The 72,089-nt window shown below is 39.1% G+C and overlaps 2 protein-coding genes across 9 annotated transcripts in view; one reads left to right on the top strand and one right to left on the bottom strand.

Annotated features, from left to right (window-relative positions):
• Positions 1–15,713: 15,713 nt before the first annotated feature.
• SLC39A8 (solute carrier family 39 member 8) lies at positions 15,714–40,184 on the top strand. 2 transcript variants are annotated; one of them, XR_001521205.3, is made up of 9 exons: positions 15,937–16,162; positions 22,886–23,054; positions 27,092–27,261; positions 27,728–27,850; positions 29,002–29,169; positions 35,515–35,722; positions 36,238–36,422; positions 37,711–37,855; positions 39,076–39,169. XR_001521205.3 is itself a non-coding variant. In XM_015625735.2 (8 exons), exons 1-8 carry the CDS (start codon positions 15,986–15,988, stop codon positions 39,220–39,222), a joined length of 1,347 nt encoding a protein of 448 aa, XP_015481221.1. In that variant the 5' UTR covers positions 15,714–15,985; the 3' UTR covers positions 39,223–40,184. The 2 variants fall into 2 exon arrangements, 1 of the variants encoding a protein (XP_015481221.1); XM_015625735.2 differs by lacking the exon at positions 37,711–37,855 and having other exon boundaries at positions 15,714–16,162; positions 39,076–40,184.
• A 30,559-nt stretch (positions 40,185–70,743) lies between these two features.
• Positions 70,744–72,089, bottom strand: part of BANK1 (B cell scaffold protein with ankyrin repeats 1) — a 133,718-nt gene continuing 132,372 nt past the window's right edge. For 5 of the 7 annotated variants that reach the window (XM_033513640.1, XM_033513645.1, XM_033513643.1 and 2 more), the window contains one exon: positions 70,744–71,390. The gene's annotated coding sequence lies outside the window, so the exon portion shown is untranslated. Of the gene's footprint in view, positions 71,405–72,089 lie in introns of all 7 variants that reach the window. The other 2 variants (XM_033513641.1, XM_033513646.1) reach the window with 1 other exon arrangement.

The following is a 72,089-nucleotide window of genomic DNA, read 5'->3' as shown; positions in this document are numbered from 1 at the left end:
AATTGATTGGATTGTGAGGGTTTGCTGTTCTTGAGGGTCTTGTGCTAAAAACATTATTTATGTTTGCATGTCAATCAACAAACTTTAAATATTTTGTGAATTCTCAGTCTAAACCTCTGAGCTATCTGATAGCTATTGAATTGTATGTCCCAGCTGGGAAGACACAACAAAATAGTCCAGTTATTTGAGAAAAAACTATGCTGTTTACTGTTTCAGCTGTTAAAGGAGCCAGCTGTGTGCCTCACAGCACATTAGGTGGCTTCGTTACTGAATTTCCTGCTTATTTTCAAAACTAGATCAGGTTAGATGCATCTGAAACTTGAAGTAAAAGGCTTGAGGGAGAGTATTGGTGGCAGCAAAGGAGAGATACAGGTCAAGACCTCTCTTACTAATTCTGCTTCTTCATGGATGCTGACTTCTAGGTTTAAATACATGCATTTCTTTCCTTCCACATATTGAAGACTGGAAAGCTTTCCGGTCCTTCATAGCAGGACTAGAGGAAAATCAGACATTGGGATCCAGTATTCTAAATCTAGGGCACTTGCTTTAGCAGGATGATATAAGGATCAGTCCTTGAACTGGGAGAGATAGGTAATAAAGAAGCCAGGCCTCTAAGCTGTCTGGTAATGGTGACCCTTTTCAGTGAGGCAGTGAAATTGTTTGGAAAGCCTCTTACCAGTAATTGCAGCTGTTTTGTTGACTGTACAAAAGAACTGGTTTGTTCTCTCTGTCCTCTTGAGTCTTTACTGGTACTTAGCAGTTGATCTGATAATATTTACTTTTAAGTAGCCAATCTGTAGTTAAGAGCAATATTGCTTGCAATATCTAGATATTGGGAAGAGGGAAAACAATTAAGTTTTATTGTGTTTGCAGACAAGTCCATTGTGACCCTATGATATAAACTCATGAGCGCAGCCTGACCCTTCAGGGCAGGAAGACTGTGCTGAGGTATGAAGAGTATGGATTTCTCTCTGTTGCTGTAAATCTAGAGAAGAAAGATCTGAAACCCAGTTTGGTGATTTGGTCCCTGCTGCCTATTTTCATTCATGTTTTGTAGTTAGTTGTCTACTTCGTCAACAGCATGACATAAAGAAAAGTACCATCCCATATGCCTATATAATATATCATTCTAGCTAATTGTCATAATCACTTACAAAAAGCATAAAAGCATCATTCCCCCCTGCCCCTCTGCCAGAATGGTACTGCTCTGCAGCTAAATTTCTACCAAGGTTTAGTTTGAGTGCAGTTCTGTAGTGACAGAATGGCTGATGACAGCATAAGAATTAACTGCTAAATTCTTATGTAAGGCTGCAATGCTATGCTATATACCACTGTAAGTAAGTATCTCTGCTTAAAAATCCAGAAGCCAAATGTCAGGTTCATGTGCTTTAACCTAGAAGGAATGTTTTCTAAACTTAGGCATTCATAAAATGTGTCTGAAAGTTTTTATATTTATGCAACCTTTAAAGTATCTCTGAGTGACTGAGACATAATTGTGTTATAGGTGAGGCAGTTGTGACTTGGAGCCTACATGCACAAGTCCTGGCATATCTTTAATAGCTTCTGGAATGAGAAGCATAGCTTAAGGACACCTGAGAAATTGTAGACTGAATCAGCTTAGCTTGTCAGTTTGGTCTCAGTGCCCTCAGTAGAAGGTGGAGGACTGAAACAGCAGCAGAAGAGAGGAGCTAGTGATGGTATGAATTAGAAACCGTGTTTAAGTTGGAAAAGGATTCAGAAGAGGTGCCAGGAGAAGGAGATGGGCTTAAAAAAAAGGATGTTGGGAACTAGACTTGAGGAACCACATCATACAGCCTAATTTTTCAAGTAAATCCTCACAACAAAACTGAAAAGTCTGATTTATAATATGGAAATAATTTTCTTGTCCTCCAGAGTTGCTGTTTTTACAGAGAAGGCCACAATAGGGACAGCCAAGTTTTAAGTTGTGCAAATAAATAAAAAAGTTTCAACTTGTCCTTTTAACAGCATGTTTCTTATAAAACATCCAGCACAGTCAGATCATATTACTAAAACAAATATACAGTCAGGAACAAAGCCAGAGGATCAGTTACAGTTCTGGTTTATCAAGAACAACAGTTCTTGTTTGGGAGCAGAGGGAACTGAAATACTCTAGCACTTGGAGACATGGTAATTAATGGCTTCTTAATAAGTACTTGGTGAAAGGCTGATGTACTGGGTGTTCCCTGTAAGTGACTGAAAGACACATTGTTGGTGTGGCAGAAACTCAGATCTCACAGGTTTGTAGCTGAATTCTTTCATTAGGTCCTTGGTTTCTTAGCCTTTGTACCTCTACTTTAATGCTAGAACTCATGTGCATTCTTAACTGTGTCTGATATGAAATAAAATGGAAATGCAAAGGCCTTGTCTGCCCTGACACTCCTTGCCCAAGAGGTTTTAGAAGTACATATTTTTTCACTAACACACTGGCATGAGTAGTTCTTTGCACACTGTACATTTGCTTTTAGAGTCTGTCTGAGTTGGGATGAACTCCTTAAAATGAGTCCTGTAGACTGCACTAAAAATAAACAAATGTTCCACTCACATTTGAAGGCTTTTGGATATTGGATTCTAATGTAACTTTGTAGTATGGTTACTCTCTAATTAAGGACAGCTTCTGTGGGTTAGACAGTGTGCTGTCTAACCCCAATGAAAATGAGATGTATTAGCTGTTTGCCCAGCAAGTGTTGAGTAACTGTTTTCAGCGTATTAAAAAAAGAACCCCTAACTATATCTATTTGGTATCTATACTGTAAAAAAAGAACAACTTTGCCAGAATGTACTTCATCTTTTCATTGTAAGGATAGACTTCATTAACTTCCATAACAAATTTTAAGTTTTATGAATGAGTCCATTGGTGTTTGACAAACTCTGTCTTGAAAATACATCAAATATACATTGCTAAAAGGCCTCCATGATTGCTATAAATTGTGACTTAAATTTTCATAGCTAAGGACAAATATTTCAAATCCTCTCAGTTTGTCTCTGTTTACCCTGACTTCTTTTACAGTTCTGTCCTCTATGCAGTTCTGTGCCTATAAATTAACTGAAGAGTAACATACTCCGGTTGTACAAGTCACCAAGTCCCATGTTTATACTAACCTAAACCTCGTGCAGTTTTAACATTTGTGCAAAGTACATGTACAATTTTGGAAGAAAATTATCCATGCTGATCTATATGGATTCTAAGGACAAAATTGTTCTGCCTTGATGAACCTTAGAATTTTCAAGTACCTGCAAATAATCCTGTCAATCAACCTAAAAAATATAAAATGTTTTTCCTGACAGCAGTGTGCCATGTCATTACAATGCCCATTTTATATGGTAAAACTTCACCCAAAAAGACAAAACTGCAGCTTGAGGTAGGATGACAGCATCATGATATTTTTTAAGCAGATTTTTGAATAGACTTTTGTGTAGAATCAATCTCTGGTTTAGTACGTTACATGCATAGGCAATGTAACTGTTTAGTGTAAGGTAAATAAGCAGGAATAGCATCAGTCCAGGGAAAGGTGGTGTGCTAAAAGTAGATGAAGTTGGCTGAGAAGACATAAAGTAAATTCTCATGACCTCTTTTCCTGATTATGGTAACCACACTGCTAATGTGTAATTAAGAACATTAGTTTAGTAAGCTGAGGTACAAAGTGATTTTAATTAACAATCCTTTCTTTCCAAGGTTTAGCTGAGACTTACTAATTGAAGACTGCTCTTGTGCTGATGTTTTGGAAATGTATGATCAGGGAGAAGGAGGGAAAAGGGAAAATAACTTGCTCTTCTGCTCTGTGTGCTGCTTGCAGAGGAATTCTTGGCATTTAACACAATGAATTGGAAACAAGCTCTGTGCAAGTGGAATGTCTTTAGCAGATTTAAGGGAGTCCTACCTGTTGGTATAGCACTAAAGCTGTAGGGTCGCAGTTATTAAACAGTGGAAGCAGAACAGCTCTTGCAATTCCAAAAAAAAGTGGAGGGATGGCATCTGATGTTGGAGGATGGACAGGCTAGACTTCATTTGGAGGAAAAAAGTAGGTATACTGTTTCAAGCCAGATCTGAAGCTGCAACTAAATCAGACAACATGATTTGAGCACCTCAGATAATTTAGTGTGTTATTTGCCAGAAGATGATGAAGAGCTAAGGGACATCCTCTAAATTTTCTGGTAAATATTTGTCTATGCTGAATTTCAAATTATTTTTTCTTGTTGGTGTTCTAGTTTCTGAAAAATTGCCTGCAACTGCTGGCAGTCAGCATGGTTTAGAGCAGTCTTTGGCTGTTCAAGGACCGAAGGGATTTAACACCTTTGTATCCTCTGTATCTTTCCATGCTTTCCATGAGCTTGACTTTCTGACTTGCAGCCAAGTCTTCCTGTCTGATAACTGCCTGCTTGCTGGGAATGCTGCCAAATGCCAGCACCTGTCAGAGCAGGACACACTGCAGGGACACGACCCCCGCTGTTGATCCACAGGGTGTTGGGATTCAGGAGTGGGGGCAGGCCAAGAGGACAGCTGTGAATCTCCTCCTCTTGGCAGGAGCTGAGCCATGTATTCTCTGATACTGTGGGTTTGCTGTATCAGGACTAAAAGGTAAATGCCTTAAAGAAGCAAGTCAGTGATCTAATCATATAGATGAAAATAAAAATGCATTATAGCTGTGAGCCTTTACTGCATGAAAGGAATTTTATTTTGTATAGCTTTAGGATAACCTTAGTTCCCTGCTCAGCAGCACACTTGATTATCCCATCTCCAGAGATTTGTCTCTGAGGTTCTTCATCCTTTTGTCTTCTAACAGCCCTCTGTGACTGCTCTGTTGTCCAGATCCATGCCTGCTTGCTGTCTGTGCATCTGCAAGAAATGATGGAACTGATTTAGGTCTTACACAGCAGCTCTGCTGCTTTGTTATCTAAACAGTTTTATTTCTCCTTACAAACTTCAGAGGAGAGAGTGAGTACCCTATCCTTGTCCAGTCCTTTCCCTGTGAGATAAGCTACAAAATCCTGGCTCTTCATAAGATAGGAAGAGGGGTTTTTTTGTTTTAGTAATGCAAAACCTTAGTTCTGTTCAGTGTTAAACATAGTAGTACTTAGTCATATTAAATTAAAATAATGTTAATTCTGAAGTTTCAATTCAAGAATGTGAAATGGCTTTAAAACCAAAGCAATTGTTCATTTTTAAGAGTTAAGATGAATAAGTATTTGTGGTAGCTTTCTAATGAAAGTTTATTTTGGACAAATCATTTGCGAATGTTTCAGTTGTTTAACACAATTTTTCTTGAGTGTTGACAGTTGTTTTCACATACTGGAGTATGGGAATGACTTCACAGGAAACATTATTTATTCCTTGAATCTTGCAGCAGATGAAGATGTTTCTCCTTTGGTATTGCATTATGATCACCCCCTATCAGTTTGTGCTATAGGACCTTATCCTTGCCAGTTATTTCATAAATCAAATCCTATTGCTTCAATAAAAATACCAAAAGGAAGCTTGTGTATATGTACAGCTTTTGTCTGGCCACATTAAGTCACCATTTAATGTGGGTAATGTTAGGGCAGGTGTCAGTCATTGCATTTTTCCATTATTTTGAAAAAATAAAAACAGGGAAGCAATTTTCAGTTTAGAGTACACTTTCCAGAAAACTCCATAACAAAGTATGGAGAAGGAGCTGGAGACAAGTGACCCAGGAGCAGTTGCTTGGGAATGGCCTCTTTAGTGTCCTGTCCTTTGGCTTTTATCAAAGGGGGTGGTGTAAGGCTCGAAGAACCACCTATTGCTCCAACCGCATCTTCCCCCGCCCCTTGTACTCCCAAGACAAGGAGGTTTTGTTCAAATTTCAAACATTCTCATATTACCAAGTCAAGTGAAGGACACAGAGGGGAGAGGTTTGCTTTATAAACAGTAAGAAAATAGTGTGTCTGAGAAGATGGAAGCATTGAGAAGTGTTTGAGTACATAGTCACAATATGTATTGGCTGACACTGTGACAGAACGTCTTCTCCATAAACAAAGGTATGTATTACTTATTTTGCTGATGTTATTTTCAGTCAACCAAATGGCTATTTATTGAATTTATGCTGTACATTTAATAAGTAAAAGATAGAGCAAACATTATTATTCATCACAACAAAAATTTTAAACATTTCAGTAAAAATAACCCCTAGAATGCCATAAAATACTCAGGATGTAGCATGTGTGAAGTTACATGGCACTTGAAAGGTTTAGGCCTTGGAAATTCCTAAAATGTCACATTTCCTTAAGTGTTACTATGCAAAACCTGTGTGTGTTGTTTGGTCTTGAGTGCTGTATTATGGGATACTTCAGCAATACTGTTCAAAATGCTGGAAGACAGACCAATACACATAAATGATTTTGTTCTTAATAATGTTCTTTAGACATTGGAGCAGGGTAAGTGATGCTGAGCTTACTAGGCCTGAGCTGTAATCATCTGCACTGAGCACTGCAGGAATAAATTGGCTGGTTCTGCTCTCTTAAACACTTCGGTGTCTGACAGCTTCTGATGTTATCAGTCTGTGTGAGATGGCTTCAGATTTCTCAAACACTGTGTAGATGGTTAAGTCAGGACTTGGGATCATCATGTTTCTTACTGTCATATGTATGTTGGCAATGACAAAAGCATGAGAAGATTAGAGTGCAGGAGCATATTTGCTATCCTTTATTTTATGTTGGATTCTTCTGCCAAAGTAGTTACAGATTCAGCACTCCTTTCCTGGCCCCTCCCTCTCCCAATAGTTACTTGATGCTTTCCAAATACTCCCCTCCTATTCCTTCTGGGCTGTACAATAAAAAGATCACATTTAAATGCTCTACCTCAGCTGGTCTTTGGGAGAAAACTTGTCTGATCTCCTGGCAGTTGCCACTTGACCTGATGGCAGATATTTTACTGATGACAGATATTTCAGTGACATAGCATAAAATCATTTGCCTGTCCTTTATCTCACAGGTGCTAGTGATTAATGCTTTTCTTATTAAAGAGATCAGCTAAAAATTTGGATCATTTAGGGGCCATCTCTTTCCACAGTTAAGTAATGTGTTGCTGGAAACAGAAGTGCTTCTCCCATGTTATTTTGAACCAATGTTTAACTTTGCTTCTTCACTTGCATACAATTACACCATTTCCTTAAATACAGTTACTTTCTGTGCCCTGAGGTATATTTGCTTAAAAAAAAATCATAAAATGTTGGTAAAATGCTTAATATGCCTCTCAAATTTGAAGTTAACACCTGCTTCTCTTGTTTAGGCATTTAATCCTATACACAGCCTTGCCCCTGTTGAAGTATTTGCAGAAGACCTGCTCTGTAGAGCATCAGGGGGTGATGTGCATTAAGAGTTAAGAGAATGGATACCATGTACTTGTTTGCATTTAAGTCACTGAATGACACTATTTGTAAATTTGCCAGTCAGGACAAAGTAACGCAGTGTTTCTTTCACTCAAAGGTTTGGGGAAGATGAGCTTATAAAATTCAATGATCTTGAGATTCTCAGATGGATGTCACACCTGAGGTGCTTAGTGCTATTAAACTATTGCTTTCTGGCTCTTTAGTGAGGACTGAACTGCGATTATTTACAGGGTGAATCTTTCTTTCCTAAGGGATCATAATTAACCACCAGCAACTATGCTAGGAATCTCAACAACTTGTGGTGTTGAGCACTAGACTGATAATTGTTTACTTATGAAGCTTTCTCACTGGTTGTGGTGTGCTTTTCTGTCCTGTCTGCACTCACACCCAAAAATGAATTCTATATTTCTAGGGCAGTTGTTTAAGGCCATTTTTTCAATTGGTTCTCTTACAGTTATAAGCATTTGCTCACAAAGCTTTTCAGTTCTGCTAAAATAAGAATTACTTTTGAATGAGTTTATAATCTGTCCATGTTGACATACTCTGATAACTATAGAAATGGATACAGAGAGATCACTTCTTAATCTCTAGCAACTGATTATCTGTTTCTACAGTCTAGAGTTTAGAAAATTGTGTCCACAGTCTAGCTTCACAAGCTCATAAAAAAGGGAATGAGCTGACCTGAATTCTTGTTTCTTTTCTCATTTTTAGGCTTGCTTGAGGGAACTCCTTTTGTTGGCCAAGCAAATAGAGACTGAGACTCTTAATTTTTGACATAAATCGTGATTCTACTTCATCTACTTCATCCTCTGTCCTTTGCCAGAGAGATTCTACTCTGATTTATACTCAGACAGCACAAATGGACACAAACGACTTCTTCTAGTGTATCTACTCTTGAAAGATTTTTCACAGTGTTAATTGTGTAAATCCTTTACAGCATTTAAGGGTTAGGATGTTTAGAATCCAGTGTGGGAATTGAGCTGTAAAGTAATTGAACATTTCTACAGACAGCTTCCTTAAGTTAGTGTTAATTGAACTAGTTCTCTGATTTTATTTTTTGGCAATTTTTTTATGGGACCTGAAGTTGTGAATCTGTAACTTTTTTAATCTGTAACTTATTCAGGGGGTATTCTTTGTCAATTGTTTGTACTGTGTTATCCTTTAGGCAATTTAACACTTTCCACAGTTTTCCACAGCTGGTAGTAAATACACATTGGAAGGTTGTGGTATTTTTTGGTTTATTTGTAGTTTCTTCCTCACTTTTTAAATTACTTTTTGAGGTTTCAAAACTTCCATGTTTGAGTTGTGGTAAACAAAGGTGGTGTCTCTTTAGAGGTTTTTTTTTTTAGTACTCTGACCTGATGATATGTTTATGTTCATCTTCTAAAATATTCTTCTATTTTTAGCATATTTTTTTAGTCATAGAACATTTTTGTTTCTGTAAACTCACAACTCTTCTAATGTCAGTGCTCTGCTATATTCATGACTCCAACCTTGGCTTTCTGTACACATTGTGTATAAAGACATCACAGCAAATCTGGCTCTACTCCTGCCTCAGCAGGTTTTAATCGTGTTAAGCCTAAAAGAGAGTGCAAGGTTTTAAAGCCAAAACAGTTGAATATGATAATCTGCTATCACTTACAAATGGTTTTCCTCAACAACTCCCACTCCCAAAAATATCTGAAAGCACATAAACACATACACACACACACATACACACACACACACACAAACACACACACACACACTCTGTAAAATCCAACTCCATCACTAAATAAAACTCTTAAAACACTAAATAAAACTCTTAAAATGCATGTGCCATACCAATTTAAAATAACATTAGGAATTCTTATGTAAGCAGCAAGTGCTCAAATCTGAAAATTGTCTAGCTAGATGAGATGAAACACCTGCTTTACAGGTGCCTATACAGAGGATAACTATTCTGTTAACATTTTATAACTTTGTGTACCAATGAAAGAAGGTTCAGACATTTATACTTTATTTTGCTTTTGCTGCTGCAGACAAATCAGTTGAACAACAGTGAAATGCCACTGTGCACATACACAATACTGCTAAGTCAGAATGCCAAGGAAATATATGAATTTTGCAAATCCTCTCTTACTCTGCTCAGTAGTGTAACATATCTTGGAAAATAGGGCACTGTGAGTAGATGAAATAGCTGAAATATTCTACTTGCTAGGAAATTTGTTGGGGACAGAAAGGAAAAACTAGTGAATGAACATTGATGAACAGCTGCTTGCTAGAAGTATTGCTCCCTTCTGCAGCTGAGGGACCCTCACAGAGGGGCTCTTGCCCCTGTAAATTCTACTAAGATGTAGAAAATGCTGTTATGTAAGCTGAATTTATTTATGGATGTATACATGTAACCAAAGTATGTATTTGTCTGGTGCTTCAGTTCTAGTTGCTGAAGGAAGACATAGTGTTAGGATTACCCTTCTGGTAGGGCTTGTTTCACTCCATGATTTTTGCACATAAACATAATCTCAGTTAAATCCCTGAAGTCAGATATATCCATGACCTTTGTGAAAGTGTAGAGAACATCAAAACAATAATAGCTCTGTTTTACTGTATTGTGTGAATTTACTTTAAGGGACAAGCATTCTGAAAATCCTTGACATACGTACGTTATTAATAGCTTTCAGATTCCTAAGATAACTTCTGGAAAATTTGCAGATTCCAATTATGATAACACTGAATACAATGTTCTTTTCTTCTTTCTTTACTAGACCATTCAGAACCCAGGATTCAAGTGCAGAATGTAGCCTAGAGGTGTCCTTGTACCTCTGTCTGAATATGTTAAAGATTTTGCTATAAATTGCTTAGTGGTAGAATATGCTGAACACCTCCCTTATTTGTGTTTATTTATGCATAGTCATGTTTTGTGAAATGGCACTCCATTGTGATGATATTGCTGGTCTTGCAGCAGAGTGATACTAAATATCTTTGAAGTCGGGTTAACTTTGATTATTTGCAGATACCTGCAGTTAGATAAAAAATACATTCAGGACGGAATTAAAACTGACATGTTTTCTGTGTTTAAGTAATAGCTCCAAAATGACTGAACTAATACTTCATTAAAAGCCATATCTCAAATTTAGATACTTTGTCATTTGTGGGCTATTATTTTTATAGGTTAAAGCACCACAGTTCAGGTATACCCTGAAATAAAACACGGCATGGTGACAGTACTTAAGAACTCATGCGGGCTTGGCATAGTGTCTGCTAATTAGAACTTCTAAAATGTCGGTGTTAATTGTGTCAAAGAAAAGTGACTGAAGGGCCTGATGCCCTATGCTAGCCACTGAATTCCAAAATAGGAAGGTTTGAGCTGCATTTGTGGTTTTCCTCTGAAGTAAAGCGTCTTGTACCTTGTATCCTCTTTTCTGCCCTCTCATTTTAGTGTTTATTGAAAACTTAAGTTGGGTTAAATGCACAGCTGCCAGTCCCAGGGACTGGTATAGCACCTATTTTGTAGATGTGCTAAGCATACTGATATGAACTCAGAGCTCTGTGTTCATGTTTTCAGTAAGAATTTTCTATTTCAAGCACATTTAGCAGCTGTATTTCCAAGGGAGGGACTGATGTATTGAAGGCCATTTATCTAGAAAAGTGTCCCAAACAATTGTTTTCCGCCTGGATGTTGTGATAGAAGCTGAAAAGACTGCTCTGGGGCCTCCCCAGAAATTCTACTTACTCTTTCATCCTACTGGATTGTGAGGGAAAAGAGTCCTGTAGCTGGTTTGCTGTCTCACAGGGGTCATCTTGATCCCTGCAAAATCCAGCCTGTGAAAGACAACGCTGGCATGTTATGTCTCAGACATCCTGCTGACACCACTGTGCTTATCTAATTGAACTAATATTGACAAATGGCTGCTTCTCCTTTATTCTGGGGTAACCCTTGTTCTTTAGATACATACAATTCAGTGCAGATATGTGAATAGAATCTGAGCTTGTAGCTTTCAGTCATGTACCGACCATCCCCTGGGGGTCTCTGGTGGATTTAGAGGTCATCAGCAGGTAAGAGGTCACTTCTCGGTATGTTCCTACAAAACACGTATTGTTTCATCAGTGGTTTTGAGGCTTTCAAGTTGTTAAAGCTAATTTTAGAATAATAGAAAATTTAAATTTAAAAGTGTGTTTGCAAGACTTGGGGAGACTAGGCTGAAATCCTATTAAAATTCACTTTGAATTTTTAAATGTAAAAATTCTTTTCTGTGATGGTACGCTTTAAAATAATATTTGAAAAAGAACTCCAAAATGTTGAACTTCCCTTTTCCTACAAAATTAAGTTTAACTGATAAAAATGTGTAGTGTCTAGTTTGCTTTTTTCCCCAAAAAAATTGCTGAAGACCTGTATTTTTTTCTAGAAGATGACTCTTTGGTAAAGACTATTTGAGCAATGAGAAGCAAAATGAGCAGTGTTCCTCTTCATGGTGAATGCTGCTATATTTTTAAGACAGTTTATTATTTCCTGTCTCTCTGCACACCTATCTAGGATGCTTTGAGGCTGGCTCAGCTCTCCAGGCACTATCTCACTTCATACCATTCAAAGCTGTAGTCCAACGGCTTCTGGCTTTGGGAATGAGATGCCTGTTTACCAGCTGAAAATTAGAGATGGTCTTGGGCTAAAACTTCAGATTCCAAACACCTTTAAGCTTTGATGGTAGCAAGAGGGGTCTAAATAATCTTGACCCTATGCCAGCAAGGTGAGTATAGATAATATTTCTAAAGTGTCAGTGGGGTTTTACAAGCCTAGTTTTCTAATGAGCAGCTATGAACCAAAGATGATTTCATCTGCATATCTCCATTAAAGACAATTCTTATCCTTGTGGTTGAAGATCCTTAAATATCTCTATAACTGAAAATCTAAATCGGGAAGAATTTAAGAGAGTTATTTTATTGCAGAGGTTTTGTTTTTAAAGATATTTTTAAACAATAGTTAGTCCTAAGGAGTAAATGTATCATGTTTCTCATCAGAAACTGTATGTCACAGTTTCACAGGGAGAGCTAATGAACTGGCTAGTGTAGGTTGCAGAACAAGTAATACCTCTTGGTGGTTGAGATCTTGAATGAAGTTAACCTCTTGTGGGATCCAAGACTCTGATGGTAGTGAACAGCACAAAAATGGTACTGATGGTGCAGCCTAGGAAAAGAAGCAGTTTATGATTGATTTACCATACCAATGCCACTATAGCTCTCGTACTTCGAGGTCCATATCCTGCCCTAGGCACTTGTAATTTGCTATTAAATTATTTGAATTACAGTCATACTATTTTGTGAAAGTTGAGATCCCACTTTTTCCTTTGAAAGTTGTACAGTACAAGGAGTTTTGTGTCTCAAAGTAAAGATCCCTTCTAATTTTCTAGCTTCAGAAACTTTTCGACTATGATCTATAAGGACACTTTTCCAGTGCCACTCCATGTACCCAAGCTTTCAAATATTAGTCAAGATCTGCAGATTGATGCGATTCGGGTTTTTATATCTTAAGGATTTTAAGCCAAAGTGTTTTTTGTTTGGCTTTGGTGGTTTTGAGAATTCACAGAACACTTTGGACTGTGTGTCTAGAGCTCTGATCTCAGAATTCCCTTTCGGATTTGGAAGAGCATATAACTGAGGAGAACTGCAAGATTCCTGAGCTTGCAATATTGGAGTATCTATCTTAGCATACTGTTCATCTGTAATTAATGACAGTGAGTCTCTGGAAGTTAAAGTATAGTGGCTGTGAGAGTTTGAGTCTCTTTGGTCAACTTAAAAATGAACAAATGGAACTGCTGGGAATTCACTCACCCCAGCGAAGAGAATTATTTACAGAAAGTATGTGAAAAATGGCTTCAGTCTCATCGACCTGGGTACTTCCCCAAAATATCCATTGCTATATGCTATTTCCTTCAAGGCTGTTTAGTTACAGGATATAAGTTTTTAATCTTATTTATATAGCTAATTCAAACAAGAGTTGAGAGAAAAAAAGTGAAAATCTTAGTACAAAGGATGGGTGTGTCTATTTTACCTGCCAAATGACAGCATTTTAATATGATTTCTGTTTGCAAACAGATTTTTTTTCAGTTGTTTGAAAGACAATAAACAAGGTTCTTTTTACTTTGTCGTAAGTAAATAACAAATCATGCTAGCTTTGATGTAATTAGCTACAAAGTTAGTGAATTTCTTAAAAGAAACCCGCACCAGAGAGGTTTTGGCCCTGAATAAGACTGGGGAAGCTGATTAATTTGTCATCTTGCCCACTGCCAGACACCATCTGGTGCCCTGGCACTTTGTGGTAGTTCGAATGTAACAGCAACATCTCACAGGTGTAAGAAAAGCAGGAACAAAACAATAGTGAATCAGGACCGTGAAGTACTGTTGGGCAATACCTGGATTGCTGTGTACAAACAAATTGTTCTTTCAGTTTTAGAAGGAAAATTTGGCTCTGTTAGTGTTTGCCTAAGATTTATCAGACTTGACATAACAAAGATCAAACTCTCTGGTTAGGTCTGTACATCACAAAAATATACATAAAAGCTGGAGCTATTCTTCAGGTGCTGTGCATACAGTTTGAAAGGTACATGACCTCTTGTCTTGCTGTTAGTGTGCCCTTCTAGTACTTGCAGGCTTTCTCAGTGACAGACAGTTTCAAAACTTTGAACTTCTTTTAAACTAGAGTAGTATGAATGCATCACTCTGTGAGGAAAAAATTTGGCTGTGTCTCAGAACCAAAGCAGGATTTTCATTCTGTCAGGGATTGCCAACAGAGAATAAATTGTAATGGAATTATCCAGGAATTTCTTTTTCAGCATTATGCAAATATGGGCTTAAGAATGAATGCAAATATGAGTTTAATTGTACTAATTTAAATGATCTTTTATATTTCTGCTAAAAAGGGAAGTCTTAATCAATTTTGAGATGAACTCTTTGGCTTAGCACAACAGAGCACTGACAAATCTTGATGCAACCCGTTTTGATTTACCTGTTCCAGCCAGGTTGCAGTTACTTCCAATTTATCTGTTGGTCATAAGGCACTTTTCAAATCTAGATGTTTGAAATTTCAGAAAGAATGCAATAATCAACTGTTACTAGAGCTGCGTTTAGAAACAAATACGCTGAAGTAGAAACTGTAGGAGGTGCCAGTTTTGCTACTAACATAGCTGCTGCCCAATGAATGTTGCAATTCTCATAGCAGCAAGAGAATGTTGTGTTGATTTCCCTGGAAGACAGCCAAGATGCACATGCAAATAGAGAAGTGGGTAGGGTGGAGCATCTTCAGCCTCTGCTGGTGGTAGAACCAGTACAGATGGGGACACTGGAACAACGCATAGCTGAGTTGTGCCTGGGCTGTTTTAGCTGCCAGCAACCAAGCAAGATGGAAGTGTAAAAGTGTATCAGTGTTTCCGGCTTTAATTCAGAAACAGTGACAGACTTTTCAGTATTAGAATTAATTTTATTGTCGCTCTCTAGATTTTCTTCCCCCCTGCCCAGTAGTAGGTTAGGCTGCTATAACAGCTAGGTTGTTTTGTTGTTTTTTGGTTTTGTTTTTGGTTTTTTTTGTGCATTGTGGCATGGTAATTTTTAATGAAGGATTTATCTAAATCAATTCTGTTGCTCATGAAGTATCTTTTTAACCACACGTCCTTCATTGTGCTGTTACCCGAACTGCTTGGCACAGACAGTACAAAATTCTGGTTTCAGAAAATTTGGAATCCGGAACTGTGCTTCAGCTCATGTCATTCAGCATAGTTCCACAGTGATCTAAATGACAATCTTTAAAAACCCCCAAACTCTTTGAAAACATGCTTTCTCTGCCCACTACATGGCTATGTAAGAAATTTTGTAAAAGGCAATTACAGGATGACTTAATAGTACAGATGTTTGCTGAGCTGGGGTTACTGTCGTGCAGCATGAGCATTTTTATCTAAACCACTTGAGCAATAGCCCCCAGAAAGACACCTGTGACCAGTCACAGTTTCCTCTGTTTGTTAAAAAGCGTGCATTAAATCACATGCTTTTTTGAGCATTAATCCTGCCCAAAAAGGTAGACTAGACACAAATCCGTGTCTCAGCCTGTGGGACGGAGGGAGCCTGAGAGAAGCAGGTTGCCTAACTGGCTGCCAACCGAAGGACTCATTCCAAGGTCCAGGAGCCTCGGCTCTGGAGATAGTGTTGGTGAGGTGTGTACGGCAGGGCCGTACCCGTGTGCCTGGCTGGGCCTGGACCTTGGCCTCCGTCATCCCTCCTGCCATCCAGTGGGTCATCCCAGGGCGGCTGGGTGTGGGGCAGGGTGCTGCATGGCAGGTGGGGCAGGCTGGGGCTACGTCTGGGAACGGCGGTGACCCTGACGGCTGTGTGACCCTCGGGCCCTGGACCGGGAGTTTTGCATCCTCCCCGCTCGCCGGCGCGTGGGCCTTCTGTGGCGGCACAGGGCTGCCCTCAGCCCGAGCAGCGGCCCCGAGCCCCGCCGGGAGCTCCGCGGCGCTGCCGCGTCCCCACTACGCCCCCCGGGGAGGGGCCGAGCGGGCGGGCCCCGCTCCCGCCCCTCAGGGCCCGTGGGCAGGGGCGAGGGCGGCGCGGCGGGACCGCGCCATCCGCCACACTCGGCGCGTCCCGCCGGGATGGACGGGCAGCTCCCGGGCGCGGGCAACGCGACGAGCTTCGCCGACGATGTGCTGCGCGTCTTCGGGGCCAACCACAGCCTGTCGGCGGGGCAGCTCTCGGAGCTGCTGCAGCGCCTGGGCGCCGCGCCCACCCTGGGCTCGGCGCTGCCGCTCGCCCTCCTGCACCACAACCAGGTACCGGCACCGCGGGGGCTCCGCGGCACGGCTGGAAACGTCCCGGAGCGAGGGCGCCGGGCCGGCTGGGCAGCTCCCTAGGGTTTTAAATCTCGCCGCCCTCGTGTTTCCTCACGGTGAAGCCGGGAAAGAGAGAGGGAGGAAGGGAGCCAATGCGTGCCGGGGCTCTGGGCTCGGGTGGCGGGCAGAGGTACCGGAGCGCCGGTGAGAGCAGCCTGCGGCACGGGAGAGGCTGCCGTGCCTCAGGGAGCTGCTGCGGCGCGGGCTGCCCCGGGATTGCCCCTCCGTCCTCCTTGCTCGGCTCTTAATCTGTCACTTTTCCCGGTTAAATAGCATCTGTCCAACCGCAAGGAGCGAATGAGAACCAGCTAGTGTCTCCCTCCGAGAGCTGAATAAGCAAATCTTCAGCACTTGTTAAAATACGGTTGTCATGAGACAGCAAAAAACTCGAATATACGAACAGGTCTGCTTCTGTAAAGAAACTTTTAAAGAAATTTTCACGTCTTTTATCTAAGTTGCGAGTGCAAGGTGTACACCCATTGATTAATATATCAAAAGTCTTTTAAACTGATGCTTAGTTTACTGTCTGGGTATCGTTGGAATATTACTTCTCTCTAAAACATTTGTATTCTGTTTAATGTCTCCATAAGGAACTCAGATCTCTTTGCTACTTTTAAAGTCTGTGTGATTTAACTTACCTGGACTGTCCTGGACTGAATTTGTCTCCTTGAAGGGAAATTTTGAGATTGGTGGTGATTTCCATATGCCCAGAAAATCAGAGACACAAAGTTGGTCGCAAAATTGAAAGGAAAGCAGGAATGACTGTTTTCTCTGGTTTGATTCCACTTCCTAAGAAACAGAAGAGGGATGGCTCTAGGGACCTTGAGAATTGTGCTTTAATATGGAGTAGTAGCTCTTTTGCCTTTTCTGTGAAGGAGACAAACGTTGAATAAGCTCCCTTTGTTTTAGAAAGGTTTACTTGGCACTTAACTCCCCTGAAATCAACACAGAATTCAATATATTCAGAATTCATTTTGCAGGAGTCACCACTTTCAAATCTGACAAATTGAACACTGTTCCAACTCAGTGTGTTACAAATATAAACAGCCACTCATGGTAAATACAAGTTTGCAGTGTTGAGTATGGCTATGAAAGGCAGCTTTCTTTAAAAGGGCATAGAAATGAGTAGATTCTTCAGTCCTTCAGGTTTTCCATCTACAAAAGCACGTAGCTCTCGTACACAGGCTTTGGCACAGGCTACAGAAGGGAAGAAAAACTAATGCTCTTTCTTATTACTACAAATGCATGTTCCTCATAAGTAACTCAAAGTTTAACTGAAACAATTTTTTTTTAAAGGCTTGTTCTAAGTGTGTTCATGTTGAATAATATCTAGGGTGTCATACTGAAATGTGTCTGCTCTTTTTTGATGAGTTACTTGTATTCTTTCTTAAAATTTGCCTTATGGCTGCTCCATCAGCTGGAACCATTAAAGCAAATGCATTTTGATCCCTCATAGATATCAAGTGTGTCCATGACTTTGGGCAGGTGGTGCATGCAAATGCATATTCACACCAGGTAAACCCTGTGTCACTGTTTTAAACACAGTAAGTCTTACAAGCTGATAATTCAGCATCTGCTGGTTATGAGAGAAGTCATGAAGTGGCCTAATACAAGTTTGGGTGTTGGAAGGCATCAGAGGCCTAAGCCTCACTGACTCTTGACAGAGGAAAGTGAATACTTTCTGGAGAGTGATTCAGGTCTTCCTCAATGTGGCTGTGTCCATTCAGGCTGCCTAAGTGTCTGACTGTAGGAGGGCACAAGGTTTATCTCAGACTTTCAGTTCTTAACTTCTGTGTCCAGAGCTAGTGGGCTGACTTCCAGGCCTTTCTTTGAATCAAGATAACATACCCCTGCACTTCAGAGAATCCCTCATCCCAAGCCTGAAGGAATTTTTAGTGGAGAGCTGATCTGTAAGGGACAGGTGATACAGTACCCAGCAGGAAGAAACAGTCTCTGAAATTTTATCCCTGTATTAGTGTTTAGTTTTAATGTCTCATTCACAACAATTTTGGTAAGTGTGTTAATGTTATGAGAAGATCCACAAGAAGCTCATCTATTTTCTTACAGGTTGAAAGTATGGGTGTGTAAGCCAAAACAAAATGGATTGATTTCTGTTTTCCTTTGATACCAGCTTAACTTGAAAATAAAAGAATAAAAAATTACTTAATTTGTTGGTTACAGTGTTTGAGTGTGTACTTGTGTGGGTGTTTGTGGTAACTTGTGTCCTATGATGTCTGTAAAGATGCTGATTTTTTAATGTAGCAGAAAAAAACCTGGATTTTTTGAGCACCCTTTTGGGATTTTTGGATTGAACTGTCACCAATTTCTTGTGCTTTTGGTCTCTTTTTGCTTTTATCATGCACTTTTGGAATTATTTTTATTTTGAATTTATGTTTTCTTTGCTCTTCAATTTTTCTGTTATCATATTTTCTTAATATTTAAGCTAAGGCTCCTTGTCAGAGAAATTAATGGTAGTTGAACAAATACAAGTACTGATCAGTGCTGTTTTGTCACATTTTACTGTGGAACTGCCACACATTTTAGTCCTACTAATAGGGGTAAAATTAGCAATTTCAGTCTAATAGAGATGATGGCTTGTTATTTGCTCTGTATTTTACATTATTAGCAAGATGTAAAAAACTATGAAACCATACTTTATTTGTCACTGAATTCATTGTAATTAGGCAGCCATACATGTGTGTGCCAAAGGACTAAAACATGCTCAAAATTTTTGGTCAAAAAATACCTGAAAGGTAAATGGGCATTGGAAAGAAGGCTTGTTAACATCACCTTTTTTCATGCTTTGGTGTAATTGGTAGGTGCTAAAATCATGCTTCTATTTCCTTCTTTGGCTTTCCTCAATCTATATTTATGTCAGTCTAGATTTTATACCTGAATACTGTGTTTTAATGTAATGCATTTTATTTTTTAAGCAAAAACATTTTGACAAAATTAAATTATTTTTTAAATTAATATTTGTAATCAGGTATAATTACCTTTCATCTCAGGATGAGTCAAAATCTAGTAAGTTTAGTGGATAGACTAGAACCAGGCTAGTATATTCTTTGATTTGAGAATTTTTTGGTAGTTTTTCACTAGTTGCAACTTGTCCTTTTGAAAGAATGGAGACAAGAGTGACAGAGTGTGGCTTAGGGTCTTGATCCAGCACCACAACCTGATGATGCCTGGCCAATGAGATACTAAATAGGCTTAGTTGTTTTAACTTCCAAGTGCCTTATTTCTACAATATTTTCAGCAAATTCCAGTATTTGTGGAGAGTTCTCAGCTCCCAGCATGGACAGCTGCCTTGCACATGTCATGGGGCACGCAAGTGCATTTGAGCATCTTCATCTGACTCTTTCTTATGGACAGCTGCTTATTGAAGGAATCACCACCTGTATCACCCAGATTTTACCTGTCCTAAGTGACAAAAAGTTGTTACCACATCAGCATTAGATGCTTTCCTTTCTTACAAGTAAGTTGAGGAAGGCACAGCTGTATGTCTCTAGTTTGCCTTATCCATTCACAGACTAAGTTAAAAATAATCTATAAAAAAGGATAAAAAAAAAGCACTCGTTAAATATGCATTCACTGCATTTATTGTTTGTTGTTGTTACTGTGGGACCCACTGCTCAGCCCTAGGGTGGGCTGGTATTTAATCTGGCAACATCTAGAAATTGCAGTGCAGGATGCTCTTTCAGTATTTCAGTGCTTCACGTGTGGAATGCTACAGATAAAACATGTAAAGCAATGATAAGAACACAGCAGAAGATCACAGAAGGGACCGATGCATTTCAAAGGTGGTTGTTAACTGTAGCATTTTTGTTAATTTCTCAAGTTAGAAGAGTCCCATATTGTTTGATCATTTTTTGGGAGAGTAAAAGTAAGCATTTGCTTGAATTACCTGGTTGATAGTTTAATATTTTCTAAGTCTCATTATTCTGTAACTGTGTAAAATCTACAATTCAAATCCTCCCCAGTTTTGAGGAAAACATTTTAAAAAATGTTTTTTAACAGTTCAGAGATGTTGAGTTATGTTATATATTTTTGGCAATTGTTTACTAAACACTCGATAACAGTCACATTAGAGGAAATCCTCTCACCTTATCACTGTGATTAAATCTTGCTGCACAGCAGGGGACAGAAATGACTGCAGACCTGGTGAGTCAGGACATCATTTTCAGTCCCCTCTTCCATGAGGCTAAATTTTCTCTGTGATGAGATGGTCCATCAGTCTTACAAAGTAAATTTCTTATGTTTTTACAGCAGTGTGGCTGTGTTAATGTATTTATTTATCCTGAAAAGATAAATGCAGAGTTTTGCAGTGTGCAAATATGCCTTGCTCCAGTCCAAGGCTTCTAATAGATTCAGTCCTTTAATTAATCCTTTAATTGTGCTGGTGAACTCATGCAAGCTTGCTTTTGAGCTCTTGGATGTATGTAGGAGTTTACTGAGAGTATGAGGTGACTTAAAACAATGAATCATTTATAAGAATCATTATCCTCTGGGTTTGTCCCTGATCAAAATAATAATAGTAATTAAACAAAATGCTGTTTCTCAATTTTGCATGAAAGAGCTCTTCTCTGGTGGTATTTTTCACTTCCATGTTTGTGTGTAGGCAAAGTTACAGGTGTCAGGTTTATTAATTTATGCTGTCTGATTTAGTTTCTCTCCATTATCTGTTTTCCTACCTACAACGTTTTTTGAATTGTTGTGAATTAATGTTAATACTAATGTATTGGTATTTTAGGAATTAAATATTTAAAGGTGTTTTCTTTCAGAGATAGCCATGGCATAAATTCTCAGCTCTTACTAGCTTGTTTTTCTAACCACAGACATCCAGAAATGGCTTAGTGAGCTGGTAATAAGTACTATAAACTATTCCTGTAGACCACAACTATCCTCCCTTTGTTTTGCTGTGGGCATATTAGCCATGTATTTTGTATTATTCCAAAACACAGAGTTAACAGTAAAATGATTAGACACATAACCAGTTTAGAAAGCTCCAGTGGTTTGTGTATTGTCCTGTTAAAGACTGTATCTTCAGTGATGATTTCTTTATTCACTACTTTTGTGTAGGTTAAATGGAGTAACATGTTTTAAAGCAAAAAAGCCATCTTCTGTTATTAGCTCTATTTTATACGTGGTGCTTCTTTGACATTAGCATTGACATTGAAAGATGAAATTATATGCACTTTGCTTCTTTATATTAGAGTCTTCAGGGTCTCATGGCCTCAACAAAATTTGCACTTAAGTTCAAGCACATGCCTGAGCCCTCCACTAGCTTGTTAAAGAGGAAGGACAGAAACATTCTGGTATAATTTAGCTAAAGTCATTTGAATTGGCCTGCATGTTTTCTTCCTCCTAGCAAATCAAAGAGAGTCACATTCAGGTGATAAGTGCATTCCTTTCACCTTTTGGACAGTAACAGAAATATTTATTAACAGGAGCAGAGGCAGCTCTGATGAAATATGTGACTTGCAGTCGCTCTGGCTTATCTCTAGGAGTTAATTGCCTTATAAATAATAATGTTGAATTATTGGAGACGTGCTGTGGAGTCTGAAGGCTGGCAAAACTGAGAAGAGCAGGGACTGATTATTTGTGTTTATATTGCTAAGGTTTCCAGTGCTCTCTGCCTGCAACCACACTGAGATTTGCTACAGGGAGAGTTATGCTGTAATTGATGTCTCAAATAGATGAAAACATTTGATTTTTTTGGTCTTGAGACTCAACCCTGATATGTGTTTGTTGTGCAGCAATAACTGCACAAAACTATTGATTACACCCAGAAAAAGAGCACTTTCCCTTATCATTGTAGGAAATAAAGAATGCAAATGAACAGAAAGTGTTAGATGTAAGATTTCAGCAGTTTGAAACATTTCACATAAAAACACTCAATTTTTCTATAGATGTATTTTTTATGATATTTTGTGGTTTGTGTTTTATCTTTTTTCTTGAAAATGACAAATGGAGGAACCAGCCTTTCCTTGCCCCTGGCCTGGTTTAGCACTGCCAAATACATTTATTGTTAACCCATCAGACACTGTTGTGTCCTGAGCTAAAGGCAATATTAAGATCCCAAGAAGGAGTTTATCTTGTGGTTTTACAAGACAACATTTGCCCTTAAGAGATACTGCTACAAGATGAATGAAAAATGTTTAGCTTTAGACCATTTTTAAGGAATTAGTCTGGGGAGATAAATAAGAAGCATTGTTGTAAAGCAGAAGTGGTCACTTACATGAATAAGCTGTCTCTGAATTACCAATCATTTTCTGGCATACTCTGTTACTGAGATTTTAACTGTATCTAGTCTGCTCTCAAGTTTAATTATTTTGTAATTACATTAGGTTTTAAGTACTTTGAAGCTATTTTTCCAAATATATTGTGAGGTTTAACTGTCCAAGTTCTCAGGGCAAAAGATCTGCAAATGTCTCTTTAAAAAGTGGTTTATTGATTTGTGATTTATCTAACTTAAAGTACTTTGAATCATTTCTGCTTCACATTAAGCAATCACAGTATTTTCATGCACAGTGTACATTGTGTAGACTTCCCTGAAAATGTATTACAGTACTTGAATGTTGTAATTCTTAGATTTCTCACTGTACCTCTTATCTTTTGATTTGCATTAATGTGTTAAGTTGTCAAAATCCCTTTTTGTTTCAGTGCTTGACTAGTGAAGAAATCTTTTCTTTGCATGGGATACCGAACGGCAGTCACGTATCAAATTCCAGCTTCTCTACAATATGTCCTGCAGTTTTGCAACAGCTAATTTTTCACCCTTGTGATCATCAGGAGAGCTTTGTGGACACATCTAAACCACATTCTTTGCAAGGTTAGTTACTATTACTTGCATTAATGCTGTGACTGGTGTGAGGTTTCCTTAGAAGAATAGTAAGCATTTATCTATAAATAACAGGGGTGTCTTGTTTGGGAAGATATGGTTCCAAAGTGGGAACATAAACTGCTGTTTTAGGTCAGCAGACTGGCCAAACAAAATTGGTATCTCTTGACAGTGATCTATTTAAAATGCTGAAAGCAAGGTGAAAGAACTGACTAGAAAGTTATGGAATGTTTTGCCCACTTAGGGAAGAGCCTTTCTGACTTGTTTTGTTTGGATAATGGTTTGTGCCTTGAAGTGTAAGGATTCGTAGTTATAGCTGGTTAGCAGAAGAAAAGATGAGTGTAAAGAAGGGAAATTTGTGCAGGTGATTTTCAGTGGGAAATGAGACTTGGTGGAAGCTGCATATGTAGAGACAGGTTAAGTTAAAATTACTTGGGCTGCATTTGAGTGGAATTATTTGCAGGGGGACTGTCAGGTGAACCAGTGACTGGTTTACTGAGGAAAAATTCTCATATTATTTCCAAATTCTGACTCCTGCTTTCATGGCATCTTTTGTGATGACCCCTCCACGAGGAGGATTGTTACATGGCTGAGTAGCCTTAATATTCTTCCTTCCTCTTTTCCTCACTATTATTTCTCTATTTGTGCACAGAACTGTACAGTCCAGTAAAAAGCATTGGACAGGGAATATTCATTTGATTAAAGAAATCACTTGTTGCACTAATAAGGATCAAATATATAATGACTTATTTATTTGAGTCAGTATTCCAAATGAACTTACTGTTCCAAGGGAGTCAGCTGAATTAATGTTAATAGCTAGGGTGTTGGATTAGTAGTGCCTAATGTCAGTATTCATAAGAAGAGATACAGAAGTGCTTTTTGTAACTTTTGAAATAGTGATTAATACTATAATAATAAGGTGATCATCTTTAATAAGAATTAAAGATCATTCCCAAAACTGTGTTTTGCTTTGTCAGTGAAAGATTAGAATTCTAATTGAGTAATCACTGAAACCATGGCACCAAGATTGCTTGTTTCACACAGAGATACATATTACCAAGAAGACCATAAGATCTGCCTTGGACAGGAGGATCTGTTGTACTCTTTTTTCTTTCTTTTTTTTTTTTTTTTGTGAGTGTGTGCTGGTTGAGTAGGTTGAACATGGAATCCTTGACCTACAGTTAACCTCCTAAGGTACTTAGACCATCTCTCATGTTTTCCTTCTATCTGTCCAGCTCAGAAGCAATGTCCAGTAGCCAGATAATCAGGGCAGACTTCTCCCTGCCCCTCCTTTGGCCGCAGCACAAGAAATCTGCAAGGCCCATGGTTAGGGCACTTTAAACCACTGTGACACATCATGGTACCTGTTTGAACAGAGATTCCTAGAAAGGCCCCCCAGTGCCCAATGCAGCTGTTGATTTATACACCCCCACCCTATCACAAAGTGAATCTCTATCACAGTGCTATAGAGTCCAGATGTTTTCAATTACTGCCCATGGAGCAAAATCATCTATGCCTGTTTCCAGCTGTGCCTATGTGAATTTTCTCCCCAGGGACCCCCACTCTCTTAACAATACACCGTCTAACAAAATACTAATAGGCAAGATGTGCAGAAGAAACCACTTCCATAAGCTTTAGGAACAGCTACTGAATAAAAAATGAGTGATGCCAAAGCAGAGTAGAAGTTGGAAGGCAAAAAAGATGTTGCATCTTTTTTCCTGGGATTTGTAGAACTCCCACCCAACCTATCTGATCTTGGGGCTCACTCAAGTCCTCCCCTTGCTTGCTTCTCTGAAAGATGATAGGTAGGTGTATAGAGATGCATCAAACAGCTGAAACTGCCCAGTGGCATTCCTCATGTGTAAGACAAACACTTTCTGTGTTCTCTGCTTGACTTCTTCAGAAAGGTATTTATGCACTTACTTCCTCCTCATCCTAGGACAAGGTTAAGGAAGAGCCTGAGCCTGCCTGTTCTTAAAAGAAGCAGTGCTGAGCAGCAGTGTTCTAAGGAGGGCATCTTACTTGCACTCCTGCAGTTTTATTTTCTGTATTTCTTGCACCATTTAATATCTTGGCTGTCTCTTTATTTGGGTTACTGTTTAGAGACAGAAAGGATAATAGTAGATAGCAAAAATTGACTGAGACATCAGTCTCGGGGAGGAATTAGCACTGGGTCTGAGTGCCCTGCTCTGGTTCGTAAAATCAGACTACCCAACTTTCTGAGATGTGTGGACTCATGAAAAAGCTAGTGTGGATGCAGTTCTAATGAATAAAACCATTTTAAGGCAGCATTGCATACATGAGACTGTGAAATACAGTCCCTAATGGAGGAACTTTGGCAACATTGGTTGTCTTGGAATTTTTTCAACTCAGTTTAAAATGTACATTTTTGCACAGAACATGGGCAGTGTCCAAGCACTAAACAAAAAGATTCTTGTACTTCTGCAGTTATTCCAAACTTAGACAGTGTTTTCTGACTCACGATGGCACTGGAAACTCATTTATTATAAATTTGATTTCAAAAATATATTTACAGTCTTAATTGTCATTTAGTTTAATACAAATAAATCTATGTAGCTTAGTGAATCTACCCATATCTGGTTGTGTGTTTTTCCCCACTCTCTGTGTAGCTTTCTCAAAATTGGCAAATGAATGTTGTAATTGGCATTGATACATCTACAAATGCTTTAAATGTTTCTAATGCTTTCTGCTCTTGACATAATATAAAATTCATTTTATAAAAACATTGTGGAACTGTATGGAGTAGAGCTGTCCCAGTTGCAGGTGAAGAATCTAGCTCAGTGTGTTTGCCAGTTGTGTTCCAGAAAATAATATCAGACTATAATCCTATCTGTTAGTTTCTGCTATGCAGAGAGGAATTTATGGTAACTTCCCCATATAAACATACTTACAATATAAACAAACTTAAAATGATGCAACTTTCTGGATTATATTAAACTGTTCTCATCTAGGCAACATTGCATTGGCATTGATTATTTTTTGTGGTTAATTTTTAAAGACAAACCCTCTGTCTGTGTGGATTACTTTGTAGTTCTGTGGCATCACTTGTGGCACTGTTGTAGACCTCTTTAGTACAACTTTTGAAGTTCTTCTCTGTACTCACAAGGATTTGAGATGTCACTGGGAAAAAAGCTCTCCATAGAGGCACAACTTTATAAATGTTTACGAGCAACAACAACCACACCTCTCCAACCTATAATTCAGGCTCCAGAACAATTGTGGTACAGATCTGTGCAAGTCCTGGACTATGCTTATGGTGAAGGAAACAAAATTATGCTGAACCATGTTGCATTTACTGATTCTTAGGAAAGGTTTTTCCCATTACATACCTAAGTCACAAGTCCTTTTTGAACTTTGAACCTATTTTCTTATGTTCATTTCTCTGTTATAATTATCTCAACTATCAGTTAGCTATCACCTCACTTGTTGATAAACAGTGAGGCAGCATTTTCAGCCAGCAGAATTTCTTTGAATGAAAGGAGGAGGAAGGAGAGTTAGGAACTGAGATATCACCTCAGGATGATTTGAAGGAGTCATTCTTTATCAGGAAGGATTTTTATATCTAGTACAGACAAGACAACAGTCTTTTTGTCATGGATTTTCCTAGAAGTAAATGTCATTTGGATCTGGCTCTAGGACCAGTAATAAATTTTGTCTTTTCTCTATGCTATAGCTACTTCAGCTATTGGCCTAAGCCTTAATTTTTACTCTTCATTGACTGTAGAGAGATACATTAGCAGCAGATAGGCCAGCCCATGTATTCTACCTGCGTGGTTTCCAATTTTTAATATGGTTGTCCCAGAAAGTGTTTTCAGATATTTCCTTTCTGCAGATATAGATCTTAACTGCCTATGCATTTAAAGAATTTTATGTTTGTGAGTTTTAATTCCAACCAAGGAATTACTCTTTTACCAGTTCCATGCCGATTTAGCAATTAGAGAAATCACAAGCATACTGAAGTGGGTGTTATACTAATATATTTTGTATTTCTCTTTGTTTATCCACAGTTTGGGGATTTGGGTTCCTGGCTGTGTCTATCATTAACTTGGCATCACTTCTGGGACTGATTTTAACTCCTCTCTTAAAGAAGTCATATTTCCCCAAGGTTTTAACTTACTTTGTGGGCTTGGCCATTGGTACTCTCTTTTCTAATGCAATTTTCCAGCTCATTCCAGAGGTAAGCAAGGAGAGTAATTATTTGGTTTGAATACTAGTTTCTAAAGTGTATTGATTTTAAAAGCATGATGCAGTGAGGTTCTGTGTGTGGGTTTCAGTCTCCAAAGAGTTTTGTGTGGGTTTCAGTGCCATGAGTTATGATCCCTCTCTGAAATGTGTCAGAGCCATCAAGATCTGTGTCTTGTTCATTGGGAAGGACCAAGGGCTATTCTTCCACTAAACAAAAAGAGAAATCCATTGGATAAAGTTGTAGTGAACTTTTAATAGGCTATACTGTTAACATTTTGTCCAAGTTTAAAAAATTTAATGAGGTAAGAATCTTTCACAATTTCTGCTCATGGAAACCCATGGTTGGTATAGAGAAAGTTTTTGTAATAGAGGGATATCGGTAGAGTGTGATGTTTGTTTTTTGGGAAATGTACTAAGATTGCAGAAAAATTTGCATTGCTTTTTTTCTTCACTATTAGGCATTTGGCTTTGACCCAAAAGTAGATAACTACGTTGAGAAAGCTGTCGCTGTGTTTGGTGGATTCTATATTCTCTTCTTTGTGGAAAGGATTCTTAAAGTGATACTAAAGCTCTACAACAAGGTAATGAAACCTGTCACTAACTGAATGAGTCTCGCCTTAAAGTACCTGTCGTATTTTGTGATGTACTTGCTAGATGAATAAAATGTGGGGGGGGTTTTCTATTTTACCTGACAAATTCAGCCTTACTGTGTGTTCTGATATATCTGTTTAAAGCCCATATGAATAGGAAAAGAAATCTCACTTTTTAAAGGGACTTAAAAGCAGCTCTGGGAATGGAATCCAGATGTGAGTATGGTCTGTTTTCTTTGGTAAATGCTCCAGTTTCTCTCAGCAACCAAGTAGTTGCTGTGGTAGCTAAACACATTAGAAAATCATGGAAATATGTAACAGGTGGAGAGAATGAAGTCTTCCTATGGAGATCCTCTTTGGGCAGGAGAAATCAGTGTGACAAGTACACCTTCTTGGTCATCTGCAAAGTGCAGGTGCACTGAAGGCCTGACTGACCTTCAGTAACTTCAGCTCTGTGTTTCCTCAAGCTCTGGTACACAGGATTGCTTCAGTGAACACTGCAGTTGTCTCCTCTTGCCCAGGCCTCTGCTTTCTACCCCTGTGTCTGACTACTTGTATTCTGCGTGCTCATTTGAGCAAGGCTGAATTTGTCTCAGAGAAGGGCACCTCAAAATTATTGGTCCTTCCTGCCTATTACTGCCTTTTACTGGTGAAAGGAAACTGCCCTGTCTTCCTATTTAACCTCTCTGTTTTCTCCTCCCAAAATGTTGCTGATACTGAAAATTATGATGATCAACTATCCCTCATTTGCAATACCTAGAAATAGAAAAAAATAATTTGTTTTTCTTTATTTATGTAAACAGACAAAGGCTAATAAGCTGTATTTGACAAGCAACCATGAATAACCAGCAAATGTTGATCACTTTTGGTCAGATTGGCTTGGGAGGTTCTACATAAAGGTATAAAAATGAAAAGTTTCCCATGTTTTCTGATGAGCTTAAAGTAAGAGATAAGTTAGGAACTTAGATATGTTTGGAGTTATTAAAAAAAAAAGTTCACTGCTTCTCATTTCAGCAATTCACTTGGTGTTGAAAGCAAGGGAGCATGAATATGATCTTCCCCTTGCCTTTTCCTTTTATTTTCTTACATTGCTATTTTGCTTTTGTTTTAATTAGCTACCTGCTTGTTTATTTGTCACCTAGACTGGCCATAATTACTTTGAAAATGGAGAAGAGAATCATTCTCAGGATAAGACTAACTCACCCAAACCACCATCATCCAGCAATGGGGGAAAGTGTTATGCAAATTCAGCTGTCATAGAGAGCAATGGGAATCTTGGTTTTGACAGCATCAGTGTGGTCTCAGCACAGGTATGAAAATTGCATCTGTTTATTTATTTTATCCTTGCCAATTATATGAGCATATCTGAGGAAAGTTAATATGAATTTTTATTGCTTTTTTCAAGTTTTTATAGGCTTACAGCTTATAATTTGGTTGGACCCTATGAAAATATACAGAGTTTTGGGGCAAGCTTGAAAAAGCTGAATGATACACTCAATTTGGAACCAAGAAAAAGGCCTGTGTTATATCAGTGTTGGAATGGGTTGGACAAAGAGATGTAACTAATTAGATTTGAATTTGTATTTAATTTGGTTAATTTTGACTTTGTTGTTGTTACTGTTTTGCTTAAAGAGTAATAGTGTTTTACTGTTGTGGTAATGTTGATCATACAAAATTATCTGTATTTTGTTCCTGAATACATAAAGCCGTTAAGTGTGAGAATCTGATTCTTCTGAATCAATGATTAAAGAGAAAAACAAGTACAGTAACTTTCAGGCAGTATATGGTGAGCACTGCTTGTGATAATGCAGTGTACTTGGATACTGTGGAAATCATGGAAGTCATATGTTGAGACAGAAGCCACTCCTCCTGATTTAAGTATTATTATCTTTCAGATTTATTCTCTGTATTTCTTTGTGTTTGTTTTCATATTGCAAATACCACTTCCTTCTGTCTGAGAAGAAAATGGAAGTTGAAAGTTTTGTGCTTCTTCAGTCTTTTTCCATGTGTAGAGAGGAGCAGTACTATGCAGGGAGAAGTAGTACTGTCCCTTATTAAAAAAAAATTAAAAACTCAGAAAAAAAATTCAGATGTCTTAAGACAGACTTTTTACATAGTAGAGATTTTTGGTTTGCCATCCATTTTTATTAGCCAGTAAGTTAGTTGTGGGGAGTAGAGAGGAGCAAGCAGGAGAGCAAGCCAGAGGCAGTCGCTAACAACCAGGAGAAAATCTGGGAGTTCTGCATTGACCCTGCAGGCAATTTGATGCACAGTTTAAAACACCAAAATTGTACTTGTCCTTACCATAGAAATGTGATGAACTGTGGTGGATACTGAATATCTTAAAAATTAGAAGAAATATACTTAATTGTTAAAATTACATGGGCACCAGGAGGGAAGTAGCATTACGAGAGTCCATAAGTTTTATTTTGTAGATGTATAAAACAAGTAAAAGAAGGCTCTGCTCTCTGCAGAGAGAGAAGCAGTGTGGCCAGCAGGACTAGGGAAGTGATCATTCTCCTGTGGCACTGCTGAGGCCGCACCTTGAATCCTTTGTTCAGTTTTGGATCCCTCACTACAAGAAAGACCTTGAGGTGCTGGAGTGTGTTCAAAGTAGGGCAACAAAGCTGGTGAAAGAGCTGGAGCATGAGCCCTATGAGGAGCAGCTGAGGGAGCTGGGATTGTTTAGGCTGGAGCAAAGAGGCTTGGGGGGACCTTATCACACTCTACAAGTATCTGAAAGGAGGCTGTAGCCAGTTGGGGGATGGTATCTTCTTTCCAATATTAAGTGACTGAACAAGAAGAAACAGCCTCAAGTAGTGCCAGGGGAGGTTTAGATTGGATATTAGGAAAAAGTTCTTCACAGAAAGGGTTGTCAAGCATTGGAACAGATTGCTCAGAGAAGCAGTGGAATCACCATCTCTGGAAGTGTTTAAAAGGTGCATAGACGTGTTGCTTAGGGATTTGGATTAGTGGTGGACTTGGTAGTGTTAAGTTAATGGTTGGACTCGATGATCTTTGAGGTCCAACCTAATGATTCTGTGATATTGTGTAGCAACAAAAAAACCCATCATCGCTCTTGTCCTCCTCCAGTGAGGTTCAAAGGTTAGGGGAGGGCCAATGTTGCCGAGGTGCTTTGGGGCAGTTAGGATAATAACAAGAAGGTAGGTATGCATTCAGCTTTACAAGAATGTAGTATTTAAGGCAAAAACATTTGGCATAAGCTAATGTGTACCCAAGAGAATTTTAATGTGTCCTCATTATTGACAGCTTGTTAAAGAGGGCAAATACAGAGTAGTCAGAAATCAAAATGAAGGCTTTAAAGAGGAAGTTTGAAGCCTGATTGTGCCAAGATGTAGTAACTGTTTTCAGCCATGGGGATCCAGCTATATTCTCTCCTTTAATGCCAGAAGAGATTGACTGCCAGTGTAAATGTTTAATTAGTCACCTACTTTCTGTTTTCACTTGCAGCAGTAATTGCAACCTTGGAAACCTTTGTGCTATACCCAAAGTTTGTATCTACTATGCACTGAAATATGGCTTGACAGCAGAAACTTTGAAGGAAAGTTATTTCAGAGACAAATTGCTGAAACGTCTGTGTTCTTGAGTCTACATTGTTAGAGCTGTATAACAAAACTTTACAGTGCTTTTATTGATTGCCTTGAGGCAGTGTCAGGATTCCTTCTTGGTTCTGTGGTTTCTTCCAGAGGACATGTCTGGTTCATGTCTGAGGGAATCAGACATGTGTTGGAAACAGCAATAGTAATCTGAGATGTCATAGGATAAAATAAGAGAGTCTCTGTATAATTTCTTAAGTTTGGGAATGAACAAGAGGACATTACTTTTTAAAAATCCCCCTGTGTTTAGAAGAGCATAAATACCAAGGTCGTGTTTGGTTTACCATAAACTGTGGAGATACAAATGATGTAGGACTGCACTAATAATTAATAAAAATTTAACCTGATAGTCCAGCTGGGTTTTACAGAGCTCCTTAGCTGGCATATCTTTTGATGTCTGCTAAACTACCATGACAAAGTGGAAATAGTCCAGAGGAAACAGACATTGTTAATTTTTTGCTTTGGAATCCTATGTGTTTGTACGGTATTTTGTCAGTAGTCTGCCTTATCTTAAACATGAAGAATGTGTATTACTTGTTCATCTACTTCTACTGGATACATGATCTAGTAAAGTTCAGAATGTAGTTCCAGAAAAGCAATTTCATTGTACTTTATATAATTTAGAGAAGTTGTCAAGACAAGTTTAATCATTTAAAATTGATTACATGTAAGTATTATGATACTTCAGAGCTATACAGTAAATGTAAGTGGCAGATAGCCAGACATATATATATATGTATATGTAAAACAGAAGTGTCTCAGAAACTAATTCATAGTTTATAAACTGCAATTGCTTCTGCATTTTGAAAGTTTGGATCAAGAAATTAATTTTTAGAAGTAAATAAATACTAACACCCTAAATTAAGTGCAATTACTTAAAATGTTCTTTTTGGTAGGAAAAATGGGTGAATTATTTAAATGCTCATTAGATCAAGCTTCCTTTCCTCAGTGAAGCTAGAAACCTGTGCAAAAAAGGTGATGTGCTTTAGGCAGAAATCAGGATGTCCTACAAAACAATGCTTCCTCCAGCTTGTCAGCTTGAAGGATTGTCTCCAGGGAACAGAAAAAAAATAGAGAACAGATCTTTAGCTCAGGAAGATGGATGAATTGTTGTAAGAGCTTTGCTAATTGTATTTTGGTTTTCTTATACTTGTGTATTTTGTGTGGCTTGCTTTGTAATTTATTATTCTTAGAGTGACATTCAGCTTGTCTTCATGGATTAAGAGAGAGATCTATTGCTTGTAAGTGATCCTATCTCAAACAGAAATAGTACAGATACAAATTATTAATCTCAAAAAAATGATTGGTGCTGCTTGTGTTAGAGGAAATGTTGAGAGGAAAGCCTTCAAAAACTAAAGGCAAGCATGTAGTACAAATCTAAAACCTATGTGTTTGAGTCAGCAAGGAAGCTTGACTTTTTGATACCATTGCTCATTTTTGCATCCTAGAAGTATAATTTCAGAATTTCCTGTAGGCTAAATAGGAGCTGCTTTGTGGAAGTTTTGGCACTACTCAACCAAGGCTTTATTATCTGTGAGTTCCAGGCAGTGCAATAGGCACCTGACTCAGAAATTCCTGACCTGAACTTTTGTCCTGTCCCAAGGCAGCTCCTACATACAAGAATGTAGTCAGATAAGAGTCCTGTGAGCAAATTACATGATAGACCTTAGAGCTCTGTCGTTAAAGATTTAATTAATAAGTAAGAATTAATTAATAATTTCATTTCCTTGAAGTTCAAAATTCAGTTTGCCTGGAAGCATTTGCATATGGTGAAACTAAACAATTTTCTAAGAACTAAAACATTCTTTTTAACAGCTTAAGAAAATTTCTTGGAATACTCTGCCTACTCCTAAGGAGAAGGAGGTGTTCCTCTACATCCTTGTACTTCATGAAGTGGAGATCTGTGTGGATAAGAAGAGAGCAGTGGATATTGCCTGCCTTCACTTAAACAATGACTCTGACAGTATCTCTCACAACATCCAAATTCGGGAAGTGTGGAATGGATGAGTGGACAGTGAGGTGTATTGAGAGCTGGCTGAATGGCAGATGTCAGTGGGACAGGGTGTAATTGAAGGCCTGTCATAGTGGTGTTCCCCAAGGTTCAGAACTGAGCCCTGTATTGTTTAAACTGTTCATCAAAGATTTGGTGAAGGGGCAGATGCTTCCCAAGAAAGTTCACTGATGACACAAACCTGTGAGGAGTGGCCAATACCCTGCAGTGGTGTGCAGCACTTCAGAAGGGCCTTGACAGGTTGGAGAGAGGGGCAGAGCAGAACCTCCTGGAATCCCACAAGGGCAGATGCAGCATCCTGCACTGGGAAGGAATAACTCCAGGCACCAGCACAGGCTGGGGGCTGACCTGCTGGAAGCAGCTCTGCAGAGAAAGACCTGGGTGTCCTGGTGGAGAACAAATTGTCCATGAGCCAGCAGTGTGTCCTTGTGGCCAAGAAGGCCATTGGTATCCTGGGGTGCATTAGGATCAGTGCCACAGGTCAGGATGTGATCCTGCCCCTCTGCTCAGCCCTGGTGAGACACATCTGGAGTGCTGAGCCCAGTTCTGGGCTCCTCAGCACAAGAGGGACATGGAGCTCCTGGAGCAGGTCCAGTGGAGAACACAAGGGCGATGAGGGGACTGGAGCATCTCTTACGAGGAAAGGCTGAGGGAGCTGGGCCTGTTCAGCCTTGAGAAGAGACAACAGAGAGGGGAACTCAGTGTTTATAAACACCTGGAGGAGGGAGGGTGTCAAGGGGATGGAGCCAGGCTCTGCTCAGTGATGCCCAGCAATAGGGCAAGAGGCAGCAGGCAGACACTGATGCACAGAAAGCTCCCCCTGAACATGAGGAAGAACTTCTTTACTGTGCAGGTGACTGAGCACTGGAACAGATTGCCCAGAGAGGCTGTGGAGTCTTTCTTATTAGAAACATCCAAGAACTGCCTGGATGCTATCCTGTGCCATGTGCTTGAAGAGGGGTGTTGAATCAGATGAGCTTTGGTCTCTTCTAACATTAACTAATCTGTGATTCTGTGCTATGTATGTCTGTAGGCACACAGAGGTATATGTTACTGCTTATATATTCCAGTAATTAAGTACTAGTTAATGGTTTATAAGCAGTTTTATTTTAAGGGGGGAAATGCTGTAATGCTAGGAAATATTCTGTAAATACAGTGTATGTATACAGAAATTCATCAAATGGATCACCAGGAACTTCTAGGGGGACTTAATTTGTGCTCCTAGTTAAAATGGCAGTTCCTTTTATGTGTGTTCAGGTTTTTCATTATTTCATGGCACCACATGATTAAATTACTTCCACTTCTGGGAAGAATTGGTGAGATCCCTGGAGTGTATGTGCATTGCAGTTTTATATTAGCCTGTTGATTTTGTGCTCTGAGCCTTTAATTCTGCAATCAAAATTAGCCACCGCTGTTTTTATTAAACATTCACTTTTTAGAAACTAATTTGAGTAGCTGGACTACCATTGCCCAAAATTAGAAAAAAAACCTTATGGAGTATCTGGATGTGTCTATACTGTAAACACATTCTACAGTATAGATGCATCATATGTATCATGTAGATAGAATTCTGTCACTGTGGTAGCTGAGTGTGTCTCTGAGACCATGATGTAGTTCCAGTTGTTTTAAATACAGATGCTGCCAGTCACTGAAATCAGATTCTTCTGACTGTACATGCTTATGTAGAGGTGTCAGAAGAGGCTTGGGGATGTCTTTATCTGACAGAGATTCCACAGAGACATTCAGACCACTGCAGCCTGAATTGCTTCCTGTCTCAGTGAAGGGCATCCACTTGATGCATGACACTTTGCAGTCAGAAGGGTGACTGGGTCCTGCATGTTATCTTGTTGAAACAGAAAATATTTGGTGCTACTGCTGTGCCATTTGCTTCTTGGACAAAGCAATTTGGTCTCCATATGCAGCAGTGCTTGAGTTTATACTTGGCATTCATTTAAAGACAGAAGAATGATTAATTTGCTTCTTTATTCATTATTTTGTGTAATGGTTTTATTCTATATTTTTTTCAGGAAGAAGCCACCCAAAGCAGCTTATGCAAGTGTCTTAAGGGGCGCCCACTGTCGAAGATTGGCACCATTGCTTGGATGGTGACATTGAGTGATGCTGTGCATAATTTTATAGATGGCTTGGCTATTGGGGCTTCTTTTACTTTGTCTCTGCTGCAAGGGCTTAGTACCTCCATAGCTATCTTGTGTGAAGAGTTTCCTCATGAACTGGGTAAGGAACTTCATTGCACACATTGTTTCCTGTGGAAATCACTGTTGTAGGTGGTTGTGTTGGCATAAATTTGGCAGAGGTGAAAGAAAGTTTAGACAAATTAATAGAAAAAATGTCAAAAAGTTACTGAGCACCAAAACACACATCTGGCACAGGAAGTTCCCAACTGCAGGTGGGTGGAAGCTAGGACCATATATTGGACAGGTACTAATTATCCTGTTTATATATGCTGCAGACAGTGTTGTATTAATTAATTTTAAAACCAAAAATCACCATAGGTAGTTGTGTGTTCCTGTGCTCTTAGCTCAATCTTGCTTCAGTGTTTGTTTAGAGTATCTCAGTTTCCTTAGTATTGAAGGGAAATCCTCATCACGTATTTGAACAAAGAAAAACAACACAGTGTTATAATGTGTATACAAATAATGTTTTTTCTTCAGACTTACTTTGAAATCAGAAAATAACCACAATATCATTCTCTGATTATAGTTTTCTTTTTGTTGTTGTTGTTGTTTTAGGTGATTTTGTCATCTTGCTTAATGCAGGAATGAGTACTCGGCAGGCTCTGTTTTTCAATTTCCTATCTGCATGTTCTTGTTACATCGGGTTGGCCTTTGGAATATTAGTAGGCAACAACTTTGCTCCTAACATCATCTTTGCTATAGCTGGTGGAATGTTCCTGTACATCTCTCTGGCAGATATGGTGAGATACAATTTCATTTTCAGTTATTTATTTCTCTGCAAAAAAAACCGGACTCCACTAAGTCTCTCCAGTAGAATTTAGTATTTTCTCCTTCTTATGCCAGCGACTAATAACAATAATATTATTATTAATAAAATATAGTAACTTAAACCCTTAATAGAGGTGGACAGATAGTTACTGTTACCTATTGGTAACAAGCTATGATTATTCATGAAACACAAAAGCCTTTCACCTCATCATGTTATTATTGAAAAGCAGTTTTAGACAGAGACAAGCCCTTCATTAATTTGGCCTGATTTAATCAAAGAGTAAAACGTGTATAAACACTTTGTTTCAGCATTTTAAAGTGTCACAATATTTCACCATATTATTTTAAAAAGTTAATTTGTCTATTTAAACCATGTTGTGAAAGAAAAGCAAAAAAAAAAAGTCAACAGAAGGAAGTTAAATATTAAGATTTTTAGTTGAATGAAAGGTGTTGTGTAACCACAGTGATAGCGAAAAGCTTGATTTAAATTCTATCTTGGTTTAAATTAAAGAGTGCCAACCTCATTTTCATGGTTCAGGCAAAAATTTTTGCTGAGTTCTATTCAAAATAGTCTGTTTATCATTTATTTTTCAACGTGTGCCAGAAGATATATGGAAAAAAAAATGTGCTAAAATCCAGATTGTATTTAGACATTAGGAAAAAAAATCTGGATTCACAGACACTTAGCAATATTCCATAATTTCCTCTTATGATGATGTTTTGTCTCAAAATGAGAGAGATATTTCAAGAGTTTTAAGTTTTATTATGTTTTGTTCAGTGTTGTAACAACAGATATAACAGGTGCAAAGGTGTTTACATCTGCCGCATGGGAATCCATTTGAGCGTAGAACAGGAAGAGTGAGGCCTGAATCTGAAAAGATTTGAGACCCCAGTTTGGTTCCATGTGCATTTAGGAACTTTCATATATTTATAGTGACTATTTAATTAAATACTATTATAGTTTAGGTGATAGTACAGGATTTAATAAGTTGTTAGAGTTATAAATAATATAAGTAGTTTATTTTATAACCTTGCAGTACGTTAATTGCTAATGCTTTTTGCTTACCTTCACTCGTATAATGAATAGCAATGTACTGAACTCTGATGTGTAAAATTTGTGGCATAAATTTATAGTGACTCAAGTTTGTTATTAAATTCATCTAAGTAGGTAACATTCTCTTCTTTGTATATGTTGTTCTGTTCTCTCTGTTCCTCTCTATCTGTCTCTCTCCCTGTACCATCCTCTCTCTCTTTTTATAGGTTTTTGGAGTGTATCAGTTACCTATCTGAAATTTTCTTCCCCCTGAAAAGTCTGAAATAGGGTATTGAAGTGCTCTGTACAGAGATCTGGCTTTCCACTTTCTTATGATTTTCACACACTTCTGGTTTCCTTGTCCAAAAGCAGGTAGGATTTACTGGAATTTCATGCCTTCCTCCTTTTCTTTTTACTGTTCTTTTTTCTTCCAGTATTGGCATAGTCCAACCTCTGCCAATAGGATCACTGAGTGGGGAGGCTGTGGGCAGGTGGGAATGTACACTGAGGTGTGTGCACAAATGAGCCTTGCTGTATGGCATGAAGTTTATCTGGTTTTGCACTGTTGTGCAAGAGTGTGACGGAGCTCTCTGACGATTTCTGGGAAGCTTTGGGCTCTTCCCGCTAACCATAGCCTGTTCTTCGAGAATTGCATTACCTTCAATGACTGTTTTTATGTTGTGAGATCAAAGAAAGATACAGTTTCTGAGTCACCCAGCCTGAAGGCTTCCTAACTAGGGCTGACATAAACTGTCTTTGTTGTATTCTGGTTATGCTATTCTCAGCAGAACAGGTGACTACTTTGAGGCTTATTTCTCAAAAGCCACTGTGGTTGACTTTACCTGCAGCAAACGTGTACCCTTAATCATTTCATGCAGGGAACTTCTTGCCTGTGCTCTTTTGCCATCACCTCCACTGCTCCAGAGGCAGTATCTTTGTTTCTGCAGTTAGTAGCAGATCAGTTACCCTTTGCTCTTGTGTTAACCATTAAGATGTATATTACGGAACGAAGAATCCCATCATGGCACTGTAATGTCATATTGCATCTGTTACCACCAATTTCACACCAGTCATCTTCCTCTTCTTTTGCTTGACCTGATGAGCCCACCAGACCTTCCACATGTAAAATATTTCTGATTTCTGATAGGTTGTCTGTGTTTTCATCTTTGCTTCGTTTTCCTTCAGCTAAAGCAGAAGAATCCTAATCTTCTGTTTCCCAAACAAGGATTTCTCTTTAAAGCAGTGAAGGAAGAAACAAAACATTTAGCAATAGATACAAGGGCAGCTGCTCCTAGCAACACACGGACCAACAGCTGGAACCTAGGAGGCTGCTGGAATCGAAAAGGGAAAATTTGCATGAGACACAGCCAGATGAAGCTACTGTAGAGAGCAACAAAACACCATTTCATCTTATCATGCTTGGTGGAGTGGTTTTTCAGGATAATTGGGGTGATATTTTCTTGTGACTGCCTTCACCCTCTGTTAGTTCTAATATTCAGTTAAAGTAGCAATAGGGTTCAGTTCTTAATGCCTTAAATTAAGCATGCTACCACAAGATGGCAATACTTACTTAAAAATATCCCTTTTTTCAGTTCCCAGAGATGAATGATATGCTGCGGGAGAAAGTGACAGGAAGAAAGACGGATCTTACATTCTTCCTTATTCAGAATGCTGGTTTACTAACGGGGTTCACTGCTATCCTGCTGATTACCTTGTATGCAGGAAATATCGAGCTGTGAAACCAGAATCAGGATTGGAGACATCAAGTAAATTGAAAATGGAAGACACTTGAAATCCATACAGGGACATTCATATAATCTACTCGGTTTTGAAACGGTGGCAAGGCCCGTCCTGTCCCTCTTGCCCCAAATACAGGAAATTCTTCTTTAGGACTTGCAGTTGAATCAAATAGTGGGAGCTGTCAGCTTCTGTATGATGCCAAAAAAATTATGCTAATATTTGTATTTCTACTTAAAATTATCAGACATATCTGAACTGTCATAGAGGAAGGGTGTTACTTGGCCAGTAGAATTATGCAATACATGCAACTACATGCAACTCCAGACCAACTGAAAGCTGAGGTTTACAAGGAAGATGGGTATTTAAAAGTAAATAATATAGTTTCATATAATTTTTAAACCGTGATGAAGGCAAGCAGTTTCAAAACTGGTTAATTTTTATGACTTTTGTTGCAGGATTTGTCTGTGTAACATCTTCATTCCCAACTAAAAAAAGAAAAAAAAAATCAAACCATTTCAGAGTAGGTACTAATGAAGCTAAGATTTTTAATTACTAATTAACACTGGAAGGAAAGATACCAGTTCCTGCTTTTGATCTTTTCTTTTTATAAATGCACTAGGGAATTGTTGATTTATTTTGAGAACCACTTTTTTTAATTAGAGGGAACCTGTGTTAAATTTATGACTGTTTATCAACTCCATAATATTTTAGAAACATTGAGTATTTTTAAAATATTCAAGTATTATCAGTTTATTCTATGAAAATAATAAAGTTTTATACTTAAGTTTCACATATATCCCCTTTAAAAATCAGTTTTTTAGTCTTACCAAGGAAAATTTAGGAAAAAAAAACTTGCTAAAATCAACATTCCAGTATGCTTTCTTCATTGAATTTGAATGATTTCTTTGTGTGCATTTGGGTGGAATGAAATGATAATAAAATATACAAATTCTTACCACAATCTGTTGCGTGTGAACTTTCTAAAATCATGCTTATATGTATGAGTTCTTCTGAAATAAACAATTCATCTACTCATTACTAATCTGTTGTAAGATGAGCACAAGGAAATTCATAGAAAAATACATTCCATTTCAATCACCACTTTGCTTTGAAGGAAGCGTTATTATTCTCCTGTAAGTTACTTTTTTCATTGATTTTTAAGCAAGTTTTACAGCTTCAAAGAAGATGCTGTTTTTTGATGTATTTCATTGCTGTAGGAAGGTACAACTATTTTATTTTTAATTCTTTATTAGAATATTTTTTTTCTACCAGGTAAAGTATTTATTTTAATACTTTATTTGAATCTCATCCGTAATTACCCTAGGAAAAAATAAGTTCTTTAAGTGTCTGTTTAATAAAAGCTTTAAGGTAAACTGCACAGGAGTTGTGAATAATACTTTAAAATATGTTATAAATATTAAAATGTAAATATAGTAGCAAATGATACTTGCTGTATGGAAAAAGCATTTATTAGTCATTTTGTGCCCTGTAAGTTTCTGTGAAGAAGAGTGCACCATCTTTCCTTTAATTCTTTCATTGTTGATTTCTTGGATATAAGCTGTTTGTAAATGTTACTCTTGTGTATGACAATAATGTGTTATAGTAACTATGAATGTTCATAGACTTCCTAAAATAATGTGACCATTCCTACTTCATCAGATTATTTTAATAATATGCCTGTATGGTACTTTTCACCTTTAAATCCAAAAATTTGCAAAGGAGATTTGCTTTTTGTTAATTCCCTAAAGAGGAAAAACTGAGACAAGCGAATCATTGGAATAACCTACTTTTAGATCACAGAACTGACCAGAGATGGAACAGTCTGATTTTGAGTGTAGTGCTTTAATCACAAACCAAATTGCCGTTTCTGCTAGTGGGATGTTTAGTACATAAGAAAGCTTTTTGATTTCTGTATGAGCAGGTTTGTTTGTATATCTTGGCTATTATCCTTGTCCAGTACATATAAAATACATCTATTCCAATTCTAGGACTCTCAGTGATGTTCAAGATTTGCAGAGCAGGGCATCGACTTGAATTTCCTTCTCCAGGCTCTGTGGATTAGTAGGTTCCAGCAAATAATTTCATATATACATACACACTAAATGCCTATTGTAGTTCTTGACTTTTATTTTACTGTAATATCCCATCCTTTCCAGGAATGCTGTAAGTACCTTAACAGCTCTTACACTTGCTGCACAAGTTATGTGTGTACCATCTGAGAAGAAACTCATCTCCTTGTCTTGCAGTTCAATACAAAATGCACAAGTGTGTCAGGCTGACAAAGGTTGCTGGAATGAAGACTAGAGAGAAAGCCATAAAACTAGTGGCAGTAAAGGTAATGCAGCTGTCAAAAACAAGGTTACATTCTATTTTGGGGGTTTAATCCATACTACACTTCTTTTGTACTCAATATATTGTCTCTCTTTTTTTTTTTTTTTTTTTTCCTTCTCCTTATTATGGTGCTTTTGAATATGATGCAATTTCATGTGTTGTGGTTGATATTATGATCATAATGCTTTGTTGTAATTTAAATACCCTCCACAGTTTCTGCATCTTCTTCCATTTAAAGGGTAAGTAAGGTTAAGTAAGTAAGCTACAGTAAGGTTTGAGGTACAAGTAGTAGATACAGAATGTCACAGGAAGTGAACTGCAAGAAAGATAGATGTAGCTTGAATTTATGAATTTCGGCAATAATGTAATTCTCCATAATACAGCTTTAACAGTTGCTCTGAGTGAAAGCACAATTCATAAGATCCAAATTTGATTTACTTTAGAGAAATAATAGTTCCTGACACTGAGGACAAACAATGTAAACGTTCTCCCTTATCTTGACTTATCTCCATGGATAGTTGTCAATTTCCTACTGTTTTCTGGCTTTCTTTGCCTTTAAACCACAATCAGACCCATGAAGTTGCCAAAATTAGCCTCCTGGTGTTTTGTGGAGTTGTTATTGGCCAAGCCTGAGTTATTAAAATGAAAATAATAATAACTAGTAATCCTGTTCAATAAAAGCATTTAGCTATTATACCAGATATTTTCTTATGTAGAACAGTAGTGGTATAGACAATCAAAGACAAGAAGAAAATTTATTTATTTGCATCTAGCCTTAGTTGGAGAAACAGCAGCAGTTGTCTCTGGCTGTGCTGGTTCTTGAGAAGATGATGTGCAGCAGGCATTCCTCTAGTGCTGAAGAGTGAAAAAAACAATCTAATTAGAAGAAAGATGAAACAAGATTATATGAGTCAAGCAGATTTAGTTAGCTAGAGAATACAAAATGGCTTTAATGGCACTGGCCTAAAGGATTCAGAAACTGCACTAAAATGTGCTTTTCCAGTTCATGGGTGAAAGCTAATGAAGAGCTTGTTTCACAGTAAATACAACAATAAAAAACTGACTGAAGAAAGGTAAATAATTTCCAAGTTGTTTCTGTAAGACAAAGAAAAATTATTGCTATGTCACTGGTTTGAAATTTTTTTATGTTCTTGCAATGACTTGCAAATGAGAACTTATTTTAGAAAAATTCTTTTCTCTTTGAGAGAACCCTATTTGTGTGTGATGCTAAGAAGATTTTGAAATTATTTCTCAGGTTTTCATATACTGAAATTAGTTAGCTCTGGTAAGGTTTATCAGTGTCCCTTTTCCTCACTTATTTTCTATAACTTCTATTTTACAAGAAGCTCTTGACCATTTAAATAAGCTATTAGTAAGATGCCCATTTCCTTGAAAAAAATCTTAGTAGTGATTTCAAATAGGTAAGCATTCATTAGAAGTAAGTTATGATGTGATTTTTAAACTCCTTTTACAAACAGCAGACCCAAGTGCAAAAAACCTCTTCAGTCATGATGAATGGTGATGTATTAAAGAGCATATTTCTCTGTGGCAGCAGAGGAATGGTCCTCTTTCAGTAAAGTTTATTAACTTTTCATTTCATTGGTATATTATAGAAATCAAAGACACAGCTTTTATGAAATGGAAAGGAATTAGATGAGGTTTCCTGACTGTTTTTTATTTAAAAAAAATAAGTCCATAAAAATTACTCTTTTTCTAATTATTATTTTTATTGCTCTTCCAGTCTTAGAAAAGTCTATGCTTGCTTGTCTTACCATAAAGAAAAATCATGTAGCAGCTTAAATGAGCGACATCCTTTGATAACAACAAAGGGCCTTGTTCACTGAAGTATTTGTAACAGATTTCTTCTATACTTGAGTGAGAATGAGCAGCATAGAGCTGATTTCTAAATATGACCATACATACAATATTTTATATTTGAACTGCCTTCTGCCAAGATTGTTTTGTGGACTTAGGAATCTGCATGGTACAGTTGGGCTTGCAGTGTGTGTAACTTCTTCCTTGAGGTGTGGAATGGGTTGTCCATGTCACACAGTGAAGGGTTGTGTTGGGAGAGATCTGTACAAGCTCAGATGAACCCTGCAGTGTGTGTTCATCCATTGTGTGTGCAGGAAGAAGGACAGCCATGTTAATAAGGCAGTCAATCCTAATAAGAAAGCTCTACTCTGTCACAAAATTGCAGTAGCTGTTTGTGACAAGGTGATGGTGTACTTCTATGAAGTGGTATTAGTATATGTTTGCATGGTGAATTTTAGGCACAGGATCTTCTGTCTTACGTGTGTATTTACAACTACAAACTTGTTCTATCATGAATGTGTTCTAACACCTTTGGAATATAAACTGCCTTAGATCAACATCCTCACTGTTCAGTTTTGCATGTTCATCTTTTTGGCTTTTCTTTTTTCTTTTTTTAAATCGTACAATGTATAGAAGGCAGCTACAAGGTAGTATGAAACAAATCCACAAAACAGTAAAAAAAATGGATGAAATAAGGAACTTTTTCCCAGTCACTGAAAGTAAAGCTTCTGACTTTTGAAAAGTTAACAATGGTCACAGCAAGCAGAACCTACATTTTACATTTCATCTGAAAAATGATAACCCTTGGCACTTAGAACACCATAATGTAATGCTGGTTCAATGTGCTCTCTACACTTTATATGTCATCAGTTCTTGAAGACTTTTTGATCATTTGCTGCTGGATTACAGCCTCACCTCTTGACTAACATCCTCTTTTCCAAGTCTACTTAGCCATGCTAGGGAGAAAGCTCATAGAGTAAAACACAACAGAGAGGTATCAGGCAGATCTCAGCAGTGCACCTTCAGAGCATTTCTTAGCTGTCAACCACTGTTGGTGGGTGTCCAGATATGTCTTGATGCTGTGTTGAGATACCACCCACACAAATAACATCCTTTCTCCACCCTCTCATCTTCTGTGTCCACACTTATTTCCTCTGGAAGGAAAGTGGCTTCCTAGCAAGGGTAGATGTGTGACTGTTTGCTTCAGGCAACTGGTGTACTAGGGACTGTGATTTCCTCTCCAGAGCACATTTGCCTTGTCATTCAGACACAAACATAGGCACAAACATAGTTATAGAGCAATAATTGGAGCTGTAACCACATTTGACTGGTAATTACTTGTCCTGTGTGGGTGTGAAGTACCTGCAGAGTTCCCAGCCTGGAGGGTTCAGGAAACATTACTTTTCTGAATTTTCAAAGTGAAACTGCATCCCAGTTTGTGGTTTAGAAGAAACTTGAAAATACTGTTATTGGTAGAAAAATTTGATCCAAAAGTGCACGGTAGAAGGCACTCTGTGAGCTACAATTTCTGCTTTGTCCCCAGCCATATCTACTCCATTTGTCTTCTGAACAACTAAACCTAAGATTAGTACATCTGTACTAGCAGGTCAGAACAGGATAGCTTGGTTAGATTGCTGGGAGGTGATGGAATGCTGTGTGTAAGGGGGGAAATTTCTTGGTGTTTCTCCCTGTGAACAGGAAGCGGGGAAGGGAGTATATAAAGACATAGCTGATACTAGAAATGCAAGTCAGGGCGATCAAAATTTGAGAGGGCACAATTAGTAATATAATTGCACCACAGTAGCAATAATTATTGTAATTACTTTTATTTACATTAATTGAATTCTACACTAAATGCTGCAATTAGTGTCATGGACACATTGTGATTTGTGGCTTGTGAAGTGAAAGATGGTTCAAACAGAGCTTTCCCCTTGTGTGGTGAACAGTGACTTCCTCTTTAAAGTTACAAAATGTTGTGGTTTTATACTTTAAACAAAAATAATAGTTTTTTTTTGAAAACTCAGTCAAGGATGGGAACCTACAGAAGGCAATAGCTCCTCTGGACACTACTCAGTATTCACTAAGTGCAAAGGAGGGAGAGGTCTGCTCAGCTGATCATCTGAGGACTAACTGATTGCTGTATAAACAGGAGTCATAATGTGGCTCCTGGCAATAACAGGCTCAAGCCAGAGTCTGAAAGGTGAAGTCCCCAGCACTGGGTACAAGGATGGGAAGAAGATGAAATATCAATACGGGAAGAGAATGGCACAGCACCTACTGTTGCTGTTGTGAGAGGAATTGAGGAGGAGCTGCTTAGGGACATGGTTTAGTGGTGAACCTGGCAGTCTTAGGTGAATGGTTGGAATTGACAATCTTAGATGTCTTTTCCATCCTAAATGATCCTATGGCTGAAAACTGGAGACTGCCAGTTCTTGAGAAACTAAAAAATGAAGAGAAGGAAAAGCTTGAGCCTGGCAGTGTGCTTCTGAGAGGAGGGAAGTACTCCTTAAGGAGAACCAGCTGGAGGATTTGGGGGCAGAAATACTGAGAAGGCAGGGCTGGGTAATGTGGGGAACAGATGTAGTCTTGGGAAAAGAAAAATGGGAAAACTTCTGATGCTTTGCATAGACTGGAAAAGGACAAGGAGAATAGGTAGGTGACTACAGCTTGTCATGCCTACCTTCTGATTTCTGGTAGCCTCACCTGGATTTGAAGCACATGCTATAAAGGATTGAAAGGCAGTAGCATAGGAGATCCTCTGTTGTGTGGGAAAGACTTGGGCTTGGGCACAGGAAAGACTTGCTGCATGGGGATATATCAGCAAGGTGAGGTAAGTACGTGTGTCTGTGCTGTAGTGTGGGCTGCAGATGGGACCAACACCCTGGCAGAAGAGGCTCCTAGTGCCGTGGAAGGCAGCATATGCCAGGCCATGCCCTGTCCCTGGTGGTGTACATGAAGCCATTAGCTGTGGTAATTGACTTCACAACTTCTCTAGCAGGGTTGAGTGAGGCTTTTTGCTTGCAAGGCCAGGAAACAGCCTGCTGTGAAACTTCAAAGATGTGATGAAGATGCACAATAAATGGATTAAAGAAGGACTCTTTAGGATGTTTATAATAGAACAGATGGTTCCTCCTGGCCTTTACTGGCATCTTACTGCCACTCATGCTTCTGTTTGGCTTAAATATGAGCCAAAGATGGACTTTGCTACCTGAAGGCTTTTGAGAGAACGGAACACCTGAGTTTGAAAAGAAAGTGACTTCATCACAATAGAAGACTTTGGAGAGGAGGTTGAACTGCTTTGTAGAACCTTGTGTAGATTTGAGCTGAGGAGGAGGTAAGAAGGTAGTGTTGCTGGAAACTGTGAGGTAGGGTACCTGGAGAGCCTCTGCCACTGTGGTTGGTGTGGAGCTGTGTTGCTCTTGTTGGATTTTTTGAACCTACATTGGGTGCTGCTGCATTTCTGAAATGCTGAGGATAATGGCTAGAGAGCTGTGCTCTAGGGAAGCAGGAGGCAAAGGGACTAGTGGCAGGTTTCTCCAGGGGCAAGTATAGTAGAGTGGTAGCTGCTGCATGTAGCGCTTCTAAAGGAATCCTGAAACAAAGCCTTTATACAACATTGCTCTGAACTGTTGAAAAAAGAGCTGGAAGCTACATCATTGCTGTGGGGTGTAATTTGTGAACACCATAAAAGTTATGGCAGGGGAAGTAGCTGCAGGTCACTTGTATTTCTCCTGGTCTCCTCAGGTGTGTATCAGTGTATAGCTGAGTCCAAGATGAGGCTGAGTACATGAAGCCAAGTACATTGCCCTGCTTGCCATGGCTGGTACCAGAGAGTTGCTCAGCAGAGTACGCAGGATTCAACATAACATGCCTGCCACTGAAGCTGTCTCAGAAGAGGGGTAAATGAAATAGTAGGGCTGCCATGCTCCTCTCTCTGGGATAATTAAAAGCAATTTGTTTATATCTTGTAATTTCCTATCTTCTGTTTTGGGGTTTGCTATTTTTAAGAGTGTGTGAACTGTGATTTCTGACAACGGTTAATGAGTTTTTGGTTGTTTTAATTTGCACATTACAAAATTTTATGATGATGTCATCAGTGTTATTTTATGTGGTTTTGTCCCTTTAGGTGTCCAGACTTTTTTTTTTTTTTTTTTTTTTTTTTTTTTTTTTTTTTTTTTTTTCAAAGCTTCAGAGGGATCTAGAGAGGTTGGATTTATTGGCTGCCAGTGACAGGATGAAAGGACATCATCTCAAGCTATGCTAGAGGAGGCTTGGGCTGAACATCAGAAGGAATCCCTTCACAGAAAGGGTTGTTAAAGGTTGGAGTGGAGTGCCCAGAAAGATGGTGGAGTCACCATCCCTGGAGATGTTGAAGAAATGACTGAATGTGGCACTTACTGCTATGGTCTAGTTGACATGGTGGTGACTGGTCTGGAATTGGACTTGATCATTTCTTTTCTACCTGGAGGTATTTTCTACCTGGATGTTTCTGTGAATCTGTCATGAGAGTGATAACCCTTGAGTTGCTGAGTGTTTACTATGGGGAATGAAACCACTGGAGTCTAGGGACATTCTAGGGTGCCTGCCAGCTTAAACTGTTGAATCCCTTTTAGATGTTAGTGTATTTGCTCAGCTTTAAAGGATATGAATATAATTTCCTGAAGAGAGGTTTAGGAAAAAACTTTTATCACTTCCTCTCTGATCACTGTTGCCTGGGGTGGGGGTGGGGGGAGAGAGCAGCAAATGGCTGAAAACTAATTAACAAAAAGAATGAAAGGTAAGGAAGATACTGTATTTAATATAGGAGAATCAAGGACTCTTGATAGTTCTCTGCTAGTGTTTTTGATCTGTAAGCTGAAAATTTCCTACCACTTCAGGAGTGATATGAGCAAAATTGCTAAATAGGTATATGTTACAGTGGCTGTAATGGAGAAAATAATGTGTAATGTTTAAATTAATGATTTCAAATGTCTTCTGTTTTCACCTCTGAAAAATAAGACATCAAAGAGGAGTAAGACCCTGTGACTTGCTGACACTTCAGATAAAGAAACATTCAGCTTGTTTTGTAGTAATTCTTTAGTGAAAGCCTGGGGAATATAGCACAGAGCTGCCCAAGTTTCCTGGGTCTGCAGCAGCATGTGCCTATAACAAGGCTGATTGTATTCATGTGGTAATGCAACCACTATCTGGTTAAATGGGGTATATGTCAATAAAAACTTGGCTACAATCATCCCCAAATCACATTGGTGAGTCCTTGTGATGGTGTGTGATCCCACTTGCACATGTGCTGACTTTCAGACAAAGGTTTTCAAGTTGGGTCTGAGTTCAGGCACTGCTGTGGTTTTGTGTAGAACATTTAAGTCTGTCATCTCCCTTAATTTTCTCTGCCTACCTGAAATGGCAATGATAGAATAATGGTCCACCTTGTGTATCAGTTTAGAGCATTGCAAGCTATTAATGCTTATAAAACACTTAGAAAATGGATAGCCATCTTGGGTGAGAACAAGTTGCCACTCTGCTATTGCCACAGAACCCAAAGCATGTCAGCATCAACTTGCCTCAGATCTGCTTTTGAACCTAGGCCTGACAACATTGAGGGCAGATCCTGGGGTGGCAATTTGAGACTCATGAGAGTGGCAGCAGACCCACTTGCTGTCTGTTCTTCCAAAAAGAAACAGATCAAACCAAAGTGCTTCAAACCTTGTAGGCAAAACGCTGCTTTGCTTCTGTCTTCTCGGCAGGCAAGTTTCAGGGAAGTTTCTCAGGTTATTAAAATAAACTTTTGAGCCCACTGTGTATAAACTTGAGAATGGCAAAACAACATCTGACATGCTGGAAGCCAACAGGAAGAAGAGGGTGAGCAGTGGTAAGAAAAGGTACTATAAAGGATATTGAGCAGTCTCATCGTTCTGCCCTTCTGTGGTTCTACTAGTTGGTATCAAAACCCTGTCTGTTGAAAATCATAAACCTAACTTCTCCCTCAGACAGGAAATTCTCCTCCACAGATATGGCACAGTTCTGAAGGTCAGAACTTAATGTTTGTTAATTTGGTGAATAGTTGTAGCCAGGTCCTGGGTCTTTCCCCCATGAGTAAGATTTAGCATGGTTGACTGCTGCCATTAACATTTATTTGTCTGACAATCTAACTAAAGAGTCTTTGTTCCAGACACTGAGATCCAAGATGACAAGGTGGCATCTATCTAGTCACAAAAGTAAACTGCTTAGCATAGGCTGAATTTTTAAATTATTTTTATTCTTTCAAAGAGGCAAAGAACAAAGAACCTCTCGTAACCTGGACAGACAAATGCAGGAGTCTTAACTGGCTCTGCAAAATTGGAAAGATGTCTTGTTTATCTAGACCCAAGTCCAGATCAATGATTTGGTTCACATCATGGTCAAGGTAAATGAGCTAATGTTCCTTTTTAACAAGACCATATATTTCACAGCTGAATACAGCCAAGTAAAAATCTCCTTTCATCAAAAATGAACAGACTTGAAGGCTGGGATCAATATAATTCCTGTAAGAGTTTTAAGATTAAATAGGGTATATCCTTTATGGCACTTTCTGTTTGCTTTCTTGAACGCTTCCTTTTCACAGAGTAGATGAGACTTTGGTCGTGCCCTTTCTAGTTAAAGAAATTTGGAAGCCGCTCCAGGAGCCGCTGTTGGTGCCTGCAGACTGGGATAATGGGAGGGAGCCAGGCCCTTGACAGCACAACCTGCCTGTGTGGGCTGCAGGTCAGAACAGCTCCTAAGTACTGAGCCAAGGTACTAAAGGCTAGAGAGGGATTGCAGGTGCGGGGAAGCGATTGCTGAGTCACACAGCAGTGGAAAGGCGGGAACAGTTGAGCTATGGAATAAACCAGAAAGCTCAGATCCCAGCAAAGGTGTACACACTGGAATATTTGTGATAAAAGACATGCACAGGCAGTCTGGACTGAAATAAAGCAGATGACATTAGACCATACTGCTCCCAGCTGAGAACTCAAAGCTGTTTAAAGCCTACCACGGGTGATTTCAGGGACAGCAAGCTGGAGAAAGAGTTTGGAGTCTGGAAGCTTAAAACAGAGCTAGATTAGATTTCCAGTTTACTGATGCTTGCTTAGGCTGTTTTCTGGGTAAGGAATGACATCTCCTCTGTCCTGCCTCAGCAACAGGGTGCAACTGTGCTTTCCTACAGAAGGGGCTGAGGATAGGTTCAAGCTCAGTGCTATTACATAAGTGTTATGCTTAAGCCTGAAAAAATAAATATTGCAACCTCTCTTTCTTTTTCCTATTAAAAAATCCTTCCAGAGCTATACTGAACATTTGCAGAATAAATAGGAGCAAAGCAAATTGGAATGGCAAGTCTCTTGCTGAAGACATAGATACTTTAACTTTACATTTGGATATCCGTCGAATGTCACTTGGCCCTTTGGTAAAATAAGTTGGGGGGTTTTGACTATTTATTAGTCTGTTCCTTTTGTGGGAACTGCTTGATCTCAGTGCAAAAAGTGCAAAAAGTTTTGGTTAAGTCAATAGTGCCATTCTTACCCTGTTGACTCTTAAAATTGAATGACATACTTTTTTTCCTGAAATTCAGATATAAAAACTTCATCCACCTTGGGAATATTTGCATCAGGAAATAGTACTGGAAGTGCTGTGAGTTCTTTGTACCATCTGAAGCTATCAAAGTTCTTGTTTGTAGTATGGAAAGAGAAACTACTGGAGCATCTAGAAGATTTCTTCTATTTGAGATGTCTTTCCTAAAGCTGCTGCTGGACAGGATCACACACACACAAAAATCAAGGGGTGTTTTTTAAGGCAAGTCCTGACTTAGTGTTCCCTTTGACCTAGTAATAAGAAGGAAAGAAAGAAAATGTAAATTTTTTTTATTATGGCAAACTCAGAAATAGAACTTTCATTATGGTTTTGAAAAACTTGGATGGATTCTATAAAGGTAAAAATTCCTTACTCATGAGATATCCTCCAGCTCAATAGTATAGGAAATAAAGAACAATATAGGGAATTTATTTTTCCTCCCACAGTTGGCTATTGTGGTTTCCAAGAGGAAGAGAGCTATTACAGACTATGAGTGAAGCCTTTCTGATCTTGCTGACTGATACAACAGCTGCAGAAACTCGTTTCATAGCCTCAAACTCCATTTTCTTTGCAATTTTCTCATCTTTGTTGCGAACAAAGAATAACGTTTGTCTGTATTACAGATCAGTTGCTGCTTTTGTAATAGCTGTAGTGTTTTCATTGCCTTTAGTGCTGCTGGCAACTCAGCTGATGATTTCATGGGAGAATTGCCACAGAAATACCTGGTTTGCGTCTGTAATGTTTGCGCATTTTGTACTCTGTGTGAGGTGGTTTTTCTTACAGAAAAGTAACATTGATTATGAAACTGCATAATTATGGGCTGAGGGGAGAGAGAGCTTCTCACTGGGCTCAAATCCACCTTGAGCTCAAAGCAGCTCTGAGGTTTTGTGCAGGATCCTTCCTATAAATACTGCCTGTATTGGAGAAGAGTAACACTCTCAGTTGCATCACCCCAGTTCTTAGTGAGGTCACAGACAGGAAAAGACATTAATTAGCTTCAAATGTGTGATGAGTTCCTCTTAATACCTTATTGAAAATACCCTTTGGAAATAACTGGCAATGGATTCGTTGTCTTTATTTGCACCACCTTAGTTTTGACAGGGAATTTGCCAGCAATTGAAACAAGAGATGGTGAGATATGTCAGGGAAAATACTTTTGCATTTGGTAGACTGCAGATGTTTAGTGCATCCATGCTGCACAGTTTGTTATGAAGACTTGAGGTTGGTGTTGCTTGTGTATGTTCCCTGGAAACATCTCTGTGTTGTTTCCTTGGAGCATGGCTTTAGGGCTGTATTAGCTGATGAGGGAAAAATGACGGTGTTACAAGTTCTTTTTGCTAAAGAGCTCCCTTCAGTGGAGTCTTATAGGTCCCTGTCTATCTTGTGTGGTCATTTCCATGCTTGTCATATGACATAGAAAGATCTTTGTGCTAGGGTGAAAACCTTAAAATCTTGCAAATTCGAAGTGGTTTTCTTCCAATTATATGAGAGGTCACAGTTGGAGGCTGAAACAAAGTCAAATCCCTTTAAAGTGCTGAATAAATAGCACCAGCCTTCAAAAGGATGAAATCTGACAATGCCTGAATCTTACTGACATGTAAAAGACACATTGTTATCTACTGGAGAAAAGGTTGCGTTTGGTGGGTTTTTTTAATAATGTATTTCTGCTCTCATTCTTTTGTCCAGCCTCCATCCTGCCATGACCTGTTTCATATGATAACAAGCAGTTTTACTTTTTTTTTGTTTAATTGGAGCCAAATAATTCCATGCAACACTTTGAAAATTTAAGAGAAATACCCAATTGGACTTTGAGCTCAAGCCTATCAATAAATGAAAAAAGACAGCTCAAATAAGTAAAGGTACCACTACCAGTGACTATTACTGCTGTGAGTAATTTTAAGCTTTTGTGCAACTGCATTTATTCCCCCTATTCTAATTCCTGAAGCATCATGGAGAGTATAGAAATAAAGTCTTTTATATGTCAGGGCACTACAATAAAGTATGGGGAAATTGAGCAACTAGAAAAAAAGGAATTATGTATGTGTGGGCAAACTTTAATTTTACCTAAAGAATGTAAATTTCTACTTTTTAATTTCGGGTGCAAATACAGCAAATGTGCAATTAAGCCTTCTAGTAGGTCTGTGGGACTGGTTCTGTAATCTTTCCTTGGAACACAATAAATACAAACAGTAATCACAGGTTTAATGAGTGTAATCTATCATAAAATACCTAACAAAACACTATGTGCAGTGTTACTTTCTGATTCATGCTTCAAATATTCCAGCTGTATTAAAGGAGCACAGCAATTGCCGAGTACCTACTGAGGCAGGAAGGAGAGAACAGTCTTTTAAATAAGTGAACAGCGTGTATCTGTATGATAAACAAGAAGGTTTATTTGAAATTCATTTTGCTCTCATCGAGGTGAGTGGAAGCATCTTGCTGATTGCAGGTGCTTTCCTTGCTGCTGCACTAAGGCCTAATTTATCTAAAACCTTCTCCAGAGATCACACTGAATATCCAACAGGATATTTAGAAGAGGTTGCCGAATTATGAGCTGTGAGACCCAATATTTGTCTTAACTGCATCTCCATGGGAATTCTTATCTCTGTCTTTGTTCTCTTATTCACTTCAGATTTCTCACCTGTGCATTTACCTTTCAAAAAGCATGTGGAATACCCAGTTTGCATGGAGTCAGGAACTGAAGGGAGAGTTACTGCAGAGCCAATTATACAGGCTGTAGTTCTACACTGCCATTACCCTAACTCCTTCATGGAACACACCAGGGACCAATCTGAAAACTCCAGCTCTGTGAGTCTTTTGGGGGAAGCTAATGAAACTGGATAACACTGAAATAGATTTAAACTGAAGTTTCTGGCCAGAGTTACTCTAACTCAAAGCTTGCAGACTCGGAATTGGGAAGCTTTTTCATCCTAAGATTAAATCAAACCTGGCACTGCCTGTGACTTCAGGCAGAACTTGCTGACCTTTAGGTTACCTTAGTTCTGTTACTTAGCTTCTCACACCCTGGAAATGTTAGGAGACATTGTTGCTTGAAAAGCAGATAGTTGAAAAGATAGTGTAAATGTGATTCTCAAGGGATTAACACTTTCTGGTATGATGGATGCAAAAATTTAATTATTTTTCTAGTTTCTTCCTGAGCATACAGAATAGTATGCTATAGGAGAAGTACCTTGCCTTGGTAGAAAGCTGAATTTTGTCTACAAACATGTTCTGCAGACCTAGTTACTGTGCCTTTCCTATAGGAAATGACACCTAGTTGAAACCCAAGTGCTGGAAGTGCTGCAGACCGTCTCTTTGGCTTTCCTGTGGTTTGTGTTGGGTAAATCCACTATGGAATCAACGAAAGGAACTGACTGCTGAAAAAGCTTATGAGAATTTCTCTTCAGCTGACTTGCAGTGCAGTGTTGTTTCCAGGTGATCTGCCAGTCTGACATCAGTATTAAATAGAATATCACACCTCATGGACTAACCATCTGATTCATTGTGACAGTTTTTTTCTCTAATGTTTGAAGTTGTAATTAAGGGAGGAACATGTGGGAGAGGGAATAAAAGTCAAGAGATAAAATAAGAAATTGGATTGCAAAGGCAAGGAAAGAACCTTGTAATTTATTACTCTTAAGAGAAATAAGGAACAATTGCTCTTAAAAGCAATACTAACTGTGCAAATTGTTGTATGTCCTGATTAAGTGACCCCAAACCATCTTGATTAATTGTATTTAAATCTGGTGCAGCCTGTACATTTTTTTCATATGCTTGTAGAATTTGAATAGTAAGTGCAAGGAGAGATGCTCGTTATGATTTTAATGGATAAAATGGATTTTAATGGGTAAAAACTCCATTTTATGTGCCCCATGTGTGTGATACCAAGCTGAAACTGTAGAAAGGGCTGAGCATATCAGCAGTCTGAGCCTGCACATGCTGCACACTGATCTGAATATTCTTGAGTTGGCCACAATTAGAAGAGATTTTAAAGTAACATCTGTTGAAAGTTAGCTTGTGTTTTGTACTGAGAGGGCATTAGTCACTGCCTGTTATAGACAGATGAATTTTTGGAATAATTTGGCTCACTGAAGAGCAGTGTCAGTGAATTCAGTTTCATTAGACTGAAGGTTAATTCATCTCTGAAAAATGATACTGGTTTACCTGGAAACAGTGGCATTTTCAGTCACAGGTAGATTTTAAACACCAAAGTGAAGCCATTACCTGGAAAAATATAATGGAGCTGTTGAAGACTTTAGTTTACTATCAGTTATGTGTTTACTTTACAGCTGTTAAAATGGAGAAGTTCTGTTGTACAAGTCAGAGTGAAGAAGCGATGGACAGAAGCTTCTGGCAGGCAATTGTCTTCCATCTTTTATGGAAGCTTTACATGAAGGCTGTTGAACAAAGCAATATGGCTTTTTTTGGCAGCAGTGGCCTCTCTGTGGTTCATATCAGTGATATTTAAACATTTTGACCACCACAGGAATGGATTCAGGGGCCACCTTGCTATGTCAGCCTGGCATGACTTAGACCCTGTGGCAATAGGATCTCTTTAAATCCTAACCATGAAGTACCTGTCAATCCACCTCTCCAGTTTCTAAGTGATCTGAACACAATAATTTATCAAGTAGAGCATCTTTCTTGATAAGAAAGTCTGGCATGGGGATTCTGTCCTTGTTAAAAGCCAAATGTAGGTGTTTGTGTCCCATAACTTGTAGTTGGCTGTGTGGGGAGGGCTGGGGAGGAGCGTCACCCCAGACAGGCCCATGCTCTTCCCTGGGATGGATGTGGACAGCAGTGAGCAAACCTGCTGAACCTATCCCAAGTGACATGCCACTGGGGAATTGCCTCTTTTCTCACAGTACTGGGGCCATCCATGTGTGTTTAGTTACTCTTTCCAAGCCCTGTCTTCTGCTGGATGGCCATACTTTTTGAAAGGATACTAAATGCTGTGGCTCATATTGCTTAGAGCAGATTGTGGAATAAGGCTTATTCCATGACAATCTTGCAGCACAGTTGTGTAGACAACAGGGTCCCAGTCTGCAGTCTAGTGGGATACTTCTGTTTTTGGTGGCCTTAGTGCAGTAAGCTCCCATGGAAGTGGAGACACGGGAAAAGGGGGCTTCCCACTGTGCCTGCTGTTATTTCTTCCAGCTGTTTCCTACTCTTTTCCAGTGGCTTCTGTTGTCACTAGTGCAGACAGGCTTGGAAAACCATAAAGGGAGAGAAGGGAAAATTTGTTTGCTCAAGAACTCAACATTGTTCTTAAATGCCTTGGAGCTACTAAGAGCAGTAGGATTTAATATGATTGAAGACCATTCATTCCAACTTCCTATTCATCCGGGGTGCCTAGCAGGCAGGGAGAAGGCACATTCGGTGAGACCTGTGCTTGTACCATCATGTGGTCTCCTCCAAATTCAGACTAGTCTAGATCTCTGAAACAAAACCAGAAAATTTCCTGCCTCTGAGAGGGTGGCTCTGCAACAACTTTTGATTTACAGCACGTTGGCTGTTGCTCGGTAATTATTCTGTGTGGGTTTTACTGCTTGGCAAATGAAAGATCACTTGTTCCTCAGCTGCTGCTGGGTAAGAGCTGGCACAGATCAAGTGCCATGGCTTTGGCTGAGGGTCTGAGAATCTAAAAGAGGGATAGCTTGCACTCTGGTTTGCAGGCTGTAATCTTGAACAATATTCAGGCATATTCATACAGTACGGGCATTTTTCTGTTTTACAGACAGGGATTTTTATATTGAATAAAATTTATTCTTCCAACATGGAGATTTTGACATTTCTCCTTATGGGACATGAGGTGTGCTGGATTTTAAACCTGATGTGATCTTCCTCCTTACTGTGAGGTGAAAGAAAATAAGACAACTAGTAGTAAAATTAAATACATATTGAAAATGGACTTAAGCCTCTAACTAATGAAACTTGTAATATATTGGGAGAGGCTGCAGCTACATTTGCAGACACAGTCTGTATTCTGGTTAATGTAAATAAATGCAGTGCTCTCATGTTACCTTTCCCTGAAGGCAGCTGTGTGACTACAGAGATAGCACTTCCCTTCTCCCTTGTAAACTGCTCTGAGCACTGCCAGTCACGACCTGGAAGTGCAGCTCTGTTTGGTGGGGTCTGATCCCAGCAATAACCTTGCATGGTATAAATGACTGGTTTTTATTGAGCACTAACGTCACTTGCTTAGGTAAAAAAGCAACCTCTAAACCAGATAAAATCAGGTGGGACCACGTCCTTACGCTTGTCCCTGTGCTGAAATAGATAATTACCTACGTAATTAGGCAGATGCCTCCAACTTGCCATCCTCATTTAAAGAAATAAAAGAGACAGCAATACATTCCTGTTCATATGCAACAGTAAAATTAAACAGCCACGTTTTTATGCCTGTCTGCACAGCTACAAATGAGTATTCCAAGTGTAAGGTGGGAACAATTGGTATTAAGGCTCCAGTTTAACACTTCCATGTGTGCACTGGCTGGTGCTTGACAGACTCTTTTAAAAAAGAAATGCATGTTTGCAATATTCCGTTGCTGTAACATAGGAATAACAAATGTAACAACAGGTTGGAAATGAAAAAGCTGAGCTTGCAGGTATGCCAAGACTAATCTAGTTGGAAAAGTTCAACGAAAGAAACAAAAAATGAAGAGTTTGGGGATGGGATACTTAAATATTTTTACATTAAAGAAAATGGTACGAGCAGAGCGGCACTTTTGTGTATATATTGCATAATTAATAAAAAAAACTCCCCTTGTCAAAGGGTGCTAATATGGGTATGGATCACATCAACTCTTACTGAAAGCACTTTTACACAAGAAGTGCAGCATTTTTGTGCACAAGCAGCCAGATTCTCTACTATAAAGAGGGTAGGTTTTACTAATCTGTCTTAACTTCCTGTTGAGGATTTTGTTGGCCTCTTGGCAAAGCAGGCATGATTTGGAGATGTAGAGTAAAACAGTGAGTTTCTTCAATGCCTCCCTATTGCAATAAATTACACAAACCAGGTGCTATCCTGTGTGCAATGGATTATTTAGAAGATCAGCCAACTTCTTGTGTATGTATCTTTAAGCATGATCATTAAATACCCCAAATCATAGTAAAGCTCTAAAAGCAGTTGAAAGGGAGGAAAATGACAGTTTTTTTAAAATAAAGAACAGATATTTGGAGCTGTCTTTTTTCCTTGAGGTGAAAACAATACAATATTTCCTTCTGTTTTAGTGGAGGAAGAGGGATCTAGATGAAGCACGTCAAAACAAAAAGAACATCTGTCAACCACAACTACAGATTTTTTTTTACCCTGCAGTAAATATTCCTTTTCCAGACTTGTGTAGCTCCAAGGGAGATGTGGCATGAGTACAGCCTCACGAGGTCTTACAGTGCTGGAGAACAGGTAGGAAGGGCTGAGTGTGAGTGTGTTGCTCAATAGACGCATGAGGTCAGAAGAAACAAAAGCCTCAATGCTTAACTGGTACTCCTTGTAACTTGTAATTAATTAATTTACTTTACTGCAATAATTTTCTGTTTTCTTCTGGGGCATGGCCCATAAAATTAAATGGCAAAGAAACTCCAATGTAGGCATATTCTGAACCATAAAGCATCCAGTGTAATGGGCAGGTAGCCTTGCAAATCGGCACTTATTTTGAATGGGATCTGCTCGTGCTGTTCTGCTAAGCCTTTTCTTTGGCTTCCCTTGAGTCATTTTGGTTATTGTTGAGAGATGAGTAGCTGATCCATTCTTTCCAAGGGGTGGACCAGGGCATCCTGGAGCCCTCTGTGAATCACTACCACTGCAGTGCTGGTTTCCTTCTGCTGATTCAGCAGGGGCAGGCGGAGAGCTTAAACTCCTGCTGTTTTCAAGATGCCTCTCCCAGCACTGATACCTGGTAACAAAGCCACTTGCTATTCCTGACCTTCCAGTGGATTTCAAAGCAGTATCTGAATGTTTTCATTTGGTACCAAGGCTTGTAGTGTTCATTTGTTCCTTTCTTTCATTCTTTCTTCCTTTTTTTTCTAGTTTTTCTTTAATCTACAAATGCTGTTTCCCTTATTTTTAAGAAATTGGGCTGAAACATCATGTGCATCATAAATAATCCCATCCCTGAATTTAAACAAGATTTGGAATTCCTTCCTTATAGCTGTTTTCTTGTATGCATCTGGTTCCAGACTAAAGGAGAGCAGAGTACAGCAGCCCCTGTTACTGATATAAGTGGCTTTTTCCTACTGATAGCTGGGGATTAACATTCTGTGAGGTAGGGTGAATAACCATAGGCTGATCCCATGGTTGCTCTTAAGAACAGACTGGAATATAAGAATTGTGATACAAATAGGTATAAACATTCATTAGAGATTAATTTTTTTCCCCCATGACCAGTGGCTGAGGCATGTCCAGGGTTATGTTTATGAATGTGCAGTTCCTACTATGTATGCATGTCAAATATGCTTTCAAATTGATGAATTCCTGGAATCAGCTGTATTTTTAGCAGCACTTGCAGTGACTAATTTATACGTATTTGCTTTCCATCAAGCTTGCCTTTTCGGTTCATTCTTCTGTATTTTGAAGTTATGGGTGATAGGCATGTCAAGTTAATACTTTCTGTATCTTTAGATTTATTCTGGTGTTATTCTTTCTTACTTGACTTTCTGATTTTAAGGGTAGCAAACCCTTCCCAGTCTTTCACAACTGCCCATCATGCAAATCATTTGCACATGAAAGACATGGAAAAGAACAATAGATTTTTAAGACTCTGTATGTGGAGGTGGTTTCAACCATGTTGTCCAAATAGGAAACAACTATTTGTTTTTTCTGTAAATAACAGCGTGCTTTCAGCTTTATCCTCCATCATTTTCTTACTTCAGTGTAAGATTTTTGTTGATGTTTTAGCAAGAATTACAGATTCAGCAGACCCTCTCAATGATGTAGTTTAAATGATTGCTAAGTATTTCTTCCAAGTTACTTATCCAAGCTCCTGGAGAATGTATGATTTACTCATACTGGAAACAAAAATGCACCTGATTTCAGAAGTGAACTCAGCCTGGCATTTTGTTGCCTTGTCACTTCAGCCCTGGAGCTTGTCAGGATCTTTCTTCCAGGCTTTCCTTGTGCCTTGGTTTATCAACATGTCACAGCTCAGCGCTGGACAGAAGTTAGATGAGCTTGTTTGGTCTCTGGAATCAGCACTCCTAGGCTGCCTCACACAGCCTAGATAGCTGTGCCCATGTTTATGGGCTGAGGAGTTAAATGTGTGTTAGCCACAGTCTCTGCAGGTGGGACCTGGACAGGCAGGCGACTCTTCATTTAACATTCGAGGCAGGCATTGCGAGCACTTTGTACAAGAGCTGTAACTGAAGGGGCTCTCCATCCCAAGCCTGACAAGAGGCTGAAGCTATGCTGCAATGCCAATTAAGAAGTGGGCTGTTAGCAAGAATGCCATTGATCAAAACCAATTTGCCAAAATTACAGAAGAATTTTGAGCAGATATATTATCTGGATGAATACTGAGACTAACAAAGAATGTATCAGCTGAAATGTTAATCATAAATTATGCTTTCACATCTAGTGTTGGGACTGACAAGTGCAGTTATATCTGCTGAGTTAAGTCTTCTCTATTTCTTTATGATTTAAGTATTTTGGGGGCTTTAGTTTACTGCCCTTAAGACTGGGAGAACTGCATCATCCATTGTTTGCTCCCACTGTTGACGCACTCCACTTCCTCATACGTTAGTGTTTTAAAACTCCCAAACTATCAAACTCCCTCCTCTCCTCTCAAACTCCTGCCTCAACCTTGCATATGTCTGAATTATCCTGATACAGCATGACTTTCAAAAGCACCGGCTCCTCTGATGAGGTAAGGCTCTGCTGGTTTTACTAAATGCAGTTGTGTAAATGTGGGGGGGAGAAAGCAAAGGGTGCCTCTGACAAAATGATTTTTTATAAAATAATTTTCTAGCACAGCTGCTGATGTTTCTCTGTTAATTCACATTTTGCAGTGAGCACAATGAGAAGCTGTTTCATCTAATGCAAGGTACTAATTTAAAGCCCTCTCTCCTTAGGTTGTGGATGTTTGAAAAAAAATTAATTTACAGGGGTCCTCTAGAGGCTACTGCATCCCAAAGTATCTTATGAAATTCCAGTTTAAAAATTATGAACAATCTAGGTTAATGTTTCTTTGTTTGCCCATAGAGATTAACATCAGGCTGAGTTGCTACAACATGTTAATCACTGGCAAGGGTAGTTTCAAAATGAATGGCTTTTAAGCCTCATTTATTTAAATATCCTAAACCATCTGAAGAGTGCTCTCCTCATTACTAACTTCCCATGCTGCTTCTCAGAAACACCTTATATTTGCTAGAAGGCAGTGAAAAATTCAACTCCAGGAGGCTTGCAGTGGATGTGGGTAATATGGAGCACTTGAACAATGTTCTCAGGCACGTGGTGTGACTTGGGGATGGTGTTGTGCAGGGTCAGGAGCAGGACTTGATGATCCTTGTGGGTCCCTTCCAACTCAGCTTATTCTGTGATCTTTGCAACACAGCCAGCTGATGAGCTGAAAAGGCGCCACACATTTAAGCAACTAGTAAACAATTAAAGGTAGAATAATCACAAAATGAAGATTTTAGCTTTTGGTTCAAGCTTTCAGGTATTCTCTGTCCTTGGCAATACATCTAGCATAAGCTGTAATGCTCTGAAGTCTTAGCCTTGCAGATACAGGTTTTCTATTTGAGCAGCTCTGAAGTGCCTGTTCAAAAACTTAAAGTAGCTGCTTTCTAAAGAGACCTGAGAGGCCTGGATTTCCAAATGACTGTAGGCCTGATGATGGTCAGCTTCTCAGGTTTGAACTTGTAGTTGTTGCATCCCTGATTCCGTACCAGTGGGTGTTTAGTCCTCCCTGCAGTACTGCCAGAGCTCAGTGCCTTAGAGGGCCTGAACTGCTGCTAGGCTGCCAAAATGCTCCAGGTAGAGGGCAGACACTGAGCTTCAAGTGCAGTGCTTGCACTGGGGGCCCTGAGCTTGCCATTCTCAGCCCTTGTGAGAGCACTGCTCCTGGGGACAAAATCTCCCGAGGCATTCTACACATGCCCCTGTGGCAGTGTGCTGGCAGTCACACTGACTGTGCCCCCCGTGGAAAAAAATCCAGGTGGCATCTTGCAGTCCCAGAATAGACTTAAGTTACTTGCAGTAGCTGCTGTGCTCAGATAACACATCCTGCTGCCCAAATCTCAGCTAGGGCTTGAACAACAACAGCACCATCCTTCTCTTCCCTCCTCATTTCTATAAAAGAGACAGTAAATGTTGCAATATAGTCCTAGCAGGTAGTCACCATATTTGAAATTGGCATACTTATTTAATGCTTTGTCTAATTTAGAAACTTGGTTTCTTTCATTTAGGGTTGAAAGCCTTCATTTGATCATTATTCTTCCATGCTTTGCATATCATGTTGTTATACAATCTTTTGTGCTCACTGCTGGTTATCTAGCTGGGTTGTAACCCATCCCCTCTGCTTCTCTGAGACATAATGATTCATCAGAAACCCATATCTACTGAGAAAATCGAATAGATTTAAAATGGCACTTTCAATCTGTCGCAGCAATGAGGGCTATTACGCTCTGGTTGCTGGAGAATTTAATGTAGTGTGTGTCACTGCAATCAGCTGAGCACATCAGCTGATAAGATTGTGGGTTTCATCCTGAAGAGATTGTGAACTGTCAAATAATGAAGATAAAGTACAGGAATTATGCTGTTCCTGCTATTATGCTCCTTGTCTGTGCCCCATCATGTCTTTCCTTTGCTACTGCATACATCATGTTGTGCTGGTAATGCTCAGGTTCATCAGGAGGGTCTCTGAGAACTTGAAATACTCCTTGTAGGACTCTTTTTGTAGCTCACTGCTGGCTGGGCTGGATTCTTTGCTGTGTGAGGCACAACTGTACTGTACCCTGAGGGAAAAGGGGAAAAATGCTGCTAGAAAACCATGAGACAGAAAAGACTGGGCCTGATGTGACAGTGGGTGTCACAGTTCTAATGGTGTCTGTAGAAAATGAATGGTTTCTCTCCTAAATTTTTGTTGTATTGAACTTCTTCAGTAATGAGTCTTTATTAGGATGTGAGGCATGCCATGACTGATTAGAATTTGAAGCATCATGTGACTGGGGCATCTCTTTTGAGGAAAGGCTGAGGGAGCTGGGCTTGTTCAGCCTGGAGAACAGAAGACAGAGGGGATCTTCTCAATGCATACAAATATCTCAAGACTGGGTTTCAAGAGGGTGGGGAAATAATGTTTTCAGTAGTGTACAGTGACAAGAATGAGCAGGGTTACCTCCAGCTGAGGGACTGTAACAGGGAGAGGCCTTTTCCGTGGTTATTAAGGCTGAGCTCTTCAAGTTCAGGCTCTTATATTTCAGCTGCCTTCAGTTCCTTTGAAAACACCACTTTCCATGCTTGATGGTTACCAATGCTGTCTCTGGATCTAAAATCAGTGACAATTTGATCTTTTAAATAGTCTCCTGGGGGCTGCTTCAGTGGCTTTGCAAGAGTGAGCTTGAAGGCTGGCATATTACTTGTGTGCTACAATCCTGGGACAGTCCATCTTGAGGCCTTTCAGAGCTTTCTGCTTCTCTTGCTCTGTCAGCACTGGAACACAGCAGCCATTCCTGTAACTGAGAATGTGTGTGTGCAGCTGGGCTGTCAGCAAGGAATAGATGTGGGCGAGTGGCTGAGGGAGCATGAATGAATGATTGAACAGAGGCAAATGCAACAAAAGCTGTGGTTGGAAAGAGAAGGCTTGGAATCAGCTCACCCACCGCTTTAATATGTTCTTTACAATGAGGTATACAAGCAAGAAGAGGATGGAGGGGTCTTTACTCCCCCAGATGCTGGAATCCAATGTGGTTTTGTCTTGGATGTATTCTATACTCCCTTTAGGAATGGGAAAAATGCCCTGGTTGCCAGTGCTCTTAAAAAGTTAGATTTCCTGAATAAATACACTGCAGCTTCTGTGGTGAGTGTGGGGAGTCTTGCTTAACTTAATGCTCCATGGAAAGCTGCTAGATAAGGAGAGCTTGGCTGTGTGAGACTGAGCAAGCAACTGAGTATGAGATTTTCTGATATCCTAGAACCCAAAGTGTTTAGCAAAAGCGTTTAGCAAATAGATTAGGTCAGTGAAGCAAAACAGACATGTTTCATTAGTCTGTTCAGATTGATGCTATCTGAGACTTATTCATGGGGAGAAAAAAAGTCTTTCCCACCATTGAGCTGGTTTCTCTCTGGGCTGTGTTGTGGTTTGGTTGTAGCTGGCTTGCAGAAGTTAAAAGAAGAATAAAAAAGGAAATATCTGTGTGACCACAGAAGGGTTGGCTGGCATGCCACGGGGGAAAAGCATGTCCTTTTTGGCCTTCTGGGAAGTAAACAAAGCAGAAGGGAGACGTAAGAAGTGTGTGGGTGGATACCTCTCAGCTTTTCTTCCTCAAGCCATATAGAAGCTGAGATGGGAGAGGATCGAGGGAGGGCGGTGTGCTAGGCTCAGCTGCTCCTGCAGATGCAGTAAGTGCTCGAGTGAGGTTGAGCAGGAGAGAAACAAACATTATGATTGTGTGACTTCCTTTGAACTAGGGGGCTTACATGCTTTCCTGTAGTGCATAACTTGTTCCAGCCCTATCTAATCTCATTCTCTTTGATTTGGGTTCATGTTAATTTCGTATTCTGAGGAAAATGGTGAGATATCTCAAATGCCTTCTCTCAGCTGCCTGTTAAAACAGGTATCTTGAGCTCTTCATTGGGGGTTACTCTGTAACCTTAGTGCTAATAACCTCCAAAATGAAAGGAACCATTCTCCTCCCGGTGGTGAAAGAGTTTCTTTTCACCCTGTTGCTGGTGTCCCAGAATAAGCCCACATTCTTACTTGTGTGATTTGAGTCATGGGCTTCCTCAGGAACACCACTACATTTTTTTCCAATATTTTGCTGAAACATGCAGGAGCTGTTTAAATTAGTTTGGAGAAGTTGAACTTGCTACAACAGTACAGAATTTGTTTGAACTTTGCTTTGACTTTGGTTGGACAATGATCAGAGAGGCTTGCAGGTTAAATTTCTGCTTTTCTTCAGCAGTATCATAAAAACTTTAAATTACGAGTTTTACAAGGCAAAATTGTGTTTTACAGCACTGGGCTATAGGAAGTAATTCTGTTTCAAGTACTAGCAGAAGTGTAGCTTTCTCACAGACTCTTTTGGGAAGCTGACCCATGCTCTGGAGAGCTGATTTTGTTAGTATCCTGATCTCAGCTTAATTTTGCAAGCAGTTTGTTTTTCTACTCTGAAATGCCTCCAGTGTGCAGTTTTGTTTATCTTGCAAGGCATACAATTAGGCACAAATCTGACATCTAATATGTAAAACTGGTAAAAGAAATAAGAACTGTGTTCAGATCACCAGTCAGAAATAAAATGCAGGATCTGTTTAACGACACTTGAGCAAAACAAACAAACCCATAAAAATTGAGGAAACACATACTGTGTGATGGCAGTTGTGTTCAGTGTTCAAGCTCACGTAGCAGGAAATATTAACAAAAAGTATCCAGAAAATAAATAATCCTGCCTGAGAAGTGTTATAATGCATCTTTCCCTGAGACTTCTTTTACAGTGTGCTCACATCTTGCAAAGATCTATTTTAGCTGGGCAGGAGAAAATAAGAAATGATGTGACAATGCTCAAAAGGCAATGAAGTTATCAGAGCACAGGAATACTGCCACTCCTTTCTTTCTCTGGTTTCTGGAATTACCACAGGTGTCTGATACTGAGAGATAAAAACACCTTAGTCTTTTCCCACAGGAGTTAGGGTGATTTTAGTCTCTTAATAAACAAAGATGAGCCAGGTATGGTATAAAGGCAACTTAAAACAAATTTGATGGATTAAAGAGAATCCTCTGTAGAACTGAGTAGAATTTTCTCACTTGTTTTGGTCTCATCACTTTTTGGTCACTCTTCCTTTCCAGAGCACTTGTTGGGCCTGATCCATAAAGTGAGACTGAAACTCCTGAACAGGAAGGAAGTGCACTGCAACTTCCTTCCTGCAACAATAAAATATGCACTGCAGTTTATGGTACTTATGTGCCATTTGTGTGATAATACCAATCCCAAAGTTTTTCATGTGTTAGGGCTTATTTTTGGTTTTAATTTTTTTTTAAAGTGAGGAAGCTTGCTTCAAAGGTAATTGATCTGTAGAGAGAGCATCAGGGAGTTCATTTGTACCTTCCTGTGGTTATAGATTCACTGAATCCACCCTAAAATAGAACACTAAAGTAAGTTCTTAACTGTATTGTCTTTGATGGAGTTTTTAACTTAAATGAAGGCTTCCCTCTTGCGCTAATGGTGCAATTAACCTCTTCCCTAATCCTTTCCCACTCTCCATCTCCTTTGTGTCTGTCCATACTTCCTTGTGTGCTGTGAGGCAGAACTATGACCTGGGAGAACGGCAGCTGACGTGGGCTCTGTTTGGTGATTGGCAGCTGCTGGCATTTTCTTGTCAAGGATTTGATGTCCAGGTTTTTGTCTAGACTTTGATGCCTAGTCAAATACCAGATTTGGGTGGAAAAGGACAGATAGACCTACTAACAGGGTAAATTGAGAGGGATGAGGTCCTCTGCCATATGTTCTGTTACTTACTGCTACCCTGTGGTGCCTGACTTGTGTTCTGAGCGTGACTGAAATCTAAGCTGTATATAATTTATAGATTTTATTATATTATAATTTATATAATTTATATTATGTCTGTGGGACCCTCATCTCCAGACTGAGGCCATGTGGGTGTTCCTGTGATAAACAGCAATGGCATGTGCCAGCCCATGCCTTGTAGGTAGAGCTGCTTATGACAACCTCAAAAACTACAATAAAATATAACAAGTCTGCTTTGTGATCTCCATTTAATTTTGGGGTTTTTTTCTTTATAAATATCTTTGTATGTAAAGACTTCTGAAAACAGCACTTAATCTAGCAGAAGGTATTGCAAGCACCAGAGAAGAGACTGAATTATCCAAATCCATGCTAGGAAAAAGTCCTTCAGATAGTCGTTAGACCTGTGTGTCTTGCCTTGAAATGCACTGGATCCAGATTTACTTTCTGAAAAGCTGCTGTAACTCAACCAAGCCTCACAGGTTAGTGCCCTGAGGTGAAATATTTTGGCCTGTCTTCTGCCAGGACTGATACCACAGATTCATAATGAAGTATTTCAGCATTAAAACTGATGAACTTTAATGCTGACTGATTAAAAATGCTGCTTTTTGTGTTTCTTTTTTTAACCAGACTAGGTACATTCTCTGTATAGGTAGTAACAGTAAACTTTTTCTGGTGAGCATTTTAGTACTGTATGTCACTTGCATCTGCAAACAATTGCAACTTGTGTGTGTATTTTTCATGATGTTGGGCAGCCTTAATGGATTCTTCACCTCTGTGGAACTCCTACTGTCTGTGTGTATGGAGGGTCCTTGCAGAAGCGAGCTGAGACCTCAGTACTTTATTCCTGGCTGTCTTGTTCTTTTTTTCCTGTAAGAAGAAGCTGATCCAAGCCTTTGAAATTATTGTTGAGAATTGACAGTGCTGTTGGTATAGGTCTTATTTCTTGTACTGGGAGTCTGGCATGAACTGACTGCTACTTCCCTGGGACCACTTTCTGCCTCTATTAATCTTTTCCCTGCTCTCTTGATGCAGTTCTTAATTTCAGCTACTGCATCCCAGTGTGTCTGGAGTAGCTGAGTAGGTCCCTCCACCTTGCTTGTTGATGGCTTGTCTTGGGGCCTATTTCTGGAATGACTCACTTCAGCATTACTGAATTATGACTCTCAAGTTTGTCAGGAAGAAAGTTGGTTACCATAAATGAAGGGGATGAGCAGTCTACATGGTTCTGCCTCCTCTTTGTGATTCACACCCCCTAGAGCACTGTCAGTACAACTCTTGTCATTTTGCTCCTGCTCTTATCACAGTAAATGTTTCCTATGAAGACTGAAATCTATCTTCAGCACATTTACATTCTTGCACCGATTATAACTTCTTTAATAAAATTAAGGTAGGACTTGACATTTATTCTCAGTCTGCTGTGTATTACACTGGTGTTGAAATGCCATGAGTATTTTTTCATAGGGTGAACATCCAGCAAGGCCATGACACCCCCTCATGTCTGACAGGTGACTTACCTCAGCAAAAAGTGGACAATCTTTGAGTGCTGCTGGCTCACTGAAACCTCTCCTGTAATGAGGCTCCTGGCAGATCAAACTTGCTGATAATGGCAGTCACCATAAATCTCTCAGCATTGTTTTTCTTTCTCTTGGATGTCACGGTGTTAAAACTATTTATTTTTCAATGAGTTATTGGTCCGAGTTTCATAGGATACGTATTGCCAGCTGGAAGTGTGGAGTTATTGCTACTGAATCCCCTAGCTTACAATGAAACTAATATTTTAGCTAATATTTTAGAGTGCCTACAACCAGGATCTTCCTTCATTTAGGCTCTCAGGCTCCTGTGATTTACTTAATCATTCGTGCACTGCCTAAGAGGCACTTGCTGATGTTCCCTGTTAGTGAAGCATGTTAGTTAGCAAAACTTCAGGACTTCATGTTGGAATGCTTTTTTAGGAACATGTCTGAAGTTCAGTGGCACACCTTGAGGAAATGTATGGAAATCCTGCAGCAGAAAACGGACTGTGAATACTGAACATGAGAGGGGTGGGGAACAGATGCTATTTTTTTTTTTTCCACAGAAGTATGATGATTTTACTTGTAGCTTGAGCATAATTAACTACACTGGGATGAAGAAATTCCCTTTGGAGAAGGAAAAAAAAAAGGCATCCATCCCTTCATTTCTCCTCTGGGGCCTTGGCTGGCTGCCTCCAAGTATGGGTGGGTGGGAATTCTGTGTGTGTAAACAAAACCCAAATGAACAAAAGTCCCATTTTCAACTTGTTGCTTAGCCATTGTGGAATTTAATACCATAAAAGTTGCACTGTTATGGATTACACACAATTTTCCAGGAAGATTTTGTAGATTGTCAAAAATTGATCTGATTTTGTGGGGTGTATTTTGTTTGGTTTTGGATTTTGATATTCTACATTATAATACCAAGAGTCAGAGGAGACTAGAGTGATGAATAAAGCAAATCTGTGGTGTAGCAGAAGTAGTTCTTCATTAAAGTGACACTGCATGTCTTCCCTAATGCTATCTTGCATCCTTTTGAGACTGTTCTGCACTCTGTAATAGAGCTGAAAATACTCTTGCTTTTTGTAAAACAGGGCTGCCCAAACCTGTAACGCTGGTGCTGCTGTACTTGGAATGTCTAGAGCAGCAGAATGATGGAGGATGAAGCAACAGAAGCAGAGAAGAGGAGTTGCTTTGTTAGGGGTAATCCTAAACTCTCCTGGTTGGAGACTGTGGAGTGTCACATTAGAGATTCAAATACATGCATGCACATAGAGCATCTGTTTCCTGAGGGGAGCTACCCTCAGGCTTCTGCTTTGTGTGCTTGGCAGTGTTGCTGTGTTGTTACACTCTATTTTTCCCTAGGAAAAACCATACTGTTTCCTTGATGTAACTGTCTGTGCTTTATTGTTGCAATTTTCCAGTTTTGTAGTTTGTTACCATTGACCACAACTCTGCATTGCCCTGGAGCTCAGGAGCCACTGGGGCACAGCCTCTCGCTTGGCAGCACGGAGAGCATCCAGATCTCACCTGGAGGTTTGGGAGGACTGCCCCCCTCCCAGGAAAGATCCCTTCAACTCCTCTGCTACAGAAACAAAAAACAAATGGCAGAAAAGACAGCAGGTACCAACATGAAGAACCTTTTAATTTTTTTGTATTCTTTTTCCATTTATATGTCAACTCCTCAGGAATGCTTGCCAGGGGATACACTGACTAGCTAGGTTTGTAAGAATATAAATATTATTGAGGGGAGAAAGAAGGCCCTCAAGGGGGAAATAACAACTTATATTTATTTAGATTTCCATATAATTCTCCCCACTCCCATTTTCATGTAGCCAGGTAAGTTTTAAAACATCCCAGCTTCTCTCCTATAAAGCCTGACAGTCTTGTGGCCCTCAGCTCACTGGCTGTATTTCCAGCTCTGGAATACATTACACATTTCAGGGCTTTTGCTGTGGCTCAAATAGCTTTATAGGGTACACTAAGCTACGTTGCCACACTAATACAGCAGCCACTGAATATTTATGACTTAATAGCAATACATCTGCAGTGTTTGTTGAGAGATTCTAACAAAAATGCAGGTTTTCCCCAGAGAATAAATAATTTACTGAAAATGTTTAATCAACCCATTTAAAATAGAAAACAGATTTTTAATTAGTCTAAATCTATATGCTTTCAAGATCCTGTCATTTTTTTAAAATCCCAACAGTGGCTTTTTTGGCTTGTTTTTTATTTCTAATAGTTCACTTGGCAAAAAAATTTATTGCGATTAGAAAAATAATGAGCCTTGAGGGCTTGAACTTTAAATCCACTCCCCTATTCCAAATTTGGGTGTCACTTTAACACTTGGTCAAGGAGAAAAACATATTTACATTAAGGAGATTTTTTTCCCCTTGTTTTTGTGTATGAAACTGGGCAAGTCATCTTGCATTCTCTTGTATCATCAAATGTTCACTTAAATTTTGTAGAACAGTACTATAGGAATGCAGACCATTATACCCATTAACCATATTTATTAATTGACTGTGCTGTGTTAATGCAGTAGAAAGTAATTTGGTTTTGTTCTGGTTATAATTTACCTTAGTCAACTTACTAAACAAAACACAATTTCCTTGTAAACCAAATTCTCAGAATCACTTTAATACATTAGTAGATAAGTAGTACTGGTTTACACAGTTTGGCTTAAAAAATCAGCTTTAATGTGATTACAATTACTTGAATTGGTGATGAAATACAATTATTCCTCTGACCATTTTTATACAGACGATTTTTTATACAGAGTGAATATAAAAATGTTTCAACAAAAAGTAAAGGCTAAATTTTATTTACTTTCACTTAATAATCTTCATAGCCTTTTACAATCTTCTTCTTTTCTGCATAAAATCTACTTTTAAACAACTTATCAAGCACAATGGAAAAACTGAAATGACTTGAAAAATTATTAACCAAAGCAGGCAATACATCTTCATATAAATTGTCAGCTGTCATCTTGGAAAAAGTAAAGAAAGAGTGTAAAATTCGGTAATGACTTTACAGGAAACATTATTAATTTGCTTTAGTGATACTGGTCTTCTTCCAGAGCTGGTCCTGGTGAGAGAATCCAAGGCACTGGAAGTGCAGCAATAATCCCATGGCAGTGTCACAGCAGGATGGGCTGGAGCCTGGGGCTGCCAAGGCACAGCTGGAACATGTGTGGGATGCCAAGCAGAGGAAACTGATGTGCAGCTGGCTGGAGAACCACCCTGCAGGTAATGCTGAGAAATGCTACCTGTTATGCAATGAATGGGCCAGGTTTGTTTAGAATAAGATCAAACTGTATTTATTGAAATGAGTATGAGAGAATCAAAATCATTCTGTTTGTTCAGGTCCCCCAGCTGAATATCAATTCCCTTATCCTCCTCCCACCTTCTGTAAGCAAAATGGGATTCTGAGCTAAGTTAGCCAAGAACTTTGCACTGGAGTGGAAAACAACTTTTGTGAGAGTCAAAACAAGAGCAATAGAAAGGCAGGTCTTGAATGTTTATCTGAAATTTTTTGAAACACTCAAAAATCTCCCTGAAATTAGTCTTTTAAAAAGAAGTGTTTCTTTAAACCAATCTGAAAACAGAAAACAGCAGAACAACTATGGAGAGGCCATACTTTGCAGAGGAGGAGAACCTTGCAGTTTGATGTGGATAATTCACAAACAGAATTTATTGAATATTCTTGATAAATTATGTTTGCAAGTTCTCCCACATCTAATTCACCTCTCTCCCACATCATTACTTTCTTAAAGTGACAGAAATCACCTGTTCTGATCCCAGGGGTAATTCCCCCTCTCCTCTTGCATGATTCATCTCACTTTAGCAATCTGGAATTTATAAGCATCTCTGATATTACCCAGTTTTTTGTAATAGTTTTCTCCAGCCTCAGAGCTTTTAAAATTCAAAGCTTTTTTACTCATTTAGTGTAGG

This window comes from Parus major, chromosome 4, assembly GCF_001522545.3.
Source record: "Parus major isolate Abel chromosome 4, Parus_major1.1, whole genome shotgun sequence".
Classification (NCBI taxonomy): Eukaryota; Metazoa; Chordata; class Aves; order Passeriformes; family Paridae; genus Parus; species Parus major.
The sequence above is the reverse complement of the archived record's forward strand: the minus strand, read 5'-3'. Positions and strand labels throughout refer to the sequence as shown.

What these genes read in the sequence shown, in the direction of transcription:
- SLC39A8 (XM_015625735.2), top strand. Translation starts at nt 15,986, where the DNA reads ATGGACGGGCAGCTCCCGGGCGCGGGCAACGCGACGAGCTTCGCCGAC. An exon ending in CCCTCCTGCACCACAACCAG is followed by an intron (nt 16,163 to 22,885) that starts GTACCGGCACCG and finishes TTTTTGTTTCAG; the next exon opens with TGCTTGACTAGTGAAGAAAT. An exon ending in TACTAAAGCTCTACAACAAG is followed by an intron (nt 27,851 to 29,001) that starts GTAATGAAACCT and finishes TTTGTCACCTAG; the next exon opens with ACTGGCCATAATTACTTTGA.